Source organism: Idiotropiscis lumnitzeri, chromosome 15, assembly GCF_059441095.1.
Source record: "Idiotropiscis lumnitzeri isolate Australia: NSW breed Sydney's pygmy pipehorse chromosome 15, RoL_Ilum_1.0, whole genome shotgun sequence".
NCBI classification, from domain to species: Eukaryota; Metazoa; Chordata; class Actinopteri; order Syngnathiformes; family Syngnathidae; genus Idiotropiscis; species Idiotropiscis lumnitzeri.
Genome location: NC_142405.1, coordinates 14,793,690 through 14,865,778, shown reverse-complemented (window position 1 = coordinate 14,865,778; position 72,089 = coordinate 14,793,690). Strand labels below are relative to the sequence as shown.

The 72,089-nt window shown below is 44.4% G+C and overlaps 1 protein-coding gene across 3 annotated transcripts; it reads right to left on the bottom strand.

The window, feature by feature from the left end:
* Positions 1-26,599: 26,599 nt before the first annotated feature.
* hmgcra (3-hydroxy-3-methylglutaryl-CoA reductase a) lies at positions 26,600-57,853 on the bottom strand. 3 transcript variants are annotated; one of them, XM_088317629.1, is made up of 20 exons: positions 57,661-57,853; positions 54,271-54,447; positions 54,021-54,132; positions 53,850-53,937; positions 53,652-53,736; positions 53,428-53,533; positions 53,037-53,143; positions 52,838-52,957; positions 52,562-52,722; positions 50,598-50,851; positions 49,804-49,970; positions 44,825-45,019; positions 44,582-44,740; positions 39,187-39,344; positions 39,003-39,108; positions 38,693-38,863; positions 32,916-33,056; positions 32,669-32,827; positions 27,343-27,497; positions 26,600-26,909 (listed from the first exon to the last, which is right to left on the bottom strand). In XM_088317629.1, exons 1-20 carry the CDS (start codon positions 57,661-57,663, stop codon positions 26,855-26,857), a joined length of 2,679 nt encoding a protein of 892 aa, XP_088173755.1. In that variant the 5' UTR covers positions 57,664-57,853; the 3' UTR covers positions 26,600-26,854. The 3 variants fall into 3 exon arrangements, with proteins under 3 accessions (XP_088173755.1, XP_088173757.1, XP_088173758.1); XM_088317631.1 differs by lacking the exon at positions 57,661-57,853 and adding an exon at positions 57,175-57,331; XM_088317632.1 differs by lacking the exon at positions 57,661-57,853 and adding an exon at positions 57,175-57,326 and having other exon boundaries at positions 54,271-54,481.
* Positions 57,854-72,089: the final 14,236 nt, after the last annotated feature.

Sequence of the window (72,089 nt, the reverse complement as noted above, 5' to 3'; positions counted from 1 at the left end):
CATCATCGCTGCTTTTCCAGTCGCGGCTGGAAAAGCAGCCCCTTTACACGCACAGGTATGTACTCCCAAAAAGGCACATGGTCCGCTTGAACATTTGGGAAAGCTCAGGGAAGCTGGGGGTCAATTCTCTCAAAAATTGCCCAAGCCTGTCTGCTTTTCCACTCACCTCCCTGAACTTGGCTTTGAGTTCAGAGTTGCACTGCAGGTCAATGAGCTCCATTTGAAGCACAGGTGGGGCATCTTGCACATCAAAGGAGAAGTGGTCCGCAAAAATTTGAAATGTGGCTCTGTGCGTCTTGAAGTCTGCAAATCTGTGATCAAATTCCTCCTGCAGCTTCAAAAGGGCATCAACATATTTCTGACCACTGAATGGTGTGCCTACATCCACGAGTGCCTTGCATGTTGGGAAATGGCACAGGTTTTCTGAGAGAGCTGGGCTTTCCATAACATAAGCGTTGTCGAGAATGCTCTAATGTTGTCATATGCAGCACTGACAAGTTGCCCCTGGCCTTGCAACGTCTTGTTCAGCACATTAAGCTCATGTGTGATATCAACAAGAAAAGCCAAGTCCATGAGCCATTTGGGGTCACTTAGATCAGGAACAGCCACCCCATCCTTCTCCATGAAGGCTTTCACTTCTTCCCTCAGCTCAAAAAATCTCCTCAATACGTTTCCCCTGCTGAGCCAACGTACCTCGGTGAAGTAGAGCACATCCCCATATTCTGACTCCATTTCCTCTAAAAAAGCACGGAACCTTCTGTGCTTTAAGCCCCTGGATCTGATTTGGTTGATGCATTTCACAACCACAGACATCACATTGTCAAACTTGAGGCATTTGCTGCAAAGGGTCTGCTGATGGATAATGCAGTGCAGAGCAATGGCCTCCTCCACACCCTCCTCTTCCAGTTTTTTTTTGAACAAGTGCCACCAGTCCATTTTTCCTCCCTGTCATTGATGGTGCTCCATCTGTAGTTATTCCAACAAACTTCTTCCATGGCAAACCGGCATTCTCAATGGCATCACACAGCTGGTGAAATATCTCCTGAGCAGTGGTCTGGCCATGCATTGGAAGTACTGTGAGCAACTCCTCCATCACTTCACACTTGTCATCCACACCACGGACATAGATTGCGAGCTGGGCAGTGTCTGTGATGTCTGTGGTCTCATCAAGAGCGACTGAGTATGCACTGAAACATTTGGCTTTCTCACACAGTTGATCATAAATGTCACTTGACAGGTCAGAAATGCGATCTGCCACGGTGTTGGCAGAAAGGCTGATGTTGCTAAACTGACCTTTCTTTTCCGGACAGATTATACTTGCAGCCTGTAACATGCACTTTTTGACAAATTCACCTTCTGTGAATGGCTTTCCTGCCTTAGCAATCATCTCACTAACCACATAGCTTGCTTCGACTGCTGCATTATTCTCTTTGGTTGTTTTCTTGAAGAAATCTTGTTGCCTCAGTAGACATGTTTTAAGATTGGCAACCCGGTTGGCTCTCTCATCTCCCTGGTATTTTGCATACTCCTCAGCATGTCTAGTAGTGTAATGACGTTTCAAATAGTATTCCTTGTGCACCGCAACTTTCTCTGTGCAAATAAGACAAGTCGGTGTGCCCCTGTGCTCAACAAAGAAGTATTGCATTTCCCACTTTTCCTGAAATTGTCTGTGCTCATCACCAACCTTTCTCTTCACTGCAAGCTTTGAAAAAGACATGTTTGGGGCTGTAGTATATATGATGTCATTTGGTGTCACTGTTGCACTGAAGTTTAAATCAAGTTTACCCGACGCACAAAGAACGTAATTTCCGCTTATTTTGGCGGCATCTAGCGGTGGCACTTCCGGTAATTTACATATGAAATGCATCCTTTGTACAACGAAAGTAGGCATGGTGTAGTAAAAATCTCAACACGGTTAGTTTAAGGACACTTTCAGCAACATCCACAAAAATATTGAAGTTTCTAGGTGCTACGGTTTTTTCATAGTTACTGAAAATGTCTCAAACAACAGCAGCTTAAAAGTGACGTCAAGGCAGCAACAAACGTGATTTAAGCATTATTTGGAGAATTTTTAATATTTTATTTTCGTTTCTTTCACCACCAAAAAATCACATACTGTCATAGAAACAAAAGTAAATAATAAAAACTCAGTTTATATTTCGATAAAGTTTTCAACAAGCCTGCTCACTAAATAAAAAAAACCCAGAAGTAATTTTCAGGCGCCGCAAAATCCGAACATTCATCAATCAAACCCCTACTAAAACATCGAAAAAAAATTACAATCCTACCCTCGTTTTAAAGCTGAAGATGTGCCCAACAATAATCCGCGGTTCAATTTTATCCACTGTGACCAGGTAATCCTACGTTTTATAATTAGTCCCGTCTGTGCTAGTGCTGATGCAAAGCTCCGTCAGACTGCACATCCTGTTCGCGCATGGGTCTCCTGTCAATCAAATCAAAATCTTGTCAAATAGCAGAGATCCTAAGCATAAACCATAGTTCTGGGATGAGTAGACCTACTTCTGTAGTTATAAAGCTTTAATACTGTAAGGGTTCAGAGAACCTTGAGGGAGGAAGACTGGACCCAAGAGCAAGCGTGGATGGTTGAGGAGGATTTATTGAAAGGATCGGGGGAAGAGGAGCGGGTTCGGAGGCCTGGAGAGGAGGGCAGGTGGAAGAGCGGCGAGCCAGTGCCGGAGCGCTCGCAGCGGTGGAGAGGTGCACGCCAGCGCAGGTGCAGCGGAGGCGACGGGCTGGGCGGGGACCGGCGCTGAGGCGGGAGGAGCGCGGGCGAGGAGAGCGGCGTGGAGGTGAGGGCGGCGGTGAGCCGACGGAAGTGGAGAAGGGCAGGCCGGCGGCGTACGGGCGAACGAGGTGCGATCGGCGCTCCAGCGCTCCGGGGCTCGGCGGCTGGCGGCGGAGGATCGGGCTCGGGCAGGCGCTGGGCGGCTGGAGGGAGAGCGAGGACAGACAAAAGTTAACTCGGGTTGCATAGCACAAAGAGCAGACGTGCACGAGGCGAACGTCGACGTGGACCGGGTACCGAGGTAGGTCACGGTATAATCCGGCGTCTGGCTCCTGGCAGCGCTGAGCTTTAAACCCCCGCGGTGATTGCTGATGATGAGCTGCAGGTGCGCAGGAGCCGACGCCCTCTCCGGTCGGAGGCGTGCCTGGCGGGAGACTGCCGGAACCTAGAGAAAAAGGGAGAACTTGCCAGGCCCCCCAAACCCGAACCCCCACAGTACCCCCCCCTCAACGGACGCCTCCTGGCGTCCTTCCTGGTTTGTCTGGGTGTAAGGCGTAAAACTCCCTGATCGGGGAGTCGTCTATGAAAAGCTTACGGGGGATCCATGAACGTTCCTCCGGACCGTAACCCTCCCAGTCAACGAGGAACTGAAAACCCCTCCCCCGACGTCTAACGTCCAACACCTTGGAGACAGTGAAGGCTGGGTGGTCGTCGATCATCAGGGGGGGAGGAGGGGAGATGGTCGGAGGGCTTAGGACGCTGGAAGACACAGGCTTGAGGAGAGAAACGTGAAAGGTGGGGTGGATCTTGAGGGAGTTGGGGAGCTTGAGCCTGACGGAACAGGGGTTAATGATCTTGGTGATGGGGAAGGGACCAATGTATCGCGGGGACAGCTTACGTGACTCGGTCTGGAGGGGGAGGTCGCGGGTCGAGAGCCAGACTTGTTGACCGGGCTGGTAGTCTGGAGCCGGGGTTCGACGACGGTCCGCCAGCCGCTTGTTGCGTTGCGCCGAGCGGGTGAGGGAAGCCTTCACCTCCGCCCAGACTCCCTTGGCCCGATGGATGTGTTCCTCCACCGAGGGAACCGCCACTGCGCGCTCCTGCTCAGCAAAAAGGGGGGGCTGGTAGCCAAGACATGCCATGAACGGGGACATACCTGTCGAGGCGCAGGAGAGGGAATTGTGGGCGTACTCGATCCACGAGAGAGCCTCGCTCCACGTCTCGGGGTTCCGGGCTACCACGCACCGCAGCGCTGCCTCCAGATCCTGATTGGCCCGCTCGGTCTGCCCGTTGGTCTGAGGGTGGTAACCTGACGAGAGGCTGGCTGTGGCGCCCACCGCCTTACAGAATTCCTTCCATACCTGGGTTGAAAACTGGGGACCCCGGTCGAAGACGATGTCTTGCGGGAGGCCGTGGAGCCGGAAGACGTGTTGGGTCAGGAGCGTGGCCGTCTCCAAGGCGGTGGGTAGCTTGGGAAGGGGAACGAAGTGAACGCTCTTGGAGAAGCGGTCGATGATAGTGAGGATGACTGTGTGTCCGTTGGATGGAGGAAGGCCCGTGACGAAGTCCACAGCGATGTGGGACCAGGGGCGGCTCGGGATAGGCAGGGGGTGTAGAAGACCTGCCGGGGCCGAGTGTGAGGCCTTACCGCGGGCGCAGACCGAGCAGGCCAGCACGAATCCTCGTGTGTCTTTTGCCATACTGGGCCACCAGAAGTGCGCTTGGAGAAAGCGAAGGGTACGCGTGACGCCTGGGTGGCAGGTGAGCGAGGAAGAGTGCCCCCACTGGAGTACCTGGGAGCGTACGGCATCGGGGACGAAAAGGAGATCCGAGGGGTCAGGTCGGCGATCGGGTTGGGTCTTCTGCGCCTCGCGAACCGTGCGCTCGATCTCCCAGGAGGCCGCCCCCAGGAGACAGGAGGAAGGGAGAATGGTCTGTGTGATCTCCGGACTGGCAGGTGGAGCGAACATCCGGGATAGGGCGTCCGCCTTGCCGTTGTTCGACCCAGGACGGAAGGAAAGGGTTAAATTGAATCGGCTTAAGAAGAGGTGCCAACGGGCTTGACGGGGGTTCATCCGCTTGGCCGACTGCAGGTAGGCCAGATTTTTATGGTCGGTCCAGACGAGGAAGGGGACGGCGGTACCCTCCAGCCAGTGTCGCCACTCCTGGAGGGCCCAGACGACTGCCAGCAGTTCCCGATTTCCGACGTCATAATTCTTCTCCGCGGGGGACAGGCGTCGGGAGAAGAAGGCGCACGGATGAGTTTTGTGGGTGTCGGGATCCCGCTGGGAGAGAACAGCTCCCGCCCCCGTGTCGGAGGCATCCACCTCCACAATGAACTGGAGTGCGGGATCGGGGTGTCTGAGGACCGGGGCGCTGGTGAAGGCTTCCTTGAGGTGCCCAAACGCTTGTGCCGCTGCTGGAGTCCACTGAAAGGGGGTAAGGGTGGAGGTGAGTGCCGTGAGGGGGCTGGCAACCTTGCTGTAATTACGGATGAAGCGTCGGTAGAAATTGGCGAACCCCAGGAAGCGTTGGAGTTCCTTGCGAGTGGTGGGAGTGGGCCACTCCACCACCGCCTGGATCTTGGCGGGGTCCGGCTGGAGTTGACCCCGGGCGATGACGTAGCCCAAAAAGTGGATCGATGGTACGTGGAACTCACACTTTTCAGGCTTGACGAATAGGCGGTTCTCCAGGAGGCGCTGGAGTACTGAACGGACGTGGCGGCGATGGTCCTCGAGGGATCGGGAGAAGATGAGGATGTCATCCAGGTAAATGAAGACGAAACGGTTGAGCAGGTCCCGGAGAATGTCAGTCATGAGGGCTTGGAAGACGGCGGGAGCATTGGTGAGGCCGAAGGGCATAACAAGATATTCAAAATGTCCGAGGGGGGTGTTGAAGGCCGTCTTCCATTCGTCCCCCTCCCGGATGCGAACCAGATGGTAAGCGTTTCGTAGATCTAGTTTGGAGAAGACCTGGGCGTCGCAGAGAGGCTCGAACGAGGGGTCTATGAGGGGCAGCGAGGTCTTGTTCTTGACAGTGATGCCGTTTAGGGCCTTGAAGTCAATACAGGGGCGAAGGGAGGAGTCTTTTTTTTTAACGAAAAAGAAACCCGCTCCCAGGGGCGAGGAGGAGGGCCGAATAAGACCGGCCGCCAGGGAGTCGCGGATGTAGGTCTCGAGGGCCTCCTTCTCCGGACGGGAAATGTTGTACAGCCGGGAGCTGGGAAGCGGGGCCCCGGGAAGGAGGTCTATGGCGCAGTCATAGGGCCGATGGGGAGGAAGGGTGCGGGCGAGGTCCTTACAGAAAACCTGGGCCAGGTCATGGTAGTCAGAGGGCACGGATGTCAGGTCGGGTGGAACCGGGGAGCGAGGGGCCGATCGGGGAGCCGGGTCGGCGGATAGCAGGCACTGTGAGTGGCAAAGCTCGCTCCACCCGGTGATGGAGCATCTCCTCCAATCTATCGTGGGGTTGTGTAACTGCAGCCACGGGAAACCCAGGACCAGGGGGACTTGTGGCGAGTGAATGAGGAGGAGCTGGATAGTCTCCCGGTGGCTACCGGAGACAATAAGGGTGAGGGGTCCCGTCTGCTGGAAGACCTGGGAGATGAGGCGCCCATCAAGGGCCACCACACGCCGAGGGGAAGGAAGAGGCTCCAGGGGAACCCCCAGCCGGCGAGCCAGAGCCAGGTCTAGGAAGTTTCCGTCCGCTCCGGAGTCCACCAGGACGGTGACCGAAAGGGACTGGGTTTGCCATAGGAGGCGGGCTGGGATGGACATGCGTGAAGAGGAGCCCGTAGCTGACACGTTATGGCTCGCCGCGGGACTCCTGATCAGCGGCGAGCCCCCTCTTTTGGCTTCACGTGGCAATCGGCGATGTAGTGACCGGGGTTGCCACAATAGAGGCATAGCTGGCTCGAGAGGCGCCTCTGGCGTTCCTGGGGATCCAGGCGGGTCCTCCCCAGCTGCATGGGCTCCTCCTGACCGACGGGAGGCGAGACCGGAAGCCGAGGACGGGAGTCGGCGGGAGGCGTGGCGGGGAGTGCCGTTGGTCGGGGCGACCTTCGCGTCCGATCAGACTGCCGCTCCCGCAGCCGGTTGTCCACTTTATGGCCAGGGCAATGAGGTCTTCGAGGGAGGTGGTCTCGTCACGGACGGCCAGCTCGTCCTTGAGCTGGTCCGTCAGACCATTGAGGAACACTCCCCGGAGCGCGGGCTCATTCCACCCGCACTCGTGGGCGAGGATGCGGAATTCCACCGAGAAGTCGGCGGCGGACCGGGAACTCTGCCGGAGTGCGAGCAGTCGGCGGGTGGCCTCGCGTCCCTTGACGGGATGGTCGAACACCCGCCGCAGTTCTTGACAGAAATCGGGGTAGGAGGCCATCGCCGGCGCCGATGCCTCCCACAAGGTGGTAGCCCATTTCGCGGCGCGGCCGCGGAGCAGGTTCACCATGTAGGCGATTCGAGCTCGATCGGTCGGGTAACTTTGGGGTTGGAGATCGAACACCAACGAGGTACTCAAAATGAAGTGGCTACAAGAGCCCAGATCACCGGAAAATGGCTCCGGCGTGGGAACATGGGGTTCCCTGCCGCTCGGAGGGAACACGGCGGGCGGAGGGGGGGGAGAAGGGACCGGGGAGGTGCCCTCCGGTAGGCCGGGAGCAGAGGAGAGAGAGCTCACCTGTTGCGAGAGGAGCGCGAGTTGGTGGTGGAGGGCCTGGACGGAGTCCATCAACTCCTGCATCATCCTCTCGTGCCGTCCCAGCTGTCGGCCCTGGTGGGAGAGGGCCTCTTGGAGGGGATCCGGGCTCGCTGGGTCCATTCGTAGGGCCGGATTATTCTGTAAGGGTTCAGAGAACCTTGAGGGAGGAAGACTGGACCCAAGAGCAAGCGTGGATGGTTGAGGAGGATTTATTGAAAGGATCGGGGGAAGAGGAGCGGGTTCGGAGGCCAGGAGAGGAGGGCAGGTGGAAGAGCGGCGAGCCAGTGCCGTAGCGCTCGCAGCGGTGGAGAGGTGCACGCCAGCGGAGGTGCAGCGGAGGCGACGGGCTGGGCGGGGACCGGCGCTGAGGCGGGAGGAGCGCGGGCGAGGAGAGCGGCGTGGAGGTGAGGGCGGCGGTGAGCCGACGGAAGCGGAGAAGGGCAGGCCGGCGGCGTACGGGCGAACGAGGTGCGATCGGCGCTCCGGGGCTCGGCGGCTGGCGGCGGAGGATCGGGCTCGGGCAGGCGCTGGGCGGCTGGAGGGAGAGCGAGGACAGACAAAAGTTAACTCGGGTTGCATAGCACAAGGAGCAGACGTGCACGAGGCGAACGTCGACGTGGACCAGGTACCGAGGTAGGTCACGGTATAATCCGGCGTCTGGCTCCTGGCAGCGCTGAGCTTTAAACCCCCGCGGTGATTGCTGATGATGAGCTGCAGGTGCGCAGGAGCCGACGCCCTCTCCGGTCGGAGGCGTGCCTGGCGGGAGACTGCCGGAACCTAGAGAAAAAGGGAGAACTTGCCAGGCCCCCCAAACCCGAACCCCCACAAATACTGTAATTAGAGCTTTATAACTACATCAAATTCGCGGGCCGAACGAACATTAAACTTTCATAATAAGGCGCGGGCCGCAAACTATCATTGCGGCCCGCGGGCCGCGTGTTTGAGACGCCATTTTAGACAATTTGGACCAGTTTGTCAACACCTAGGGCCTAGGTGTTGACAAACTGGTCCAAATTGTCTAAAATGGGGATATTAGGTAGTAAAATGAAACCCAGAAATATGCTGCAGTGTAAGGATTGGATGCATGTGAAGAAAAAAAAAAAAAAAAACAGGATCTTAATAAAATAAATTAAAGATTTAGGTTAAATGGAAAATTAAATAAATTTTATATAAATTTGGAGGTTAGTTAAACACTCACAAAAGTACTATACAGTATCACCAAAATTTATAACCATAGACAAGACAAAGAAAAACTCTAAAGAGATAGAGAAATTTGCGCATATATAAATTTAGGAGATATTCAATTGAATAAATAGTGGATATGGGATCCATTGGCATAAATAAAGGTCAATAGAGACATAGTAGTTGAATTAAAGGATTTATTATTGGCCAAAGATAAGAATAGATTGTGTTGTTATTACTAACATGTTCTTATTGTTTGTAGCTGTTCAGTGTTGAGAACTGTGTGTGTCGTTTTGTGGGCCCGTGTATACGTTTGTCTGTCTGTCTGTGTGTCTAAATGTCAGAAAGAGTGATAAAAGGGGTTAGAATTGTGCTAAAAGGATTGATGAAGTAGAGATAAAATGAAATCAATAATTAGTAACCAATGAAAGGCTACTTATGAGTGATGAGATCTTATTGAGGAAAATCATTCAAAAATGTACATGAAGAAATCAATAAAGGGGAAAAGACATATATTCCAATTTGAAAATAAAATAAAATAACTTTTACGATGGGATAGGCTCAAAGAAAAGAGATAGAAAAATAGCCTGATGTGCGTTTTATGAAAAGATTGAACCCAGACGCCTAGGCTGGTTTAGAAAGATGAGTGAAGATAGGGAAAGACAAAGAAAGACCCCAAAAAAGATAAAAGAAAAATGGGAAGAGCGAAACGAAAGGATGATGACACCTTTTGAGCAATACAAAGTCAGAATGGCAGTTGTGTTCAAAATTCACAGCGGGCTACAGGAAAATGGTAATGTAAATGGGCCATTTCATCAGCAGTTGAAGAATGCTTTACATGCAGACTCAAGAGAGAGAACAGACGACAGAGAAGAGGAGCCAACAGGCGAAATACATCAGGCTGTTGGCGTCGTGGTAAAGAAGGCCATATAGCAAGAGATTGCCATGAGAGTTTCTAGATGTAGAGGTCCTCCTAAAGTTACAAGAGATATTAGTCTTTGATTAAATAACTGAGCTGAAATAACCATATTGGTAAATGGGTCACCAATTACCTTTTTTTATGTAACACTGGTGCATGTAGGATTGCTTATAATAAATCAATTCCAAATGATAGGGCAAGAGAGAAAGGTGCCATAGTCAGATTTGCAAGTGGAAAACTGTATAGAGTAACAGAATTAGAACCTGTGTGGTTGAAGTACTCAGAAGGACACTGAGTTGGTTGCATGAATTGAACTTAGTTTTATTTTTACAGAACAATGAGAGCCCAAGTTGTGGGGATGTGATTAATTTACAGAAAAAGATTAGTGATGACACAATTTATACTTACATGATCCAACAGACAAGGTATATCATTTTGATGATGGTTTTTACTTAATTGTATACTTGTGTCTCCTTCAGAAAGGGACAAGTAGGTGTTATGAAAACTTAACAATTGAATGAAGCTTTTGAAAGTGAGCATGAGAAACCTTTGCAAGAGCATAGGTGTTTCCTGATTCTGTAATTTTTGATTCGACATATTGATAGTTTTGAATGGTTTTGGCAAGGCTACAGTGAATTTGGAAATTAGGAAAAGAGAAAAGTTAGAGGAAAGGTTTGACAGGAGGCAAAGAGGAGGTGTGGTCGTAAATCATGAGTGTGTTGAAGAAACAGCTCTGTAAAGAGGTCCCAAGTGAGGAGAAGGAAGTCAGAGAGAGAGTTTAGTGATTAAAGAATGTGTCAAATGAATGAGGATAGGAATTAAATTCTGCTTTTTGGTGAATTGAAGAAATATTTTATATTTCATATTTCAGTTGATGATGTTTGTATTAAGATAGACTAGAAATGGAATGAAATGCAGAGATAGAAATGACACAGGAAAAAGATGGTAATTTGATTAGAAGGGCTATAATTTTCATGAAAGCAGAGAAGAAATTAGAGACTACAAATAACATTAATGTGTACTTGTTCACTTTGAGGTAGAACTGGTTGAAGTAAAATGAGTCACAGAGTTAGAAAAATAGGAAATGAAATAGAATTAACATGTTTACTTTTATGATAAGAAATTTGTGATGAGGTGAAGAGGAAAAAAAAAATAATTACAGGCTTTTCAAATAAAACAACCTAATTTAAATTGGCCAACTTGTAAAATGGAAAAGAAAATTCTAAATTATGCACAAAAAGCATGAACGTGTTGAGCAGAAGGAAGGAAAAAGGAGGAAGCAGGAAGTCTTGTTATAAACATTAACTTTTCAGGACGAGTTGTGATAGCAACGCAGGATCATGTGACGTAAAAAACAAACATAAAAATAAGTGTAGAAGCAGTTCTACATCAACGTGCGTTTTTACTTATTAGGCCGTGATGCACTGACACAATTGGACCTTAATATCAGAGTCAATAAGCAAGGGCGAATTTAAACAAACGTCAAAACTTTAAAAGGGCGCATTATCAGTGATAAGCAAATAGAAAAAACATTGCCAGAGCCTTAAAACCAATAACAGAGAAGTAAATGATGTTTTTATAGAAGTAATTTTCTTTGTCGCATGAATTGCAAATTACTCAGAAATCACACGACCATTGCTGGACATCATTCATGACCAGGCAATGACATTTGCGGAAGAGAAACATTGTTTGAACACTTGAGGCTGACAAAGCTTTTTGAACTTGTCAAGCATGAACTCATTGATTAAGATGTGTTAGCACTACCAACTTGATATTTAACTGCTAAATTGAGTCATGGAAATTCCTATGTCTCAACAGGGGGGATTGATATACATAGTACGGCTAGGACAACAAACCTTTTTAAAATTTTTGTAGGTCATGTCTAGTGTGTATTAAACATAATTTTCAAGGGAACATGAGACCAAAAAGGAGATTGTATCGACAAAGCATCTTAACGCACTACCAAATTACTATGAGCATTGAGCAAACAGTGACTGCAAAAAATGGCTTCATGGACTTGTGTTGCTGCAGAAACACAGGAAAGTGAATCCATTTGCATATTAGTCACAATAATTGGATCCCGTGGTGAGAGCCACGTCAGAGTGTGTTCAAGCAGTTTTCACTGCTGCTTAAGGAATTAAAAAATGACATTCTTGTCCACTACATTCACATTGCACGGCGACCTAATTGTCACAGGGACACATTACACTGATAAGGTGCGGTGCGTTTCAGCCCAGCGTCACTTTTTCCCGCACCAGTAGAAGGCGCAACACGACTGTGGAAGCCGCTCCAAATTATCACCAAACCGCGACTTGACCTTATGAACACTTTTTTTTTTTAGGACATTTTTCTCCCGACTGGAGGAACATTTTTGTTTTTTTGTTTTTTTTTGTTTTGGGGATTGCAAATAGAAATTTTGTTTCAAGGGATACTAAATTCTGTATGTTCAGGACAAGCAGCAAGATTCAGGCGTGTAAGACACAAAAACCAGGTGCACATTCCAGACTGATAAGAAAGAAATGAGGTGCACATTCCGGACTGATGAGGAGTAGAAGCGTTTGAGAACCAAGGTCACAAAACAGATAATTTGTAAGAGAGAAATTGTGAGAAAAAGCAGGAAGAGCGTAGGCGGGTGTGAGCTAGTCAAAATTTGGGGTTTCCCATCTTGTATGGGTTGTATTTACAATGTGAACTGACAGTCAAGATAAATGTTCATGTGTTCTGTCGACATTGGGCAAACAAGGGTTTTAAAACCACAACAAGAAAAGAAAAGTTGTGCATAAAACATGTTTAAATAGTTATTTGAAAAAGCAAAACTAACTTAATAAAAATTACCCAATTATAATTGGAAACTGCCTCGCTGACAATGCAGCGAAGGCTGCAGCCCAAGGCATGACCTCAAAGTCGGCACTGCATTACTATAAGAGAAAATGACCACACACACATACACACACACACACCCCCACACGCAGCAAATCAACTTGACAATTTGATATCACGCAAGGAAAAATACACCACTAATTGAATGCACACATTGGGATAACAAAGGTGCAAACATTGCTGAGGACAGGATCAGCAAATTGGCAGATGGCAAATCCTGCCTGCCTAATTCATTGATTGGAAAAGTAACAAGAGTGACACACCAGCATAGCCGTGTGTCAAGAGAGGGGAAGTGTGATATGAAATTGTTCCCACATACAGGCTTTTCAACAAAAAAATGTTTTTTAGACAAAATGTTATTTGTTTGAGATGCAATATTGTTTGGTTGTAATTAATATGTTTTCAAAATGGGTTAAGTTGTTTTCCAACAACATGATGATGCTAAAACAGTCGGAAAAAGTATTGTGTAATCGAATTATCCTGACATTTGGAATTTCAAGAGTGATTGAAAGTGAAAATGATGCATTTTGTGAATGATGTTGTAACAAGTGGGACAGTTGTTGCAGAATTGACTCAAAGCGTCATTGTGCATACAGTCTGCAGGACTTGTGGAACGCACTAATGGAACTGTTAAGGCCAGACAATATTAAGACAATGAGAGAAAAAAAAAAGACAATGGCCAGACTGTGTTTCAATCACAGCAATGAGGATAGTGCCAGCCGAAGGAAGGACACTATCCCCTTTCGAAATCCTATATGGCTGCACACATAGACTCTCAGGTTCATCAGAACCACCAGCGACTGGCACATCGGTCATGGAAAACATGTTTGACCGAAAAAAGATGCAAAGACACAATTACTGGTCAGTGTGTTCTGATCCACAGAGAAATCACGTCCGTGTGGGAGACCAACTCTTCTTCAAGGTGTTGAAACAACTTTGTTGGGACAAGTGAATGCTGAGATGGCCCTCGCCAGATGATGGCAGTGACCCCGACGGCAGCAAAGGTCGCGGGGCGTAGCGACTGGATCCACCAGTCGCAGTGCAAGCTGAGAAGCCTAGCGACGCGAGTCCCTCGAAAAGAAGCCCACCTGAGTCACAATCTCGGACCACACGCACATCAGAACCACACAACCAGCCACAGATACGAATGTTGAAGCCACAGAACAAAAAGATTAGATATTGTTTGGAAATTAATGACGTACATGACAAAGAAATTTCAGCCTTGATTGGAGAACATTGCTGCACATACATTCCAAATGAAAATTAAACAATTATTGATGTTATGACCACTATGAAAAATTTGAAAGACACAATTTATCGGGATAATTATAGTTTTAATTTTATGTGTAGTCTGTTCATGTTGCATTGTTCCTATGCCCAAATGTACCATTACAACCTGATTGATGTTGAGAATGATGAACTCGAACTGGACAATGACGAACTCGAACTGGACCCTGAAACCTAAAAACACATGGACCCTTTTTGCCCCTGACCAAACATGTGCACACATACACCACACACGAAGATTCGGGAGGTAAGGACGGCTGTCCTCTCCTACAACGAGGCAAGGGCCTCCACCAAGGACAAGCTCTGCGTGGAGACAGTTTTGTTATTTTTCACGCGGCACATTGAAATGTATTTATATATATATATGTTTTATTCCCTGATGGTCATCAAATTATGAGGATCTCGTTCCACGCCGGAAGGGAGGAGGGGAATTTTGTCCCTACTGAGGGTTTTCGCCCCTCCACTGATGATCACACTGTTGTATGATTTCATTATGATGATCTGTCTTAAAGCCGTAAAAACATGATTTTTAAATCGACAACAAGGGGGAAATGTAAGATGGGCCGAGGATAGGTAATCAGTTTGTGTATTCATAATCATGTTTTTTACACTTATTAATGCTTAAACACACACACATAGACACTTACTTCTTATTTTAACACACACACACCGTATCCTGAAGATGTGTTTAGTTAAAGTAACCTTTACACCGTGAGTTGTGATTTTCTGCCTGCTGGAGTCCCTGGTGATTAGTTATTGATGTTTTACTGTCTTCTGGTGATTAGTTTAGGCTAAACAGACCTTCATTGTATTTTAATTTCTTGTCTCCTTGTGATTCTTGAGTCAAGCTAATAAAAGCAGAGCCGGTGAAAGGAGGAGGAGGGAGGAGTCGCACGGAGCGGCTGCTCGCGGGCGAGCGGTTGCTCGCGGGCGAGCGGTTGCTCGCGGGCGAGCTGCTGCTCGCGGCCTCTCTGTCCCACTCTTTTCCCCCACCGGCGGTGAAAATGAACAACAGTGTCTGGTTCCTCCTGGCCTTTCAGCTAGCGTTTTATTTCGGCCGTTAGATTTAAGGATGTTTCTATCAAAACAAGCCTGAACAAATGAATCAACCAGCCAAGATTGTCTTTCATCACGCGCGGAGCAGCCCCCTGCAGTCAGAGGAGAAGCTGGAGCTTCCTGCTCCCCACATGGCTTTTATTTGCATCATAGCATAGGCAATTTGAATATGCAATTCATACAGAATGGAAAACTTGACATTTGACTCCATCACACTCGCCCACATTCTTCCTGCCTATTCTAACGGTTTCCGCTTACACGACACCTTTTGGTTTACACTTCTGCTAACCGCAAAAGGGAGCATATTCACTTGAACTTCATTTGACACTTGAGCTTCATTTGACCTGTGAGCATAGTTTGAAACTTGATAACATGACAAAACTTAAACTTCTTTAACAGTAAGTTATTTCAGTAAGCTCTCCCAAAAGGCGTCAGGGCATTTAAACCTGACAGTTATAGTCTTAATTGTCTAGACTTAGGATTCGGTTCAACGTGACATGTTTTCAGCCAAGGAATGAGATTTGATGCAAGTTAGAAATTGTGAAATGCACAAAGGTTTAAAAGAACAATTCAATAGACTCAAATTTTAGTAAAATATTTGGGCCTCACTTGAAATCCGAAGCTGAGAGGGGTCGGATAGTTCGCACACCGACCTGTCCCCAGCAGATAAAAGGCCTCGCCTTAGTCTCTCTCTCTCTCTCTCTCTCCCTCTCTTTCTCTCTCTCTCTCTGCAACCTAGGATTCTCTGCAACCTTAGACTCGCTCTCTTCAACCCGACTCTCTCTTCACCCATGACGCTCTCTATCTCCAACTCTTCAAAGATTGCCCCAGAGAACAAACTCTTGAAGGGCGTTTTGGCTCAGAAATTTAATTTTTCTGAACCTATGGTGGTTTGGGATATTCCCCATACCTCCTACTACGGAGTGGCAACTAGCTTGCGTACTGGGACCTCACTCACAACCACGCATGTGGCAGGTGAACCCGTGAAAATCCGGCTTGCGGGAGCGCACGTTGAGGTCACGAGCCCGCTTTGCTCCATCCTTGATCGCACAAAGTCACGTGAGACCCCACCAAGCTTTGCCTATCCAACTGCCACGATTGTTCCTCTTTGGTTGGTACTTTTCTCTTTTTATTTTCATTTTTCTCTTGACACCTGCTCAACACGCGAGACCTTGCTGAACAGACGTATGTGACGACATATGCGGCTCCCTTGGCTTTTAGTTGGTGCATACACATTTGTAAGTGAACGCTAGCAAACTTTGTGCATTCCATAAAGTCACACACTGTCACTATAGTCATCACTACAGTTTCTTGTGCTCATCTATTAGATGTCCCATTTTGTCCTTCACCTCTTATTCATTTCCGATTTTTGTTTTTGCATCTTCATTCATTTAGGTTTACCGCGGAATAGGATTTGGTCGTGTCTTGTATGTTCAATAGCTGTACTAGTTAATAAACATTGTCCATATACAGACGTCAAGCGTGAATTGTATGTGTTTGGAACAAAGTATATACCTCTATATTGGAAAAAGAACTAACCACTTATTTTATTGTTACTCCCTTTAGATTTAAAGACTGATTTAATGAGGTTTTTCGTCAATTATCCACTAAACCATGTAAAATTTGACATGGTGCTTGTCATGATTCGTTTCTGTCACGCCACGTGTCTTTTGTTTGTTGTCGTAGCTGGCGCGTGGCGTGCCTCCCGGTGCCTCTCGTTCATGTCATGTTTTCACGGCCGGAGAGACACGCCCACCGGCCACACAGCTGAATCATGTTATCCCATGATTACCTTGTATATTTAAACCACCGACGCTGGCTCCTCAGCGTCGGATTATTCCTTCCTCCTTGCTCACGCTACGTACCACGCCTGTGTTATCTTGATTCCTCGTTTTCTCGATTCTCGTGTATTATGACCCTTGCTTCGCCAATTGACTACGTCTCGTGCCTTGTACTTCTCGGATTCCTTTGCTCGTCCCAATTGATTCCCCTTGCCCTTCCGCGGCAAGCGATTTTGGTTCTGGTTCTTTTCCCTTGCATTTGCAAGCGCTTTTCGTTATCGTTGTTGCTTTCTTCCTGGAGCGGGTTTTCCCTCCAGCGATTTATGTTGGACTTTGTCGGCTCCGCGCCTTTTTGTACTGTAAGTATTTTTGTGTTAATAAATATTCTGTTCAGCACTTCATCTCCTGTGTCCGCGGTTAAAGAGTTCCATCTTCACTGCTTTTCCAGTCACGGCTGGAAAAGCAGATCCTTACAGTGCTGAAGGATTGTATTACGATTATTGGCATTATTTTAAACATTTACGGGACAGAAGGTTGATTATTAAATTTAGCAGGTTCATATTTACTGGATATGTTAAACATTGATTAAACAAGAAGCATTTATCAAATGATACTAGAAGTACTATGGATAGGTATGGCTGGGATTGTAGTCAAGGGGTTTACTGATTTATTATATCATTTTCATATGCTAAATTTTTATTACTTAGTTTGAATGCGTGAACATAGTATTTTCACGGCTTCCACTCAGATTCACAGCAAACAAATTCAATCTGCACATTACAAACTGATTACAAACCAGACAGCACTTCATGGACACATACGATAAAGCACATTTTCCACATAGGCCGTAGAAGAGGCAAACATACCAAATTGGGCAGTGGAGGGGTTACTGGGACGCTATTGCAAAAAACACATTCTGAAAGACATAATTTGATCTGGGAACATATACACATGCACACCGACGAGATTACAGGGGAATGCCAGCAGGAGAGACGGAAAGACTGCCCGCCGGAGAAGGCTAGCCTTGGCATGCCAGTCTTGGGGACCAGATGGGAATCAACCATCCAGACGATGACTAACCTGGAGAGGACCTTCCCTTGGACGTGGACCTGTGCTGTGGGAGGGAGCGAGGATGACCAATTCAAACTACATGACCCTTGACATAAAAAAACTCCTATATAATGTGAGGCTGGGCTGAGATAACGTGCGCCGCTTTTCGATTGTGCTCGTCGCCCAGATATCTGTCTTTCTACTATTTCTTGAACTCCAGAAATCGAAGAAACTAAATATCGGAACTCTAATCAGTTATTGAGTCTTTATTTAACCATTTCTTCTTGACTACAAAAAAACGAACACGCATTGGAGTAAATTTGGCTTTAAAGGTTCATTTACTAACCTACTTCTCATTTCCTCGGTGACTCAACTCCAATAGAGCCCCTAAAGGTGAGCAGGAGTAATGCAGGCATTTCTCCGGCTAGCGATCAGATTTACACTCTCACTCACACCCAATAGTTGGTACACTGCTTTGAGAGATGCCGATGAGACCATGAGTGACGGACTGACCATTTCTATGATGTTGAACGGCTTACCAGATTCTTTCAAACCGCGAGCCGTGCGCGTAACCCGAAACGAAGATACTATTACGTTCACAGACTTCAAGAGAAGGCTATGGATCTATGAAGAAGCAGAGAAGATGAAGCCAGCAGAGCATGTCGATAATGTAATGAAGACGTCTGTCAAATCAGGTCGAGGCTTCAAGAAAAAGCACTCCAGCAACAGAAAAGATAAGCCTGTTGCTGACCTAACCTGTTACAGATGTGGAACACAAGGACAAAAATCAAGAGGATGTTCCAAAAAGGTGTGGTGCAATTGCTGTAAGAGCAACACACACCACAAGTGCATAAGCAAGAAAAAAGGGCACCCAGGATGAAGCAAGGCGAGTCGCAGTGGAAGAGGAAAACGATCAAGACCAGCTCTTCAAGGCAAAGCACATGAAGATGGAAAGATTGAGTGATTATGTGAAACTGAAAGGCATCATGGTAAATGAAGGAGCGACATCCCACATCCTAAATGACATCGGAAAGTTCAAAAGCTTTGATGTTTCATTCGGGCCAGAGTCTCATTCAGCGGAATTGGCTGATGGGGCCAAATGCAGCGGGATAGCACAACACAGAGGAACAGTGGTGATCTATCTGCAAGACAGTGCATGGCGACAGAACACAGCGTACATAAGAGAGGCACTGTATATACCTTTATACCCCCACAACATCTTTTCAGTGGCAAGAGCGACGAATGTAGGAGCGATGATCGTCGTTAAGAAAGGTAACAGTCAAATGGTAACCAAGGATGGTAACAGGTTCGACATTCATGAGAGTGGTGACTCGTTTTATTTGCCAATTATTGAAAAGAATGTTGATCAGTGGAAACAATATGTTTGTCATGATGTACAAACTTGGCATTAAAATTTTAGGTCATTGCAACTACCAATATGTACAGAAATTACAGGGTATTGTGAAAGGAATGAAAATAATAAATACTACAACAAAGTCAGCGTCTTGCGAAGTGTGTGCACGTGGAAGTTTCACACAAACAAGAAATAGGGATACAGACAGTAAGGCTAAGAAAACCCTAGAATTAGTGCACACTGACTTAGCAGGTCCCAAGCGGATACCTAGCATAGAAGGGCATCAATATGCACAATCTTTCCCAGATTATTATTCGGGTACCATAATGGTGTATTTTCTCAAGTCCAAGAGTAACACCATAGGGCAGTGGTCCTCAATCCTGTTCCTCGAGGGCCGGTGTCCTACAAGTTTTCCATCTCTCCCTGCTGCAACACAGCTGATTCAAATGATCAGATAATCAGCAAGGTCTGCAGAAGCTAGATAACGATTGCTCAGGTGTGTTGCACCAGGGAGAGGTGGAAAACGGGCAGGACACTGGCCCTCGAGGAACAGGATTGAAGACCCCTGCCACAGGTAAATTACCTGTCAAAATTGACAGGTAAGTTACGCCCTCATGGAACATCAGCTGATAAAGACGAGTCACAAGACACCATCATGTGTCACTCTGAAGAAGGCGAAAGACTCGCCGAAACATGTCAGGTAATAAAACAACCTAAAACGATATTGTCTGCCATAAATGAATGAATGAATAAAATGAATGAAAAATAATAAGAAGACAAAATGAACCTAATACAAATCCTGGCTATTTGGTGTATTTGTTTTCATTTGCCTTTAAGGGAAATGTGATGTTATTTTGTTTTACAGTAACTCTTTGAGCGAAGTGCGAGTGGAGGTGTTAAGCATCAATCTATGGGTGCGCCCTAGCTCCATATGTTACGGTACTGTAGTACTGTCGTGTTGACGCACTCTTGTGTGAGGATGTCGCAGCGCTCATGGAAGCAGAGCGGATCGCAAGTTTGTGTGTCGAGTTGAGTTCAGAATCAGAAATCCCTTTATTGTCATTGTAGTTGAAGAAAATGCAAAAATAAATACGCTAATTTGGAAGCTATTGTTGGAATTTATCTTTAAATCAATGTTAGAATTAAATTTTAAACCAATGTAAACTCAAATTAATAATCTGACTCCAATTTGTGACTTTACCCAACTCTCACTCATCCAACAATATGCGCGCTCGTTCTGCAATAGAAAGGTATCAGGAAGCCGGCATTTTCACACACGAGTGGATTTATTCCTAACACATAAATCTACAACTTCAGTTTGGGTCCCTCTCAATACAGCTCTCTTTTTCTTCGCTGTTCAGCATTAATTTATAGACACAATATGCAAATGACACAGAGACAAAGGCATCCTGGCATGATTCTATTGGCTATGTGTATGCTGCAGTTAACTTTAGCTTGCTTTCTTGGTCTTTCTTCAAGTGGTGGCTCCTCCTGCTTGTGGCTGAAGGTTCCAGTTTCTGTCTCCGCCAGGCACCGACCTAAAACCTCCCAAACCTTCACATTCTTTCACTTTCTTTGTTCAGCTTCACCAGCCACACACTCAGCATTCCACAGAATAACAGTGACACAAGATGCAGGACATCGAATAAAACTAGCCAGGTTTAAACTCTTCCACTCCTTTATTCCCTCTCATGACCTCAGACAACTGAGGTCATCACTCAAACCCCTTATTTTATTGTTAAACACGAGCTAAACATGAAACAATGAAAAATTAGTAACAACTTACAAATCAATAGAATGTGAGATAAAGCTCAATAGAAAGTTAGTAAAAGACTAAAAATCAATAAAAAATTAGTAAAAATTAAAAATCAATAGAAAACTAGTAAGAATTAAAAATCAAGAGAAAATTAGTAAAAAATTAAAAATTAGGAGAAAATCTTTCCAAATCAATTGGGTGATCGAATAATTTCACGTATACACCAACCTCGGGGTCTTGGTCACAAATATTACAAAACAATATCACCTGTGTGTCTGTCAACCTATCCGAGCTGTCCTCCCGTTCCTCGTACATGACCGTCTGGTTGCAGTGGTACTGTAACATCACAATTTTTTGTCTCCACTCCGTCTGTCTGAAAAACAGTCTCATACTGTTAAAGAAATGTAAGTTTTGTCTTTCTCATCTGTATGATTTGTCTGTCTAGTTTTGTCATTTTCCCAAGCTTCAAACCATAACTATGCTTACAGGTGCGGTAAATTTTGTTAATATCCAATTCTCCCATTTTGCACATGCATTCCTATCCTGCTGGCCCCCGGCTGAACCCCCCGACAGCCTCCCCTGGGTGCCAGGCACCCCCAGCGCAGATGCGACTCCCCAACGCCAGATCCCTTTTCTGTAAACACCTTCCTTGGGGCGTTGATGACCCCTGACCCTTGTAGATAATGTCGAGGCCCGATGCCTCTCAAGGCTGTAACTTATGTATTAGGGAGGTTCAACACAAGGCTTGGTATTCCTAAAGCAACAATATCGTCATGGCCACAAAATAAGCCGCGCATGCCAAACCCTGTGAAAACACACTCCACAGGTCAAATGAAGCTCAAAGTGAACATCCTTAACACATACATTAGGAGCAAACATACTAAAAGCGTAGAAAGCAAGCCTATCATTCAGAAATAATAAGAAACAGGACAGCCGTGTCCATTTTTATGTTTGATTTGTTTGTGTTTCAATTGGTCAGTATCTCCCCCTCTCTTGACCTGCCCGTCCGGGCAGTCAACCATCAGGCTCACCATCGTGGGGAAAGAACTCTGGCGCAGGTCGAAGTTGCGAGTAATGGTACCACTTCCGACCTCTCGTGTCTAATTGCACCGTACTTTCATCTGATAAATGCGTTTGTGTAATTAATGTTTAACATATTTTGTAAATATAAACCTGCTCAATTAAATAATTGACCTTCTATCCTGTAAGTATTTTAAAAAAAAATGCCAGCAATCGTTACACAATCCTTCCAAAAACGCATGCCAAATAATCGCAACAATACCATAATTAATTGTTTTCAATCACCTCCCCCAACTTGATTGTGAAGCTTGTATCAGTCACTTGAATAATATAATGTGCTTAACGTACACCCACCAAATATTATATCTATTTCAATCCCCAGACCGTTGCAAAAGCATTCTTCGAATATAATCTAGACGGTGGCATCCACACAGGCATTGCATTCAGAAACTATTCTCCAACGTATAAATTTAGTTTTACCGATAATCACCACAAGCAGTGTTGGTTCGCAATAATGTCCTAATGATATCCAGCTAATATGGCACAAAACTAGAATCTGGCTTCACAACATGGACAAATCATTCCCAAATTAAATAAAATTTAGTTCACTGAGTTCCAATATCTAACTGGGTTTAGGAATTACAAATTAAGCCTGAGCTACCACTCCAATTTTGACTGTTAATTGACAAATTTTAAAGCAACCCAAATGAAATAGTAACCATTTATGCTTAAAATAAAAAATCCCACAACTATAATAACGCAGATACCGAATTAAACCTCTATTATTTTTTCTTTTTTACGGGAAGAAAAGGTGCTCTACAAGACATAGACGGCTCCAAGACCGCTGCAGTCTTCACCTCCTATTGTCTCATGATTGGCTCAATCCACCTACAGGCTGTGCCCACACTGATTCTGTCAACTGGGGGAAGGGGTAGAGACAGTAAAAACAATCGCGGAGCTGTGGAGCCGAGCCCCAAATCAGTTGGGCCCTGGGTCCACAACACCTCTCGCAGAGACACACACAGAACTACCATTTCCGAGCGACCCTTCCCTGGAAATTTTGAAATTTAGTAATGTTCCCAAAACCAAAGAATTTGTAGTCAGTGCTGAAATATGATCTCCCGTTTGTGACGCGGAGTATTCAACAACTATGGGGTCTAGATCTCTAGTATGATGACGCGCATCAATATTCAATGCGATTTGTGGCTCGGTGAAAGTAAACAATTCATACCATTTCCGCTGCTCAGGGACAAGGCACGCGTGCGAGGCAACGCCGGTAGACATAACAAAAATATAATTCTAACGCATGATGCACTCATGACTAAATTTGGATGAGTGCATTTTTGATAAACCAAATCATGTTTGTGATCACATGTACAATGTGATATGTCAATTGGTGAATTGAAAGGGTGGCGGTTGCTAAACCACTCAGACCAGAGCAGGAACAGGGCATACCCACCGCGGGAGGATGGGAACCAGGTTTCAGAGCTGCTCTCAAATGTTTCAGTTCAGTTTAGCCACTGGGAAGGAAGAGAGCACGACATATGCTCCCTCCGACGGATGTGCACAGTCAAGTTCAGTCCCATCCGGGAATGCCACTCGAATTCCAGTGTTCGTTCAGTCAATGGCAGTGACTCAGGCAATCTTGAGAGTCCACATGGCTCAGTGGGGGTTGCGGAAGGAGCTCATAGCTCGCCCCAATATCCAGCACCATCGAAAACTTGTCCATCCACCGTCCCCGGAATGCTAGGACCTGCTACTCCTCGAACGCTGAAGCTCCGCGGCCCCCTGTCATGGAATGGGGTACGAGCGGGTTTGTGTCAAGTGCGTTGAGAGTGGGTAACGGTGGCGTCCCCTGCGCTGGTGGAGCTCCTTGTGACAGATATGGCACCGGAGGATGGCACATTCCAGAAAGTGGCTCGGCATGGACAGCTCATCACCCAGTGACCCCACACCCCGCAGCCAGAGCACACCCCACTCACAATCCCTGTCCATAACCACCCGTACCTCTGTTACCGCGGTCCCGACCTCGTTGACTGGCCTGCTATGGACAGCAGCCAGTCTGCTGTGGCGCTGCGTCACCCGAACCTTGCCCAGAAGCAGCAGAAGTGGAAGGAGCAGCTGCCTCCTTTTTTCTTATCTCTCTTGGCCTTCGAAACCTGCAAGTACAACAATTTTAGTCACGCTCCTTAATCCAATCCCATATTTTCCTTTTCTGATGTCGTGCAAAATTATGTACAAAATGTGTTCTACTTAGCCCGAGTAGCATTTTTCATTGATGGACTATTTCGCCTGATTTCTGCCACTGGAAGGGGCACGCCCTTGTGGACGGCCAACTGGAACAGCTGTGTAATGTCGACATTATTGGATGGGTCACTGCCGGAAGTCTCACTCTATTCACGTCTCGCCCTGGCCACATAGACCAGGCCTGTCTCCCCCTTTTCCCCACCTGAAACATACAGCAACATCGACCCCAACGGGCCAGAAACATCTGATGCACGGCACGGCCAATCTCACCTGAGGTGTCCCCACTTAGCTGGTGACCATCATGCTGGTCAGCAGGTCTGGCCTCGGCCTCAAGTGAGGACAGTTCCTCTTAAATAAATTTTGTCCCGCTTGTAACTCTGTATAAACCTCTTAGTCTGGTGTCTCCTTTGTAGGAGATTTCAACCAACGTGACCTCTTTACAACGTGTCGAATAAACCAATGTTGACCTTTCTGCTATCATTACAGCTGTGAGAGCTGTTACTAACGCCTCCTTCCCCCTTGGGTAATTACGAATGTCTTATCTTCAAACTTCTTACAAGCACCCAGTATCCTGGCTTTACTAGATTACTGCCCTGCTGGGAGACGGAAAGAGCTTTGTCACTCTAAATTTGCGCCTGTCTTTTGTTTTCCTAACATTTTTCACATATGGTCAACTAAAGTTGCTTCAACATCTATTTCCCATTTGTTCTTAAATTTGAGGTATTCTATAAGTTCTTCCAAACAGTGTTTTACAATGTCTTAGTCCTAAATACAATGAAATACGTTACAATGGAAAATATCAGAATAAAATTTCATACATCCAACATAAGACACGTGCTTGTGACCACTTCAGGGTCATTTTTGTCTGAAATATCTCCTCTACAACAACTTACCCTTGCGTTAAGTGAGTAATTTTCCATAAAAACAGTGCCACTAATTCGACATTAACTTCAAGTATCACTGCTGTGGTGCTGTATTATATGGAAAAGTCTGAACAATCCAAGAAAATTTTGCCCTATTGTGGACTGGGTGTGTGTTATCTAGTCGCGCATCCAATGTGAATACACATATATATATATTTTTTTAAGCATTTTTGAAGGTGTGCCGCTACTTCGCACCTATATATATTTATATATATATATATATATATATATATATATAGGTGCGAAGTATATATATACACAGTGTTTTTTTTTGTCTTTTTTTTTTTTGAAGGTGCGACGCTACTTCGCGGATTTTCAGTTTTCGCGGGTGGTCTCGGTCCCCATTAACCGCGATAACCGGGGGTTCACTGTATATATATATACGGGTAGAGAGAAAGAGAGTGAAATTCATGTTATAACAAAAAAAAAAATAAAATTATTATTAAAACTTATTATTTTTTTATTCCCCAGCCATTATAAAGATAAAGATAAAGATGTCCTTTATTAGTCCCACAATGGGGAAATTTGAAGTGTTACAGCAGCAAAGATATAGATCACACAGATCGGCGGCGTAATGTAGCCGTTAATGTATAACATTAGCAGCAGACATTCATAAAAAGCATGCAAATATACACAGTATAAACGTATCTAGTGTAAGGAAACACTTTTTATTCACTTACTTCTTTTTGTATTTATTTAATTACTTTGACTTTTACCTGCTGGTACGCCGTCCGGTGTGCCCTGTGAAATGAAAGGTGGCATTCTTCATTTATTTATTTATTCATTCATAACTGACAGCCTCGCGCTCCGCTCGTGCCCGGGCGGAAGAGGTGCTCCTCTTCGGCTTAATTGTCACGCACGCCCGCCCTCCTCCCCCGGAGCTTCCATTCGGTTAAACTTAGGGGCCGCTTGGCACCGCCCGTGCCCGGGGAAGGTGCTCCTCTTCGGCGTAACTGTCACGCACGCCGGCCGGCCTCCTCCGGAGCTTTCATTCGGTTAAACTTAGGGGCCGCTTGGCACCGCCCGTGCCCGGGGAAGGTGCTCCTCTTCGGCTTAACTGCCACGCACGCCGGCCGGAGCTCTGGTACGGTCCGAACCGCGCGAAACGTCGCCCCAAATCGTGCCCGGGGGAACGTGCTCTTCTTCGTCCACTCTCCTCTTCGCCCACGCTCTTCTTCGGCGCACGCCGGCCGTCTAACCGCTCCAGCGCCCCGTCGTGCCGCTCGGCGAAACTACAATTCCCCTGCGGAGCGGAGCGAATGGAGAGCCCCGATCGTGCCCGGGCAAAAAAGTTTTTAATTTTTGAATATTTTTTTTAGACCCGCGAAGCACTGAACCCGCGAAAGGTGAACCGCGAAGTAGCGGGGTTTCACTGTATATCGATATCGACCGACATGACATACATGCCTATTGATATAGTAGTTTTCAGCCATATCGCCCAGCCCTAGCTTCAACATAAATAAAGAACAAACCAGTGCTGTGGTATAGTGTGATTATATATTGTAGTGCAATATTAAAATGTCTACCCATCCGAGATGGTAACACAACAGTCACCTTTCTATTACATCATCCTTGTGGACACAAGTAATCCATGTATGCCTAATCCAACAGCTAAATTAATGTATTAATTGGATTAAGCATCGGAAATGCAATTTTGTCCATATCGCACAGCACTCTAACAAATTGTATTTATTCCTTAATCGTGTTTATAAAGGCGATGATGCGCATTTATTGTTGTATGATTTTTATACAACCTCTCTTCACATGGAAATAAAATAATTTCATGTATAAAGAGGAATAGACAGCAGCGTTTTAAGACCAAATACTTGTGTTGTTTTGAAAGCCCTTTAAGTCTGTAGTCATTTCAGTCACTTATGCACCCATATGGTCCTCCTGGGTTAGCTGATTCAGGCAGTGACAGACGCATCTCGGGGAGCCATGCTGCTTTAATGCGCTCACGAGGCTTGTTTGGTGCACGTTCCCACAGGCTCTTGGAGGTTCACCTTGGATCTAAAAACAGAATTTAATTTTCTAAGCAACTTCTTAAAATAAGATTAGGATTTAGCTGGTTGATGCCTTTTGATGTCATTTCTTTAAACCATAGGTGTCAAACTCCAGTCCTGGAGGGCTGCTTTTCCTGCATGATTTCAATCACTGATCTGCTCTCATCAGCAAGCTCTGAAGAAGCCTGATGAGTCATTTGAATCGGGTACGTTGCAGCTGGGAGAGATGGAAAACATGCAGGAATGTGGACCTCCAGGACCGGAGTTTGACACCTGTGGTTTAAACAATCACTCTCACTTCAAGTACTTTTCTTTTGACATCCTTTGACTATTTCTATGAAATACGAATGTATTGAAATAAAACTAAAACTATAGAAATGTCAATCACAAACCACTCGTATCAAACAAGAATAATAATAAAAAAGTAAAGAAATGTTTACCTGTTATGTGTCATGTGACTCTTGACCAGGTGGCCAGCTGCCAAAGCTGACATGAGTGACAGTTCTCCAGCCAGCACAGTGGCACACACCACTTTGGCAAGCTGCCTGGCATTCTCGCCTGGACAAGCCTCACTGGCACCCTGTACACCCAGCATCTGGACACACACATAAAAAAAATTCCAGACGCAAAAGAATTATGTGTCGGTAAAAAACATCCCCTTCATCTCAAAGGATGAAATAGCAAAATCTGTCCCAAGTTGTATGCCATTATTTTGACAATCACAAATTCTGACATTTTTAGCATTGGACCAAAGGTTGCTTGTAAAAACGTAGATAAGACCTAATCTAATTAATCACCAATTGACTTCTGTGTGACAAATACCAGCATGTTAAACAATCATGCTGTGCTCGCAGTTTTAGTGCTACGATGTATGCAATGGGGATGTCTATATGGTGTTATTTTTAAGGCTGTCACGTAGGGCAATTTTAAGAAAATAAACTAATACATTTTTTTCTGGCTGACATTGCGAATTAGATTTTTTTTTTTTTTAAATATATTTATTTAATTAGTTAATTATTTGTTTAAATTCAAGCTTTGGGGCAAAATTCACAATATCTTCACAATGTACTTCACAATAAAAGCTTATTAATGTAAGAATGGAAGGACACATACAAATTTTTATTTTTTGAGGGGGCGAGTTTTTTCTCAAGTTTTGTGTGCTGCGTTCTGAGAGCGTCTGCTAAATTGCAAATGTAGCCGTCGTCTTATTTTATGTCTAGATACGTATTGATTGAAATACAATATTTCTGTTCATAATGCGGTACTAACTAGACTTCTGTTAAAAGTCGACTGTACACCTAAGCATTTAATTTGGGTCCTTCCGACGCTGTAACGCACGCTAGCGATTAGCACGCTTAGCGGTTCCTTGTTTGCCTCCTCGTTCAAAACATTAAATTATTGATCTAAAATTTAGATAATGGGTCTCAATCTCGCGGCCCGCGGGATGATAGTTTGCGGCCCCCGCCTTATTATGAAAGTTTAATGTTCGTGCGGCCCGCAAATTTGATATGACTGGCACTTTACACTGTAAAGTGCCAATCTGTAGTTATAAAGCTTTAATTACAGTGTAATTAAAGCTTTATAACTACAGAAGTAGGCCTACTCATGCCAGAACTATGGTTTATGCTTAGGATCTCTGCTATTTGACAAGATTTTGATTTGATTGACAGGAGACCCATGCGCGAATAAGATGTGCAGTCTGACGGAGCTTTGCATCAGCACTAGCACAGACGGGACTAATTATAAAACGTAGGATTACCTGGTCACAGTGGATAAAATTGAACCGCGGATTATTGTTGGGCACATCTTCAGCTTTAAAACGAGGGTAGGATTGTAATTTTTTTTCGATGTTTTAGTAGGGGTTTGATTGATGAATGTTCGGATTTTGCGGCGCCTGAAAATTACTTCCGGGTTTTTTTTATTTGTTGAAAACTTTATCGAAATATTTTTTTTTATTATTTACTTTTGTTTCTATGACAGTATGTGATTTTTTGGTGGTGAAAGAAACGAAAATAAAATTTTAAAAATTCTCCAAATAATGCTTAAATCACGTTTGTTGCTGCCTTGACGTCCCTTTTAAGCTGCTGTTGTTTGAGACATTTTCAGTAACTATGAAAAAACCGTAGCTCCTAGAAACTTCAAAATTTTTGTGGATGTTGCTGAAAGTGTCCTTAAACTAACCGTGTTGAGATTTTTACTACACCATGCCTACTTTTGTTGTACAAAGGATGCATTTCATATGTAAATTACCGGAAGTGCCACCGCTAGATGCCGCCAAAATAAGCGGAAATGACGTTCTTTGTGCGTCGGGTAAACTTGATTTAAACTTCAGTGCAACAGTGACACCAAATGACATCATATATACTACAGCCCCAAACATGTCTTTTTCAAAGCTTGCAGTGAAGAGAAAGGTTGGTGATGAGCACAGACAATTTCAGGAAAAGTGGGAAATGCAATACTTCTTTGTTGAGCACAGGGGCACACCGACTTGTCTTATTTGCACAGAGAAAGTTGCGGTGCACAAGGAATACTATTTGAAACGTCATTACACTACTAGACATGCTGAGGAGTATGCAAAATACCAGGGAGATGAGAGAGCCAACCGGGTTGCCAATCTTAAAACATGTCTACTGAGGCAACAAGATTTCTTCAAGAAAACAACCAAAGAGAATAATGCAGCAGTCGAAGCAAGCTATGTGGTTAGTGAGATGATTGCTAAGGCAGGAAAGCCATTCACAGAAGGTGAATTTGTCAAAAAGTGCATGTTACAGGCTGCAAGTATAATTTGTCCGGAAAAGAAAGGTCAGTTTAGCAACATCAGCCTTTCTGCCAACACCGTGGCAGATCGCATTTCTGACCTGTCAAGTGACATTTATGATCAACTGTGTGAGAAAGCCAAATGTTTCAGTGCATACTCAGTCGCTCTTGATGAGACCACAGACATCACAGACACTGCCCAGCTCGCAATCTATGTCCGTGGTGTGGATGACAAGTGTGAAGTGATGGAGGAGTTGCTCACAGTACTTCCAATGCATGGCCAGACCACTGCTCAGGAGATATTTCACCAGCTGTGTGATGCCATTGAGAATGCCGGTTTGCCATGGAAGAAGTTTGTTGGAATAACTACAGATGGAGCACCATCAATGACAGGGAGGAAAAATGGACTGGTGGCACTTGTTCAAAAAAAAACTGGAAGAGGAGGGTGTGGAGGAGGCCATTGCTCTGCACTGCATTATCCATCAGCAGACCCTTTGCAGCAAATGCCTCAAGTTTGACAATGTGATGTCTGTGGTTGTGAAATGCATCAACCAAATCAGATCCAGGGGCTCAAAGCACAGAAGGTTCCGTGCTTTTTTAGAGGAAATGGAGTCAGAATATGGGGATGTGCTCTACTTCACCGAGGTACGTTGGCTCAGCAGGGGAAACGTATTGAGGAGATTTTTTGAGCTGAGGGAAGAAGTGAAAGCCTTCATGGAGAAGGATGGGGTGGCTGTTCCTGATCTAAGTGACCCCAAATGGCTCATGGACTTGGCTTTTCTTGTTGATATCACACATGAGCTTTGATGTGCAAGATGCCCCACCTGTGCTTCAAATGGAGCTCATTGACCTGCAGTGCAACTCTGAACTCAAAGCCAAGTTCAGGGAGGTGAGTGGAAAAGCAGACAAGCTTGGGCAATTTTTGAGAGAATTGACCCCCAGCTTCCCTGAGCTTTCCCGAATGTTCAAGCGGACTATGTGCCTTTTTGGGAGTACATACTTGTGCGAAAAGCTCTTTTCCACCTTGAACTTCAATAAGTCCAAGTACAGGTCCAGACTTACTGATGATCATCTTCAAGCCATACTAAGGGTCTCAACTGCTTCCTCCCTCAAGCCAAATGTGGCTCAGCTATGCGAGAGGAAGCGCTGCCAGGTCTCTAGCAGCAAGATGCAGGCATGAGAAGCCATGTTCAGAAGATCAGTTCATGTTCAATGTTCCACTCATGTTCAGGACAATTCATGTTCAGAAGAAGATTAAAGAACTGTTAATACAGACATTTGACTCATTATTATTATTATTATTTATTACTGATTAATTTTCTTATTAATTACTTATTTATTTTCTTATTAATTCCTTATTTATTTTTAAATCTTATTTTTTGTTAAAAAATAAAAATAAAGACATTTGAGAAGATTAGATTTTTTTTATTTTCTTGTTGTGGAAAACCTGATGCGGCCCAGCCTCACCCAGAGTCTGCCTCTAGTGGCCTCCAGGTAAATTTAGTTTGAGACCCCTGATCTAAATTATTGATAGTGGGGTCGTTTTGTCATCACGCAGCTCGTTGAAGCTGCTGTGCACGTACTTGCATGTACAGTAAGTATTCTCTTGTACGGAATCATATTTGCATTGTCCAATCTTTCCGTATAACAGAATTTCCTTATGTGGCAAACGACTATGGTACATATGTGAAGTGTGCTGCCACTGCAGTCTTCCTCACGCATGCACACACACACCCACACCCACACGTCACACACAAGCTTTTCACCTGTATGAACGTGCAAGTATGTTAACAAAATAGAGCTTTTTTTTTTTATTATTATTATTTTCTTTTAGCTTTTGCTTCCACTCACTTACTCTCTAACTTTACCTACCATCCCTCACCACACAAGACGGCATTGCTCAGCTTATGTCGTGCAACGAATTTTAGAAGCCAGCCGCGGGATGCTTTGTAGCTGTCCAGTTCGTGGGAAGTTTTTAGCACAATAGTTAAAGCATTCCAGGACACGTTCATTTACGCCGCTGTACTTCGTCCGTCAAGCAGCAAGCAATTTCTTCTGACCAGGTAAAATGCCGGAATTGTACGGAGCCACAATCGATTCCTTGTTTTTTTACTTTCTGTCCCGCTTCACTTAATCGGATGCATTTCAATCTCTCTTCCCCGGTCATTACCATTCAATGATCTACAGACGTAAATGTAAATGAATGAATTCTAAATCTTTTGCAATTTCAGTAAAACTCACGCCAAAAAAGTAATTTGCATGTCGCCATTTTGGATCCTATCATGTCGGAGCGGTCAAAGTTTTTCCGTTGCATAGAGCAGGGAACTGCTTGAGTTTGCGCTACAGCGGGCTTCGCTATGGGTTCTGGGTTCCGGATATCGGAATTTTTGTTTTTGAGGAATCGATTGTTAATGGAATATAGTAGTCGGAAATTTTAATGCATACATTTTTTTTTCCAGGTGAGGGAATTTTCGTGTGACAGAGATCCGTAGGTGGGAATACTTACTCTAAGTACAAATAAAGACTATACTGCTGTGGAGCATGATATCTTGGCGCCGAGCACACAAGCAGTGGCGAAAGAATAAACCTCCGGCACAACGAGCAACAGGGCGTCACTTTTTCTTTTTTTTTCTTCTTTTATTTTTTAAATCAGTACTGCGTGACCTGCAATGTGAACATGGTGCACAAACCGCAGCTTTGACGATCTCAAAATCATTTGGTCTGAGATTGCGATTTGGGCCCCAAAACGATACATCGTTCAGCCTTACTGTCACGTGTCTGAATTCACTCTTAATTAGGGTTACCATCTAACTACTAACAACCAATCTAGTTACTGTTTAACCCAGTGGCCACTGATTCTTGGTCCTGTGAGCTCCCCGTTAATATTCTGGCAATAAAACATATTCGAACAACACTGATACATCTTTGGGCACAGCAACATCAGTGTGAATGCATTCATACTATTCCAGATACAGTATTATCAATAACGGTCATAGCATGTGAACATACCCGGAGGCAAGCTTGTTGGGGAGGCAGATTTGTTCCACCCCCTACAGTGCCAAGCTCGATGGAGGGCATGGTGCAGCTGATGTAAAGGTCTTCACCAGTAGGGCCTGAAACCTCCATCAGGGTGATGCAGTTACTGCTGCTCACTGACTGGGCAGGATCCTGAGGGGGGGGAGACGCATACAGGTACAGTATTAAGCAAGGAATGCAATTAAAAAGAGCAGATAGAATATAGATAGAATGTTATTACCTGTCCACAAGCAATATATATGGCTGCTACCAAGTTAGCTGCATGCGCGTTAAATCCACCAATGCTGCCAGCCATGGCCGAGCCCACAAGGTTTTTATTGATGTTCACCTCCACCAGAGCTTCTGTCGAGGTCTTCAAAACCTACAATACAAGAAAATGCCAACAAATCTGTTAGAAAAGCGTGAGTTTTCTTTACGTCAGGTGAGTGTATCGCTAACACTGTCAGTGACTCAGAAACAGTATTTTATTATTGCAACACTATAGTCTACGCAAAACACTTCCGTGAAAAAAAATATTAATAAATTACGTGTAAATGTGTGATGTGTGTCCGATCACCAATCACTTAAATCTTTAATTCCTTGACTCTATTACACCTTGTGATATTGATGTACAGAAAATATTGGTCAGATATTTTCGTGTGTGTATGTTCGCGTCTTATACATGGGTGTTAAAATTAATCACTATTATTTTGATAATTGATTAATTGATTATAGCCACGTTTAACTTAAATTATTCAGATCCTCTGATTTCAGCCTTTCAAGGAGTTAATATTGTGAGATTTATTCTGCTCGTCATTTGTTCACATTTTCTGACATGTAACAGACCATAGCAGTGACTGAATCATAATGAATATAGGGGGAAATAATAGACAGTTTAATCTATTATGAATATACCGTATTTTCTGGCCTTTTCTGGACCATTGGGCGCACTTTAAAGTCCCAAATCTTCCCCATAACATACGTGTCGCATTCGACACGCCTGTTATATGGACTTAGCATCGCTCTCCACCATCGACCCTTTATCGGGGTGTTTGGAGTGCATGTTAGCACATTCTGCTGGTCAAAGTCTGAGTCATCTATGCTTCGAATTGACTGTGATTAACACATTATGTGACTATGGTGTTTGGTTGATGGTCTAGGAGAAAGCTGGACAAAAGGGCAGCTGTCCACAATGTCGTAGTCTGTCTTATCATTCATGTTATTGCAAGCAAGAAACGTCCCAGGTTTAGGCAACAGACTGCAAAAATATAAAAGCCCAAAGCACAAAACGAACATCTCTCTAAACAGCCATGTGATTGGCTGAGGATGCGTGGCTCCCAAGAAGCCATTGCTGTAATTGGCTGAGGCTGAGTGGCTCCCAAGAAGCCATTGTTCTAATTTTTTTGTGTTATTTTTATTTCTTTTGACGATATAAATGGCATTAGAGATACTTCTTATCTTAATCTTATTTCTTTGTTTCATTGTTTGCTTGTATGCGGAGATTTTTGGTTTTGATTTGAAACCGTGACTCTGAGGAGTGCGGTGACCAGTGAAGTCGCTCCCCTGACGTGTTCTAGTAGACGTATTGCCATGAAATTGCTCATTGGGTAGAGCGAGTAGTATTGGCAGTGATCCTCTACGTTTCCATGACATCTCTCATTGGTTAGAGGAGATACCTGGCTTGGACACTGGTAAGCTAGCATGCATGAGATGACTTGATGAGCTAGCTTGTGCCTCATAAAGCGGTGCCTATACATATACAGAAATAGCGCCCACAACTGGTGTTGCAGCCCTTTGTTTTATGGCCAGGTAATTATTTGAAGTCGTAGTATAAATAATCTGTAACTGACATTTGAACCTGATGCAGCCTCAACTAGTAGCTTTTCTCATTAATCAGCACTCAAAAGGTAACTTTCATTTTCAAAACGTTGGTGTGTACAACTTTTGTGATATTGCTTAATTGTTGCTTATTTGGTCTTGTTTAATCATTAAACTATTGTAACTTCAATAAGGATGGCCGAGTGGTCTAAGGCGCCGCGTTCAGGACCCAGTCTCCCCGGGAGGCCTGGGTTCGAATCTCGAATTTCCCTATTGTGGGACTAATAAAGGGAATATTATTATTAAATAAACAACAATTGGTTTATAAACAATAACTGCAGAAAAAATGCAACAAAATCAAAAGCAAACAAAATTAATCTGATTATTTTATTAATTGATGGAATAATAGACAAAATAATATTCAATAGTGACAACCCTAGTCCTATATAGATATTGAGTGAAATTGAACAGTCTTGCTGTGGGCAGGATTGACCTGCAGTAGTGTTCCTTCCTGTACTTACACTCTCAGCAGAAAGGGCACTACTGTATGGATCCATTTTTGTTCTCCAGGGTACATTTTTCTTTGTGGTGTATCCTGTAGGATTAACAACTGAAACCCATAGGTAAAAATACGTACCGTTTATGGTTACAAAATGTACAAAAATGGTCCAAACTGGTTAAGGGACCAATACATTTTTGTTTGCATGTTAGGGTACGTATGGGTTGTGAAGAGGAAAAAAATAAATAAATAATCCGTGTACTTTTCGGCTACTCTTTATTTTGCAAGATACATTGCGCCATGCAAGACTTAACTTTTTCCCTGTCATAGTCATTAATCTTTATCGTCGAAGTGTTTATGTTATGTTCGTTGAATGTGTGTCTCAATTAACTGTCGCTTAAAAGACCAAGAGTGACATAAACTTGACCAACCTATTTTAAGAATACTGACAGTTTTTTTAACACAAACATACTAAATTCGTAGTCAGACCCATAGCAACGCCCAAACAACAAAAATGCTTTTGTTTGGCAATGCCGGTATTCTTTGGAAATGACGCCATTCAGAGATGTTCAGGAGACCGAAAATATTGTGAGGCTGTCAAATCTGCCTCCGGTAGGAAGAGTCGCATCGGCGGGACATTTTGGCAGAACACCGGACAGTAGAGACTAAACTCATCGAGACTGGAAGAATGGTAAAATATATAGGCAGGGATTATTAGCTTTGCGTTAATGTTTTAAATTTGATGCTCTGCCGTGCTGTAAATAGCGCATGATGAGATTAGGTCCATTTATTCTGCTAGTACTTTGGTGAGACCTCAACTCAGGACGTTGTGAGTCGGTGGGGAGAATACTTCGAAGACCTCCTCAATCCCACCGACACGCCTTCCATTGCGGAAACGACTATGAAGTTCTTGAAGGCTCTGGATATTGTGGGGCTGTCATGGTTGACACGCCACTACAACATTGAATGGACATAGGGGACAGTGCCTCTGGATTGCCAGACCAGGGTGGTGGTCCCCCTTCTTAAAAAGGGGACCGGAGAGTGTGTTCCAATTTTTGAGGAATCACACGCCTTAGCCTCCCTAGCAAGGTCTACTCAGGGGTACTGGAGAGGAGGGTCTGTCGGGAGGTTGAATCTCAGATCCAGGAGGAGCAGTGTGGTTTTCGTCCTGGCCGTGGAACAGTGAACCAGCTTAGGACCAGTGGACAGGGTCCCTGAGGGTGCATGGGAGTTCGCCCAATCAGTCTACATTTGTTTTGTGGACTTGGAGAAGGTGTTTGGCCGTGTCCCTCGGGGAGTTCTGTGGAGTGTGCTACGGGAGTACGGGGTACCGAGCCCCCTGATACGGGCAGTTTGGTCCCTGTACCACCACTGTCAGAGTTTGGTCCGCATTGCCAGCAGTAAGTCGGATTTGTTTCCAGTGAGGGTTGCACTCCGCCAAGACTGCCCTTTGTCACCGATTCTGTTCATAACTTTTATGGATAGAATTTCTAGGGGCAGCCAAAGCAATGAGGGGATCCGGTTTGGTAGCCTCAGTATTGCATCTCTGCTTTTTGCACATGATGTGGTACTGTTGGCTTCTTCAAGCCGTGATCTCCAACTCTCACTGTAGCGTTTCAAGGCCGAGTGTGAAGCGGCTGGGATGAAGAGCAGCGCCTCCAAATCTGAGATCATGGTGCTTCGTCGGAAAAGATTGGAGTGCCCTCTCCAGATCGGGGAAGAGATCCTGCCCCAAGTGGAGGAGTTTAAGTATCTTGGGGTCTTGTTCGCAAGTGAGGGGAGGATGGAGCCTGAGATTGACAGGCGGATCGGTGCAGCAACTGCTGTGATGCGGACGCTGTATCGGTCCGTCGTGGTGAAGAGGTAACGGGGCCAAAAAGCGAAGCTCTCAATTTACCGGTTTACCTACCGTCACCTATGGTCACAAGCTGTGGGTCGTGAGCGAAAGAACAAGATCTCAGATACAAGCGGCCAAAATGAGTTTCCTCCACAGGGTCTCCAGGCTCTCCTTTAGAGATAGGGTGAGAAGCTCGGCCATCCGGAAGGGACTCAGTATCAAGCTGCTGCTTCTCCGCGTTGAGAGGAGCCAGATGAGGTGGCTCGGGCATCTGATTAGGATGCCTCCTGGACGCCTCCCTGGTGAGGTGTCCCGGGCATGTGCCATTGGCAGGAGGCCTCGAGGACGACCCAGGACACGGCGGAGGGACTATGTCTCCCGGCTGGCCTGGAAACACCGGGGGATCCCTTCGGAAGAGCTAGAAGACGTGGCTGGGGAGAGGGAAGTCTGGACTTCCCTGCTGAAGCTGCTGCCTCCGCGACCCAACCCCGGATAAGCGGCGGAAAATGGATCGATAGATACTGAGACCACACCAGGGCTGCACGATATAGGAAAAAACTGACATTGCGATTTTTGGGGAGGTTGCGATAAATATTGCCATGTTGACACTAGAACATTTTTCTCCAGATGACTCAAATAGCTCTGTTTGAGAAGAATTTGGTTAACTCACCATTGAATTCATATAATATTGTTTAATCCAGAGAAAGGGGTTCAGCTGCGAATGGTAATTGTGTATATAAAGGGACCCCGGAGGTCAGGTCTCAGTCACAAAATAGATATTTCACGTTGTATTTACCACTTCAACGTAATCAGAAGCAAAATATTAAACATATTTTATACAAAAAACAAATAAAAGAGCAGTTGCACTGGTCCCTTGACTTCTTTACAAAAATATAAGAAAATAAAAAACCTTGAAAGCAGCAACAGTTATAAATAATAATAATCTCTAAACCAAAATATAAAATATTAAACAATTAAAATGCTGGTGTATAACTGTAGCAAAGTTGTAAATAAATTAGAACAAAAATATAAAAAAATAAATGGGGAGGTGCATTAGTCCCCTGATTTGTTCACAAAAATATAACAATAAATAAAACTCTCTGTAAAACAGCAGCAGCCTCTAATGTCCAGTGTTGTAATGTGGTGCTTGCAAGTTGCAACAGCTCATCTTCAACGTGTACCTTTCTTCTCCTTTATTATACAGCTCTGGGATGGCCACTTGAGAGAAATACGTGTGCAACAGCGTATATTATATTATAATGGCAAAGGCATCTGTAATTGTTTTTTGGGAAGATGAGGTTTCACCTCAGGTCCCACTAATGAGTTTGAACTGGTTATAGTGGGGCTCGTAAGAGCGATTCAAATGGTCGGACAGGTTTGTTGTATTACCTCGGGGTTGGAGCAACAACGGCGAGACACTGTCGGCAGAGGGATTTTTTGTGTGCTGTATATTCCTATTTATAACTGAAATAATTCCATATTTCGAATGTTGACTTTCTTTTGGGGAAAAAATCTGCTTCCCAGAATGCAAACCATGCATCGCCTCACAGCGCTGAGGCATTTCGCCGAATAACGCTACAACAGTGGCAGTTGAGCAGCTCACCAGACAATCAGCAATGCATTACAATCGGGGCTGGCAACACATCGTTTTGCGAATTATGTCATTCCCGAAGAATAGAGGAGATTGCCGAACAAAAAACGTTTTCGTTGTTAGGGCGTTGCTAATGAATTTAGGACGTTTGCGTTAAAAAAAACTAACGTGAGTATTCTTAAACTAGATTTATTTCTCAAAATACAGGTCAAGTTTGCTTCACACTGAGTGTTTAATGTACTACTTTAAGAGAAAAATGTCTTGCAAACTTACCTCTCTGACCACATTAGCAGGGATGGTGGCCTCACAGACTGCTGATTTTCCTCTGCCTTCTATCCAGTTGACTGCAGCTGGTTTCTTATCAGTACAGTAGTTCCCACTGACAGCCAAAACATATAGCTCTGGAAAGTGCTGCTGAAGTTTGTTCAAAGCTTGCTCTGTACCCTGCAGCATTACATTACACACTATCAGTTTGTGTGGTACATTTCATTAATTTTTCATGCCAAGACTTCTTTAGACAATGTCAGAACAAAACTTGAGAGACACTGACATAATGAATCTTGCACAGTTCTTTGTTAATTACCTTTGAGATCATATTCATTCCCATTGCATCCCCTGTCTTAGAATGAAACCGAATGTACAGATTTCTTCCAGCGAGACCAACAAGAAGCTTCTGGAGCCGGGCAAACCTGCCAAAATATCAGATCTGCCTCATCATCGGGAACACATCATGCGCACCATGTCATCAACGAGCATGCTCAACTTACCTGCTGGTGCTGTCAAAGGCTTCTTTGATTGCCTGGAAACCATCTTGGCTCTCAAGCCAGGCTTTAACCTCGGCAGCCTGGCAGGCTGAAGGCAGCCTCACCACAGGTCCTCGGGTCATGTTGTCAGCCAGGATGCGACTCCTAGCTCCACCTCCAAGCTACAGAGTACCGAAGACAAAGCCAGTCAGATAACACAAAAAAAACACAAAATGCCAAAGTAATCTCTCTCTGCCCCCCCCCCCCCCTCTCTCTCTCTCTCTATATATATATATATATATATATATATATATATTAGGCCTGGGCGATATGACCTAAAATCAATATCGCGATAAATTGAGCAATTTTACCTCGATAGCGATAAATGCACGATAAATTCCCCCCGTGGACCAAAATCAAAATAAATGCAGGAAATGCATATTAACTGCTTTTTTTATTGACCAACTGGTACACATTACTTTCAATGAAAAATAAAAGTACAAAAATCATTTGGATAAACATTCCAAATATCTTGCTTTGCATGACTCGAACAATGTCACAAAGAGTACCTCTCACAAAATCTTTTTCTGCAAATAGATTGCGCCACGATGCTGTAATGCCATTTGCAAAGGCCTAGATTTGTGTAAGAAATTAGAATTAGAAATCCCTTTATTGTCATTGTACTCAAGTGTGCAACGAGATTTGAGGTATCTTGTAAACAATATAAATAATGCCATGTGCAAATGAGCTAGTCACCTGTAAACAAAATGCTAAATAAAATGAAAAAAATGTCAATGAAATGCCAATGCCAAATGAACAAGTGTGCTTCATCAGGAAAATGTGCCGTCTCGAGTACTCTGGTGCGCAGTCGCCACTTGTCGTCTATGTCATGCACATTCAGGCTCAAACAGGGATCCATGTTGCGTCGCAACTCAACCACAAGTCGGATGTGGATGCAAAATGCTTGACATGTCTCCGCTCCTGTCCCGATGTTGTCCATATCGGGAAGTACGGTTTGCGACAAATATTTTCGTACTTCTTACCGGCTACTTTAAATCATGTGCGCTCCACTGTAGCTAGAGGAGCTATATCTTTAGCTATGTGCTTGGCTATCGCGTCCACCTCTGAGACGTTCTCTCGTATGGTGTCGCCTCCGTTATGGGCTGTTGACACTTGTCCAACCTTGCTTCTCACTTTGAACTTTTAGCACAAGCTCCAAGTCAACAGCATGGTTGTGTTGTGGGTGGTGAAAAAGAAAAGATTACGCGCTGTTTCGGGTGCTTACGATGCACTTTGTAGTTCATGTTCGTTTGCTCAAACATCGTCTTTATGGAACCCAAAACATTTCCAAATGACGGATGTCGAATTTCTTTTTGGGACAAGGGACAGGAACAATTTCAACGAACATTACTTTGTCAGCCGCTTCTGGATTTGAGTCGCCAGCTACGAACGCATCTTCTGTTTACTTTCTTGTTCATACATCACTTTGTTCCCAAGGAATTGTGTATTTGTATGTTTTCATTGATATTAACAGTAAGTGATCCACAAGAGACTGGAAAAATATTCCATATAATTATACAGACAGTAAAGGCATTCTAACATTGGTCAAGAGGAACAATTATAAACTCGACAGACGTCACTTTCGGCGCGACATCTGTTCCTTTGCTTTCATCCACCGGGCGAGTAAACGCAACCATGGTTTCGTGCACCACCACATGGAACACTTGCACCATTCTCATGGAAAGACTCTCCCTGCTAGAGGGACGTGTCCGCCAGCTAGAGCAGAGTAATGTGGTAAGCGTAAACGTGGCGGACACGACTGTTAGCACGGGTTGTAGCCAACCTGCTAGTCTGGTTAGCATTGGCCGTAAACGGCTTGCTAATCGCGGTGAGCCTGTTAAGACACATAGCAGTTCCATTCCACCTCGGTCTCATGGCTCCCGCACCTTAGTGATAGGTGACTCCATTACCCGCAACATTAAGCTTGAAAATCCAGCCACAGTCATGTGTATTCCTGGGGCCAGAGCACCCGACATAGAAGCTAATCTTATGGAGCTAGCACGCAAGACACCTAAACACCAGCGGAGTGCAAACAATGCTAACTATTCAGATATAGTGATACACGTTGGGTCCAATGACACTCGGATGAAGCAATCAGAGATTACAAAGAAAAACATTGCAAGGGCTTGTGATCTCGCCAGAAAGATGAGTCGGCATCGAGTAATTGTCTCTGGCCCCTTGCCTGCGAGAGGCAATGATGAGAGGTTTAGTAGATTATTCTCGCTAAATCGGTGGCTGGCTAGTTTTTGTAGTGAGCAGGGACTGCAGTTTATAGATAACTGGCCTTCTTTCTGGGACCGACCCAACCTGCTGAGGATGGACGGCCTTCACCCGAACTGCGAAGGCGCCATCACTCTTTCTAGAAACATAGATTATTGTTTGAGCCTTCCATGACTATTGGTTGGGTTGCAGGCGAATAGTGAGCCTGTAAGGAAGGGTATGGAGTCTGTAAGGCTAGAGCTAACTAGCACTATGCTAGACTTAGACAACACACGTAGCTTTTCTTCTAGATTTGAGCGCTACACACCATACGCTGTTACATCTCATACTGATATAATTTCTACTGAGGTGGCAATACATGATGGGTTTAAGCATTCCTCCTCGGTCGGTTTTATCGATGACGAGCCGTTCTCTCACAATAAAAGCACTCGTCAGATTCCGACCGTCGGAAATTCTCGCCGCGTTTATAGTTGCTCGAGGTACAATCCGGGACCTAGGCAAGGCAATCTCCTTAATATTATGACCAGGAGTCCTGTTGCACGGAATAACTGAGATAGACCTATTTTACTGAAACTCGTTTTTTTAAATATTAGATTGCTTTCATCGAAAGCCTTGTTAGTTAATAACCTTATTAGAGACCATAATCTTAACATGATTGGTCTTTGCGAGACCTGGTTAAAACCGAATCAGTTTTTACCGCTAAATGAGGCTTCGCCTCCAAACTTCGTGAGCTCGCATGTCCGTCGCACCTTTAAAAACTAAAACTCGTCCAAAGAGGCTTACTCCGTGGTTTACAGAGGAAACGCGCATACTGAAACGGTCTTGTAGGAAGCTTGAGCGCAAATGGCGTGCGACCAAACTTGAGGTCTTCCCTCAGGCATGGTGCGATAGTTTACTAATATACAAAGAAGCGCTTGATCTAGCCAAAACTAATTATTATTCTAGATGAATTGTTTTACATAAAAACAACCGTAAATATTTATTTGATACCGTAGCGATGCTAACGCAACAGCAACCAACCTCGGATAGCTCTCCCTATTCAGCTCCCGATTTTATGCAATTCTTTACTCAGAAGATTGATGGTGTTAATAGGGACATTAGGGCTGATAACTGTCCGATAACCTTTTGTCAATTTAAAAAAATATCTCTTGAAAGCCTAACAAAATTGGTTAGTGCGGCAAAACCGACAACTTGTGTGCTCGATCCGCTTCCTGGCAAACTAATTAAAGAACTTTTTACGACCCTAGGAACGTCTGTTTTAAATATAATTAATCTATCGCTTACCACGGGTATAGTACCAGCAGCTTTTAGGACCGCCGTTATCCGACCGTTACTTAAGCAACCAAACCTTGACCCAGAGAGTCTCAACAACTATAGGCCGGTTTCAAATCTTCCGTTTATTGCAAAAATTCTTGAAAAAGTCGGAGCGCAACAACTTAATGAATATATGACTGCTAATAATCAATTTGAACCTTTCCAATCGGGTTTTAGAGCCGACCACTCTACTGAGACGGCCCTTGCTAAAGTTACTAATGATCTTCTCATAGCTATGGACGCCGACACCTCATCAATATTACTCTTACTCGATCTTAGTGCCGCTTTTGATACCGTTGATCATAACATATTATTAAAACGCCTTGAAACGTGTGTTGGCATTTCAGGTTCAGCGCTTTCTTGGTTTAAATCGTATCTGTCGGAGAGGACGCACCGTGTAATTCATGGCAATGCGACTTCGGATCTTTGTCAGATCACATGTGGAGTTCCGCAGGGATCGGTACTTGAACCTCTATTGTTTAGCTTCTACATGCTACCGCTTGGTGATATTATACGGAAATATAACATTAGTTTTCACTGTTATGCTGATGATACGCACTTATACATGCCGTTGGATATAACAAATCCGCGCGACTGCTATAAATTAGAGGCATGCCTTGCAGAAATTAAACAATGGATGTCTTTCAATTTTTTGCGTCTTAACTCAGATAAAACCGAGATGCTCATCATTGGACCAGCGCGTCATCGGTACCTTTTCAAAGACACCACTCTGAATATCGATAAATGTAATATTACCCAAAAGGATTCAACAAACAATCTCGGTGTTATATTTGACGCAACTTTGTCATTTCAAATGCACATTAAAAATATTACTCGAACTGCATTTTTTCATCTGCGTAACATTGCTAAAATTCGCCCAATTCTATCAACGTGTGACGCGGAAATCTTAATCCATGCGTTTGTTACGTCTCGCCTCGACTATTGTAACGTTTTGCTCTCGGGTCTCCCGATGTCTAGTATTAAAAGTCTGCAGTTAGTTCAAAATGCAGCAGCAAGACTCTTAACTAAGACGAGAAAGTTTGATCATATTACCCCGATATTAGCCAATTTGCATTGGCTTCCGGTCCACTTGAGATGTGATTTTAAAGTTCTGCTACTTACTTTTAAAATATTGCACGGCTTAGCACCTTCCTATCTCGTTGACCTCGTGGTACCATATGTTCCGTCCCGAAACCTGCGCTCACAAAATGCTGGTCTTTTAGTGATCCCGCGAGCCAAAAAGAAGTCCGCAGGTTCTAGAGCGTTCTCTATTCGGGCACCAATGCTTTGGAATGCACTACCCTCAGATATTAGAGGTTCCACGTCAGTAGAAATGTTCAAAACACTATTAAAGACGCATTTATACTCTTGTGCATTTAGCTGAAATATTTGTTGGCCTGTTTACTGACGCTTTTTTTTCTCTTTTCTTTTCTTTTCTGCCCCCTTTTCCCCCGGCTGGGGGATTAGGTGACGGTGACCCACTAGGAAGTTTAAGGCATTGACCAACTGGGCATGCACCTGTTCCAGTGATGTCGTCTTCCTGCAGCGCTACATTTGATACATTTATTTATATACTTTAGCATCTAATTTAATTATTTGTTGGCCTGTTTACTGCCGCTTCTTCTCTTTTCTGCCCCCTCTTCCCCTGCTTGGGAATTAGGTGATGGGGACATGCTTTGATATATATATATATATATATATATATATATATATATATATATATATATATATATATAAACATATATTTATATATATATATATATATATATATATATATATATAATGTTCATCACTGTTTACCTTTAAAAAAAAACACAAAATTTACCGCAATTGCGCGACATCCCCTATTTGTGCTAGCCACAAGGCATCCCTCCGTCGTTGCCATGGGAACTTGGAACTGCTTCCCATCCAGATGTAGCGGTCCAGCCACGCCCACCGGTACAGGCATATATCCAATCACATTCTCACAGCAGGTTCCCATAACCTAGAGGACACATTCATAGCTTTGTATAACAAGCCGTAAAGAGTATTTGTGTTGACTTTGTTGACTTCTTATAAGTGATCTCACCTTGGAGTAGTCATAATCAGTGAATGGCAACGACGACAGTGCTGAGGGAGAGGAAAGCTTTGCTGTTAGCATCTGTCTCCGTATGGCCACACCTCTCTCAGGCCTTTCCATGATGGCCTCCAGTTTGTAAGCAGGGATGTGTTTGGAATTGACCAGCATCATAACCTCAGCATCACTCAGGAAACGAGGCCCTTGCTGCAAAACAAACGTCATGTTGTGTCATGGGTCTCTTTGAGAGCAGATGTCAAATGCGCATTTGAAACACAATGGAAAACATTTTTTTGAATCCAGTTAAATACATTTGTCATGTTCTGTTCAGTTTTAACTTTTAAGTACAGTCCTGTTACATTTAATGTTTTAGTCTTAGAACAGTGTTTTAAAATATTAATTTCGGTCCAAATATTATTTAACTTATGTGCTGTACATTTTAATACAATTTTTTTTAATTGATCGTACTACTCTTAATGATGCCTGAACTGTATTCTGATCTGTACTATTTAAAAACAACCCATCACTAAAAAAACATTAGAACTCAAACTGCATTCTTTGGGGGAATAAATGTTCCATACTTTTCTTGCAACAACATTACTTTAAAATAAGTCAGTAAAAACAATTTACAGAAAAAGAAATTATTTGAACAAATCACTGTTATACTGTTGAACATTATATAAACAATTGTTTAGGGTAGTGCAAAAAGGGAGGAACAGCACTCATGAAAGGTGAGATACAATTTTCAATTTGTTAAGCTTGCTTGTGTTTCCTCCTGCCATTTTCATGAACGATTGCACCATTTTTACAATGTGCATTGAGCAGCGATACAGCACGGTGGACGACTGGTTAGCACAATGGCCTCACAATGCAGAGGTCGTGGAATCGATTTGGCTCTGCCTTCCCTGTGTGGAGTTTGCATGTTCTCCCCGTTCCTACGTGGGTTTCCTCCGGGTACTCCAGTTTCCTCCCACATTCCAAAAACATGCATGGCAGGTTGATTGGACACTCTAAATTGCCCCTTGGTATGAGTGTGAGCACGGATGGTTGTTTGTCTATGTGTGCCCTGCGATTGGCTGGCAACCATTTCAAATTGTAACTCGCCTACTGCCCGAAGATAGCTGGGATAGGCTCCAGCACCCCCCGCGACCCTTCTGAGGAGCTGATGTTATCCATCCATCCCTCTCCAGTTTCCAGGCATAACCTCTCAACCAAGAATAACCAAACTTTTACGTAGCATTGAGTGGAAATCGATTAGTCATGCCTCGAGCGAAACGTTTGCAGCAAGAGAGCTAACTCAACATAAATGATGCCAGCTTGCACTGCGTCAGCCTGTGAGTGTACTGTTAACATTTGTGCTCTCAAATAGAGTTTGGCTACTGTATTGCATGTACCTTGATTCATTGTTGCATTGTATTAAAGTTCTTACCTCTGCCACACTGATTGGTTGAATGTACACAGGTTTACTGCAGTTATTCTCTCATCATTACAGCAATATAGTATCGGTTCATTGATCATGGAAATAGTTGGACACGATACTACTACCGCTGAGTAGTATCACTCAGCCAAGAGGTTATAAGCCTAGAATCGGACTGAAGCCAGGACTCGACAGGAATATTGTGACTTGAGCACCAGAAAGAAGGCGCAACGCAACACAAGTCTGGTGACCAACTGAGACGGGTGGCTGCTGGAGTAGACTACTTTTTGACTGGGATGATAAAAACTACGAGCTGTGGTACAGTAGCTGAGCTACAAGGGCTCAAAGACATTATCTTGACTGATCCTGCTGAAAATGGAGCAGATGAGGGGGATGATGAAACACCCGACATTTAAGTGAAAAATGCTGATACATATGCAGAGATGATACAATTTTTGGATGACAAAAGTCTACCTCTGGTGATGCGAGAGGCAGCAGATGATTGACAAAAGGCAGTACAAATATTGAGGAACTGTTATGCGGGTGCAGACATGTCGCGCTTAATCAGCCCTTATACGGTGCTGACATTGCATGAGAAGTATTAACAGTGATAGTGTTATAGAGTATATGATACGGGCAGAGAGCCCGCCATCACTGCACTCTGACACGCCAGTGAGACATTGGGCAACTGATTGCTCGTGTCAATGGTATTAAAAGATCTGCTAACATGTTTTCAATCATTTGAGGTCCATCTATCTCAAAGTCATGTAGCAATTACTTAAAAATGACTAAAATAAACAGCTCCCCTGCGACCCTAGTGAGGAGAAGCGGTATAGATAATGGAGGGATGAAAGGAAAAAAAGAAAACTACTGAGCTATGAATACACAGAAAAGATGAGAGGGACAGCGTCTTAGGACAATGTCATGAAGTCACAAGTCCAACCAAGTCAGAACAAGTGTCGACATTGAGTGTTTTAAATGTGGACGAAAAGGACATAAAGATAAAGAATGTTAAGGTGCAGTTTCTGTAAAGACTTCTTTTTACTTATGGGTCCAATGTCTATGCGTATGTCACTGCGTCAATGTCACGCGTCAATTGCCTTCACACTTTTGCGTACTCACACGCATTGTTTTGAAAATGTGCTGCAGTTTTACTCCGACTCTCGATGCCGGATATGGGGATTCACGAGATGAAATAATATAATGCAGGAATCTTACGCCTGCCGGCGTCTACACTTTTCATGCCAATTCTTTCTTTTTCGAATTTGTCCCGCAACCTTCCACCTTCCTGGCACTCCGAACAATTCCAAGCCTACGGCTGCGGAAATGTCACGCCATGAGTTGGCTGCCATTTGACCATCTTTATAAAAGCTTGACCGGGTATCAAATAGATAAATATATTTGCGCACCTCCTCACACAGTCGCTCGTCTACTTGATCCATGTTTTCTTTTTTTGAAATGGCATAACTTGCCGGTAAACCTGATGTCGTCATTGTATAACGGACCAATCAGCAGAGCGAATACGCGGGTCCACATTCATGCAGCAACATTTTCAGACGTGTGCGTGGCATGTCTTGCAGACATTTTGCAGACGGGCTGCGCAGTACAACATGTTGGTCACGTGATGCAATGTGTTAGTTGTCGACTGTGCTGACGCGGGAGTATAGAGAGGCCCTAAGAGTGCCACACACCACAACTCAAACTGCAAGTGTAAAAGAACGGTCATATAACACACGGAAAGTTTCAGATGGCATGGATTACGCATTCCACTTGAATGGCGATGACACATGTAACCAACCTCGGCGAGGAGCTCGGAGAGGTAGGCTTGGGCAAGGCCTTTCAAAGATTTGAAGATGAATAGAAGTATCTTAAAGAGAACTCTAGAGTACACTGGGAGCCAGTGCGGACAGGCCAAGATTGGGGGTTATATGATCCGTCACCCGAGCTACCAGTTGGAGGCGCTTGAGGGAGGACTGGTTGACTCCAAAGTAAATTGCATTACAATAATCTAGCGTAGATGTAACAAAGGCATGGATTATTTTTTCTAATTGCTGCTGAGAAAGAATGAGCTGCACTTTAGCCAGCTGCCTAAAATGAAAGAAGCTGGATCAAACAACAGCACTCATTTGGCGATCTAATTTAAAACCACTGTCTAATTTAAAACCCAAGGTCAAGACTGTTGGCGTTAAATAAGATCTCAGCAAAAGATGCATTGGAGTAGCAGGACGCAGGGGAGTCGTGGAAGTGTGCCTGATGGACAACAACGGAAAGTGGCACATAGTAACGCTGAGATGAGCGTTACACATTTCCTTCTTTCTGTAGGGAATTTTCTCTGTGCAAGTAGCTGCATCCAGTGGTCCTGATGTGCACACTCTGGGAAAATTCAGTCAAATTAGAAGTAGAGAACCTGAACTGAGAGCAAAAGATGCATTCGACATGGCGCACACATAGACATAGCTGGACCAATTGATCACAAGTCAATTGGCGGACATCGCTTTGCATTGTCATTTACCGACAATTATTCCTGTGCAGCGTTTGTGTATTTCGTGAAGAGTAACACAGTGCACGCAACTAAAAAATTCCTGGCAGATAGAGCACCATATGGGAAGATCAAATCTAGCAGATGCAACAACGGAACAGAGTTTTTAGATTTAAAAAAATATCAAAAGTTTGGGAACTTAAAATAGCAACAAGCAAGAGACATCAGCACCATATTCTCCACATCAAAATGTCAGTGATGAGCGCAATTGGCACACGCTATTCAACAACGACGTTTTGGACTTATGGAAGACTGACGGAATGGTCCATGAGTCTGTCACCAACGCACCGCCATTTTATTAACACCCGATGATAGAGGGCAAATTGACGGACTAAGTGCTGCCGCAAGTGAATATTCATCCGTCAGTGTAATCAGCACAAATTGGGTCAAGTTTTGATATTTGCTTTCAGTCGACAACAGAGTATTTTTTTTTTATTTGACCTTGAGTAATTAAACCAGTGCTTCTCAATTATTTTCTCTTATGTATTTTCTGTTCTGTTGCCCCCCTTAGCAAGAAAACAATTCGCGCCCCACCCCTCCACCCACTCTCTGCTGCAAACCTGCAACTATAAATAATAGCATTTTTGTTACAAAACAAAGCTACACCATAGAGTTAATACTCGCTGCGCACAATGGACAATGAGAGTGCCACTGCTAACTACTGGAGTGGATGTGCAATTACACTTTATTGTAGTACGGTGGAAAAAAATCATGTTCCCCAGGGTCACACGAGCCCCTCTCAGGATCGCACCGCACCCACCCCAAGGGAGCCCGCCCCACTATTTGAGAAGCACTGGATTACAGAGAGAGGAATGTGAGAAAATCTTAATGCCAATCTGAGAAAAAAAAATAAGCGTGTGGTAAGGGACACCATTCTCACACGACGGGCAGGGCAGTTGATTAGACATTTCTATAAGCCGCTTCGTTTCCAATCCTCGGCTGATTCTCACCCAAATTTTTGTGGAGATCGATCAATACTATGAAAAAAATTGCCAACACGTCCATTGTATTTGAAACTAAGTAGAAATGTCTTACCTCTGGAATGTTTAGAATGGCCGCACATTCACAAAGGCTCCTTGGCTTCAAGGGGAGGTGCGGCTCTGTGATTTCAGAATTAATTTCTTTTTCTCCTTCACCTATAACGAAGATGTTACTCGATCCAGGATCATTAACAGGACCAAGCAGGGGCCGGATAACTTTATCTAGAGAAGCAATGAGAAGTAGTAAACTGAGTTACGTTTTACAATTTTTATTATTTTTGTGACAGTACTGGCAAAATGTTATGTTTATATTAATAACTACAATGCTCGCAACTTTTTCTGGTGTTATTGTACATTTTTGATGGCTCAGCAGGTGCAGTCAAAGAGGGAGTTATTCACCCGCTACTCGTTCAGACTGCGACTGTATATCATAACTGCAAGGTTGCTACAGTCTTTTCTTTCACTTGCAAAATCATTCTGCAGGTTGGATTAAACCCCCAAGCAGACTGGTTTTGTTCTTTTTTGAATTGTCAGTTCATAATGCCGATTGAAATTATATTCATAAATTAAAGCATTTACCCATTTTTTACACAGTAGCAAAAACAGTAAAGAGCAACAGCAGCAAAACATATTCATTTTAGCAACTTTTCCACCTCTCCAAAAATTAAAAAAATTTAATTGAATAACATTATTGTGCGTACTGTTCAACACCACTTATCCTGTACAAGGACGAGGGATGGAGCTGGTGTCAAATATTTTCAGTTTATTAAATTTGATTAATTATGAATATTTATATAGTCCTACCACGATTACATATTTCTAAATGACTGCAACAGAAGACAGACAGACCTATATCTTCCCTGTTGGATTGTGTGGTAGAAGGAAAACTGGGAGAGGGTGCATGGTGTTGGAGAAGATCAAGATTCTTCCTGCAGCAAGTCTCCATGGCCTGTTGTGGAGTCAGGGGCAGGGTGGACAAAGTGATGGGGTTCCTTATTGACAGGGTAGACTCCATCTCCACTTGCTCAAAGAAGATGTACTTAATGGCCAGAAGCAGAGCCAAGGACAGGCAGATCACCTGCTCAATGTCCATGGTAATCATTCTGTAGGAAAACATCAGTTAAAAAAGGTAAGTTATATATTGCTTCCCTCAAAATCATTTTTTTTATAGTATATCGATTACTGGCAAGTTATATTTTGCAAATGCTAAACAAATCTTTTGCCTTTGATTGCCGGTCTCAGAAATAATGTGTATTATTACAAAAAAAGGGTACAACCACAAATTAGGAAACAACAAAACTAACTTCCATAAATTCAATTTCTGTCAAGCAGGACCATATCCCAGCTGACTTATGCAAATAAATAGAAGTAAAAACGGACCGACTGGCAGACTAATAACTCAGTGCTTCTCAAATAGTGGGGCGGTGCGAGGCTGAGGGAGGCGCGTGTTAACCTGAGGAACATACTTTTTTTCCGCCATAGTACGGCTGAACGATGTAAGGTTTTGGGACCGAGATTGCAATCTCAGACAACGCGATTTTGAGATCGCCAAAGCTGCTGTTTGTGCCTCACGCAGTAGGTCATGCAGGACTGATTTAAAAAAAAAAAAGTGTTGCGCATTGGCTCGTTGTCCCGGAAGTAATTGCTTTTGCCGCTACTTGAATAGTAGCCGCCAAGCTATCTTGTGCCGCAGCAGTATGAGCTTTATTTGTACTCTATCTAAGTCCGTGCAAAGCAGCAGCCACGAGCTGCGCGATGACAAATAAATGACCCCACTAACAAGTAGCGTTTTAAACGAGGAGGTGAACGAGGAGGTGCTAAGCATGCTAATCGCTAAAATGAATTACAAAGTAATAAGTGCTTCGTTGTATGCTCGACTTTAAACAAGAGTCTGACACGAATCGCGTTTAGGCGGTGAGCCAACAGCTATGAACAGAAATGTTGAATTGCAACCATTACGTATCGGAACAAAAAATAAGACTATACGGCTACGTTAGCAATTTAGCAGACGCTCTCAGACCGGGACACGGAAACGGATTACGTCATCACGACGAAGAGGTTCAATGTCAACGTATAGTAAATATTTATCATCACATCTATATTTGAACCACAGACTGAGTTTTGAGAGCCTCTCAATAATAGTTCTCAAAATTATATTTCTTTAGCAAAGGTAAATTGCTAAGGGACATTTTATTGATATAATCTAACATCAATATACAAAGAAAATGTCCATTAGTACGAAATGTAATGCAAATTTCTTTCTACTGACTGATGGACTGACCAACTGACGATTAGTTCGGCCTGAAAAAAAGATGGAATGACCAATGACAGATGGGTACCCAGTCCACTAACGGATGATTAATAAAATGCCCACCTCTGATTCTGATGATTTATTTTACCATGTATTATACACACACACGCGCACGCACGCACGCACACGCACGCACGCACGCACCCCCACACACACACAATATTATCTATACTACCATACTAAGTAAAATCATTAATTTCCTTTCGTAAACCCAAGCCAAAATTTGATATATCACCTCACAGTCAGGCCCATCATGATAAGAAGCTAATGTCTTGTTATTGATGTGAGTGATGTGTAAATTGACTTGTGTGTGTGTATAGACTGTGAGTGAGCCAAATATAAATTAGTCATTACAAACACGGTTAGGATGTCTTTTGCCAATAATTTTAATAGACACAATTGAAACACCATTGCTGACCTTTTGCCATGCTGAGAAACATATTTGGGCATTGATTTTTGTCCTGTAAGTTGTTTGAGAGCTGTAATGCGGGTGTCCACATACCTGGTGAGGTAAAAATGCCACAGAGGTATCTGTGGTTCGATCCTCCTGGGGGAGAGTTGTTCTTCATCAATGGCACCCTGTGGAATTCCCACTGGAGCATTGAACAACAGGGGCTCAGCAAGCCACCTACTGTGAGCATGAACCATAACAAGGCCCAGAGACTGCAGACAAAGAGATGCACAACTCAACAAGCTCATTCTCGGATTGAAGAACATAACACAATATAAGTGACAGACGGAATTAAAAAAAACAACAGGAATGTATAAGAGTTGTTACCATAATCATTTTTACTCTCTGGGTGACAGGATTTGGTTTCTTATCCTGCTCTTCCTCCAGCACCCGAGAGAACTGGCTCAGCTGCCAAATCGGATGGCCTTCCTGACTCTCACGAGACAACTTTAGTAAAACGCAGGCATCATGAATACAATTGCAAACACTTTGAGTACATACAAATCTATTGAAACTGAACACTTACCTCCAGCACCAATGACACACATGCAGGGAAGAATGTCATGAAGACAAAATAGTTGGCTAAAATAGACATGCAGCCAAAGCAGCACATTATTTCTAGCTGCCGAACACCTGAAATATAAAAGGTATTTTACAATTGCATTTCGGGACTTAGATATTCAAATATTTTACATTCATAAAATAAACAACTTTCCATGGTGTGTGTGTTTTTTTACACGAATATAATTACAATTACCCTAATACACATAATAGCCTATTGCCACCCAGCACAGGCTGATAAACCTCACATGATACTTTTAATCAAATTAAAAACAACTGTCAAGATCGAGTTTTCAGTGATGCTTAATTTTGTCCCTGCACACAATCTAACCACAATAAATCCAAAATAATGGTACCTGACATGGTTCCTACACCAATCACTAAGCACTCCACCAGAGCATCTAAGGTGAAAGTAGGTCCCAGTACTGCCATACCTCGAGCAATATTCTCCCTAACTTCATCCTGAAAAAAAAACCCAAAAAAACATTGAAATACTAAAATCAATCCCCCTAACCTCATCCTCAAAATAAAAAAAACGTTCAATCATTATTTTTTATGGGTTCCACTGCACGTTTAGTACCTGAGAACTAGAGCTAAGGGCAAACTTTGCAAGAGCGCATGCTTTGGACAGATCAATCAGGAGCAGAAAGAAAGGCAGAGCCTCGCTGGAAGACAAGACAGAATAATTATAAACCACTGAAGTTTCTCCAATGGAGACAGTGATAGTCTAATAATAATAATAATAATAATAATAATAATAATAATAATAATATCTTACTTGAGGCCAGTCAGCTCTTTATCAAGAAAGTGAACGACGACAGTGCTGAATACAAAGCTGGAAAACATTGTGAAAAGCCCTGCAATGCCTGAAAAAATGCACGGGTCAAAAATCACATACAGAAGTAATTCTAGTTATTGGTATCTTGTGTAATATGAACCATTTTCATACCTAATATATATTTGGATCCCAGTTGTCTTAAGTTTTGGAACTGGAAGTAAATGTAGACGATGGCAATGCAACGGGTAATGGTCAGGATGATTATGTCACTGCTGAGAATTTGCTGTTAAAACGAATGAATAATAAATGAAAAAATAAATCTAAAAAATAAAGTATTACAATGTGATGTGTGTGATGTGGAATCTTTCCTAATTGAAATATGGTGTTACGACAGTAGATTGAATCATGGCATTCAACTCACCTCTTCCGTTTTGGGGCAGTCAAAGTTCCAGCCACAGATTTGGTCATTTCCAGTTAACATATTCATGGACATCATACAGACTGTGAGGGTGATAGTGCCTACAATGACCTCCCATGGATGGGAAGCCACCACGTGGCCGTGAATACGGAACAGGTGGGTCAGCATGGTGGAGTAGCACTGTTGAATACCAGAATAGGAGAACCACAACACTCTGAGAAAACAAAATCCCAGACACTACATGAAAAAGAACTATTGTGAAAGGACATCTAACGATAAGGTCACAGTACAGAAATATTAAGTCTGCTCAGTCAAGCACAGCAGTGTAGTGAGTCAAGTTGGTGATGTCTATTGAAATATGCTTTCACAGTGAGCATGTTGATGGTCCTGCCAAGATCATTTATCATTTTCATGCCCAGTGGAGTAGTATATCCTATGCATGGAATTTAGAGCTTTACTCTTTATCCATCCATTATCTGAACCTTTCGTTTTTCTTAATTAGATGGATCTGTTATTTAAGAAACTTTAAAACCGTAAATAAATAATCTTTTTTTTTTTTTACGGGGGTTATGTTAAACACTGTCACATGACAGGCGGAATCCACTACGTAGTGACCAAATATTGCCTTTATTTATTTATCTGTCTTTTTAAAGCTTCATGCAAATAATACTAAAATATATGCATGTGAGGTGAAAATATTATTTTTGTCCACTTAGGGTCGCCACCATCACATTCCACAGTAGTGTAGTAACTGTGTGAGCTTAAATATCTCAAGGTCCTGTTTCTGAGTGAAGGAAGCATGGAGTGGCGCTGATCGGTACACCGTATACTCTGCAGTTATACGGACTCTGCATTGGTCAGTCATTTTGAAAAAGGAGATGAGCGAAAAGGCAATGCTCTCGACGAGTCGGTCTGCATTCCCACCCTCACCCATGGTCATGAGATGGTCATTAATGAAAGAAGGAAGTTGCAGATAAAAGCGACCACAATGAGTTTCTTCCTAAAGGCACCAGGGCTCTCCCAAAAAGATCTTCAGGAAGAGACTCATAGTTGAGCTGGTGCCTTGGACGAATAGTGCATGCGACTGGCATCGTGAAATCTGTCTGGCAACACGAGCTAGCTGAATTCTGATTGGATAAAAACTCTCACCTAAAATTACAACACCATGATATTTTATGACATCAATCTGAAGAATATGATCATGATTTCTTGATTATGTTAGGCCAGCAGACAAGGCCCGCCTACCACTGACTCCTTAATTGATGCACGCCTCTGCTGTTTGTTATGTTCATTCGTGAAATTGGGAGACTTTACAACATACAAATACAATCTTACGTTTCCTGCATGTTACCAAGTGTGATGTTACTGACTGGACAGCGGGAAGCTATATTTCCTAATATATGTACATTTTATTAATCAATCAAAATGATTCAACATTTAAGAAGTACAGTCTGCATCAACATGTTTCATGAGACTTGAAAAGTTGGATATAAAGGTGTCAAAATTAATCGAAATTGCCTTGCTTTTGTAATGTGTTACAATTATTTTACTGTTGAATTTAGATGACTAATATATTTTCCATTAACATTTGATTTTTAAATTTGTTTCTCACCAACTAAAAGATGTGAATTTGAGAAAATTCTTCTATTTCCTGAACTACATAAAGTCATTAAACTCCTTGATGATTATTATTTAACAATTAAGCTATCAAAACACTTTAACTGAAATACTTGCTGAAATTAATCAACATTTAATGTAGTTTACCATTTCCACTGTTGCCTCTCGATATGTCTGCATTTTAGGGCCATTAAGATTCGCTATGTGTGCAACACTCGTAAGCCTTCACCACTGAGTGAGATGACGCCTTCAGTATTTTATTTTATTTTTTTGCTTGCGGCATAGTTTGCCCCTAACATGAAATTGTGCCGCAAGTAGAAGATTTAGGCATTCAAATTAATCACAAATGCACTTGGGAAGTAAATATTCACATTTACACACATGTTCACTATATTACTGTTACAGTAAATGGGCAGATGTGTGGAGCAAAAGTTTGTCAGCAACAACAAAAAAATATATTCAAGAATTTAAAAAAAAAAGCATAATTGGTCACATATGTGCACTGTGTCAAATTTTAGGGGAAAACTTTGGGAGCAGTTTTATGCTCTGCAATTATTTATAAATCGGGAACAGTCGGTGTTACAGCTGTCATGAGCAATCAATGTTACGTCTGTAACGACCCAGTGTTCAGAAATTTCCGTCACAAAATACAGACAAACCGTAACAGTTGGCAGCACTGCAGTAGTACATTTTTTCTTACTCTCCAAAAGATTTTTGTTTTCCATCCAATTGAGCTGTATATATGTCAAATTGATAATAAAAAATTTTTTTCAATCGTTTCTCTTGGCCTCATTATCATTATTATTATTATTTTTTCCAAACACAAAACCTGATATTTGAACAGGAGTGTGTCAAGGTATGGGTTAGGGTTTGTACCATTAGTTATTGACAGATGCTATCAAGTTATGCATTCCCCAGACATGTATTTCAGCTAAACGTTATGCAATTAATACATAATAAATTTTAATGTGCATGAAAACGTTTTTATCGTTTTCATTATGAAAAGATTCGCAATCTTTTGTGGTGTCATTGAAATTTAAATCACCCCTTAACCATCATGTACGTAAATTATTCAGACAATAACATCATACTTCCAACATTTCACAGAAGTATTTATTTTAAAATGTGTTTACATCTGCGTTGCGCAAGCAAGCTTTTACTTTTACAACAGCTGAATTGGTACCTATGTAATAAAATGAAATGAAATAAATAAATACAAACATGTTTTTAAAGGTGTTCAACTTTGTAATATGGTATAGTGGAGCACACATATATACAAGAGTGACTTACCTGCGAGGGTGAAGAGAGTGGAATGCGCCTGCGACTGAGTTTGAGCAATAAAGGCTGCTCAAATTAAGGGGAGAGCGAGTGGGCTGGACTTGAACCTCCAAGCATCAGTTCAATCCATGTTGAGCGGATTCTACAATAATGCGAGTCCACATGGAACCATGGCACGCTACGACATCATACGAGACCTGAGCCAATCACAGCGCCCACCTGCTTCAGTGACGCCTATTCCACGCCCTGTTTCCTTGGCGACGGCAGTGTGGGCGTCGCCCGTGTGATTTCTCCTCATCGCGCCACTACGCTCACTGATATCACAGTCAGCTCAGCAGAATGTCTAAAATGTGTACTCTGAACACAGATGCAGTTTTGGTACATACAAAAGAATAATACGGTGACGAAAGAACGAAATCCAAGTCCCCGTTTCGTTCGTGAACGTATTCCTATCGCCCATTCAATTTGTTGAATACACTTGTGCTGTATGTCGCTCACCATTATTTCGCAGGTCTCTGGTCATCCGACGATTGCGCTGTGCTCAGTCAATGATCTCCGCCTGGTGTCAGCGCAGCTTCGACTGTGACTGTGGACAGACGTTGATTAACGGTACTCAAAAGTTATGTAACGCAAAGAATTTCACACGGTTCGTTGTATGGTTGGACGGTAACGTTCCTATTTGTCTTCATGACAACAGAGTGAGTCCTGTTCGTTGATTTAGCGCCACTCGATGGCGACATCGTCCTAACAGTGGAAATCATCAACGTCAACACGCTCACTTTGATTTGCAGTCTCGACATTTCCTAGAAGGGGGAGGCCTATGGAGTAAGATCGTTGTCAAAAAGCCAAATGCCTAATTAAACTATCCGTATCAGCAAATGTAAGATTCGTACCCGTAATTATTTCCCTGTGAGTACAATCAGAGGTGTTAGGGTTTGAATTTTTTTTTGTGTGAGTACGAATCAAAATTGTGAGGGTGAAATGTTTTGTGAATACAACTCACATTTCTACGACTACGAATCTTCACGACGCATGAATTTGCCAGTTGAGGATACAAATCTCGTTGTGAGAGGTCAAATCTGCACAACATGCAAATTCGGATGACGTCACGCAGGCCACAGGCAGGTCCCAAGGGAAGCCAGTCGAGTAGAGGCCGAGTAATTTTAAGGGAACTTCACCTCATGATATGGCCATTATTTCTCACACACTCGGTGGTTAAATCAGACAAAAGATTAATTACGGAAAATCCTGGATGAAAATTGCCACTTTGTAATTAGCTAGCAAGCTACCTTGTCTGTTACCTTGAACATTTTACATATTCGACGTGGGAACACTATGGAGTACTGAAAGTGCCAAAATTAAATACATAAATACACCATTAAATGACTAATTAAAATAGTAATTAATTAATTAAATATTTAATTTATTAATTAATTTTGGAATTAAATAAATAAATGTGTCATTGATTAAATTATCAATGATTATATGTAAAAATATATTTTTTTCTGTATTTAATTAATTATTTATTAAATCAATTGATTATGTATTTAATTATTATTTATGGATTTAATTATTTCATGGTCCCCCGTTGGAGTGTTCCATGAATTAATTTTATCTGTCAAACTCACCCATCAAAGTTAGTGGGCGGGGCTTAACACTGACAAACTAAAATCTAGTCCATTGCTTTGGCCTGAAGTGGTTGCAAACGTGTCGGCTACGACAATGGAGGACTTGCATGAACTCCCTTGATTAAGCGGTCGATGCTTGTATTTAGTTGTTTTGCTTGAGTTCTAACCAATGTAGAGGTGAAGAGCGTCACTCAGAGTATCAGAGTATTTTCACAAGACAATCCATTATTCTGGAATTGATTTGCCTTGACTTGATGAGCAGCCCAACCAATCAGGTGTGAGAACCTATATATATATATACATACTGTAATACCTCGCTACTTCGCGGTTCACCTTTCGCAGGTTCAGTGCTTCGCGGGTCTAAAAAATATTAAAAAATTAAAAACTTTTTTGCCCGGGCACGATCGGGGCTCTCCATTCGCTCCACTCCGCGGGGGCATTGTAGTTTCGCCGAGCGGCACGACGGGGCGCTGGAGCGGTTAGACGGCCGGCGTGCGCCGAAGAAGAGCGTGGGCGAAGAGGAGAGTGGACGAAGAAGAGCACGTTCCCCCGGGCACGATCGGGGGCGACGTTTCACGCGGTTCGGAGCGTACCAGAGCTCCGGCCGGCGTGCGTGGCAGTTTAGCCGAAGAGGAGCACCTTCCGCCCGGGCACGAGCAGGGCGACATTTCGCTCCGTTCGGGACCGTACGAGAGCTCCGCAGGAGGCCGGCCGGCGTGCGTGGCAATTACGCCGAAGAGGAGCACCTTCCGCCCGGGCACGAGCGGGGCGACATTTCGCTCCGTTCGGGACCGTACGAGAGCTCCGGAGGAGGCCGGCCGGCGTGCGTGGCAATTATGCGGAAGAGGAGCACCTTCCGCCCGGGGCACGAGCGGGGCGACATTTCGCTCCGTTCGGGACCGTACGAGAGCTCCGGAGGAGACGGCCGGCGTGCGTGGCAATTACGCCGAAGAGGAGCACCTTCCGCCCGGGGCACGAGCGGGGCGACATTTCGCTCCGTTCGGGACCGTACGAGAGCTCCGGAGGAGGCCGGCCGGCGTGCGTGGCAATTACGCCGAAGAGGAGCACCTTCCGCCCGGGCAAGAGCGGAGCGCGAGGCTGTCAGTTATGAATGAATAAATGAATAAATAAATAAATGAAGAATGCCACCTTTCATTTCCCAGGGCACACCGGACGGCGTACCAGCAGATAAAAGTCGAAGTAATTAAATAAATACAAAAAGAAGTAATTGAATAAATACAAAAATAATGGCTGGGGAATGAAAAAATAATAAGTTTTAATAATAATTTGGTTTTTTTTGTTATAACATGAATTTCACTCTCTCTCTCTCTCTACCCATATTCTATATGGTGTACTGTATACAGGGGGGTATACTGTATACCTGTATAGGTTTTTTTAAGCATTTTTGAAGGTGCGCCGCTACTTCGCGGATTTTCAGTTTTCGCGGGTGGTCTCGGTCCCCATTAACCGCGATAACCGAGCTATTACAGTATATATAATATATATATATATATATAATATATATATAATATACATATATACATGTATATATATATATTTATATATATATACACACATATATATATATATATATATATATATATTTATATATATATATATATATATATATATATATATATCCATCCATCTTCTGTACCGCTTCTCCTCACTAGGGTCGCAGGGGGTGCTGGAGCCTATCCCAGCTATCTTCGGGCAGTAGGCGGGGACATGCATATATATATATATATATATATATATATATAAATATATATATATATATATATATATATATATATATACACGTGTAGGCCGCAGTTTGATGATTGACTTTGTAGTCGTGTCATCGGATTTGCGGCCGCATGTTTTGGACACTCGGCTGAAGAGAGGGGCGGAGCTGTCAACTCCGATGGTGGGGGAAGATGCCGGTCCGACCCGGCAGACCCAAACGTATTGTGAGGGTCCGCTGGGAACGCTTGACAGAATCCCCTGTCAGAAAGAGTTTCAACTCCCACGTCCGGCAGAACTTTGCCCATGTACCGGGGGCGGCGGGGGACATTGAGTCTGAGTGGACCATGTTTCGTGCCTCCATTGTTGAGGCAGCCGATCGAAGCTGTGGACGTAAGGTGGTCGGTGCCTGTCGTGGCGACAACCCCCGAACCCGCTGGTGGACACCGGCAGTAAGGGATGCTGTCAGGCTGAAGAAGGAGTCCTATCGGGCCTTTCTGGCAGCTGACAGCTACCGACTGGCCAAGCGGAATACTGCTTCGGTGGTTGCCGAAGCAAAAACTCGGGCGTGGGAGGAGTTTGGTGAGGACATGGAAAACGACTTCCAGACGGCTTCGAAGAAATTCTGGTCCACCATCCGTTGTCTCAGGAGAGGGAAGCAGTGCACCACCAACACTATTTATAGTGGAGATGGGGTGCTGCTGACCTCGACTCGGGACGTTGTGAGTCGGTGGGGAGAATACTTCGAAGACCTCCTCAATTCTACACGCCTTCCTTTGAGGAAGCAGAGCCTGAACACTCCGTGGTGGACTCACCTATCTCGGGGGCTGAAGTAACCGAGGTGGTTAACAAGCTCCTCTGTGGCAAGGCCCCGGGGGTGGATGAGATCCGCCCGGAGTTCCTTAGGGCTGTGGATGTTGTGGGGCTGTCATGGATGACACGCCTCTACAACATTGCGTGGACATCGGGGACAGTGCCTCTGGATTGGCAGACTGGGGCGGTGGTCCCCCTTTTTAAGAAGGGGACCGGAGGGTGTGTTCCAATTATAGAGGAATCACACTCCTCAGTCTCCCTGGTAAGGTCTACTCAGGGGTACTGGAGAGGAGGGTCCGTCGGGAGGTTGAATCTCTCCGTCCTGGCCGTGGAACAGTGGACCAGCTCTACTCGCTTTACAGGGTACTTGAGGGTGCATGGGAGTTCGCCCAACCAGTCTACATGTGTTTTGTGGACTTGGAGAAGGCGTTCGACCGTGTCCCACGGGGAGTTCTGTGGAGCGTGCTTCGGGAGTACGGGGTACCGAGCCCCTTGATACGGGCAGTTGGGTCTCTGTACCACCGATGTCAGAGTTTGGTCCGCATTGCCGGCAGTTAGTCGGATTCGTTTCCAGTGAGGGTTGGACTCCGCCAAGGCTGCCCTTTGTCACCGATTCTGTTCATAACTTTTATGGACAGAATTTCTAGGCGCAGTCGGGGCGATGAGGGGATCCGGTTTGGTGACCTCAGTATTTCAGCTCTGCTTTTTGCAGATTATGTGGTACTGTTGGCTTCGTCAAGCCGTGATCTCCAACTCTCGGTTCGCAGTCGAGTGTGAAGCGGTTGGGATGAAGATCAGCGCCTCCAAATCTGAGACCATGGTTCTCAGTCGGAAAAGGGTGGAGTGCCCTCTCCAGGTCGGGGAGGAGATCCTGCCTCAAGTGGAGGAGTTTAAGTATCTTGGGGTCTTGTTTAGGAGTGAGAGGAGGATGGAGCGAGAGATCGACAGGCGGATCGATGCAGCCTCCGCTGTGATGCAGACGCTGTATCGGTCTGTCGTGGTGACGAGGGAGCTGAGCCAGAAGGCGAAGCTCTCGATTTACCGGTCGATCTTCGTTCCTACCCTCACCTATGGTCACGAGCTGTGGGTTTGCGACCGAAAGAACAAGATCTCGGATACAAGCGGCCGAAATGAGTTTCCTCCGCAGGATGTCTGGCCTCTCCCTTAGAGATAGGGTGAGAAGCTCGGCCATCCGGGAGGGACTCAGTGTCGAGCCGCTGCTCCTCCACGTTGAGAGGAGCCAGATGAGGTGGCCCGGGCATCTGTTTAGGATGCCTCCTGTATGTCTCCCTGGTGAGGTGTTCCGGGCATGTCCCACCGCTGCAGAGGCTATGTCTCCCGGCTGGCCTGGGAACGCCTGGGCATCCCTCCGGCAGAGCTGGAAGATGTGGCTGGCGAGCGGGAAGTCTGGGCTTCCCTGCTGAAGCTGCTGCCCCCGTAACCCGACCCCGGATAAGCGGCGGATAATGAATGTATGTATATGTATATATATATATATATATATATATACACACACACACACACACACACACACAGTATTTTCGGGACAAACGCGGCACTGTGACCCGCCAATTATATGGACAGAGCATCTCTCTTCACCATTGACCTGGATCCCTTTGTGGGACTGCAGAGTGCATGTTAGCACATCCAACTGGCCAAAGTCAAATTGAGTGTGAAAAATACATTATGTGAATATGATCTTCAGAGATGGTGCAAGGGAAAGCTGGACGAAAGGGCAGCTGTCCACAATGTCGTAGTCTGTTTTTTCATTCATGTTATTGCAAGCAAGAAAAACATTTCTCTAACCTGATAAGGCTGATAAGATCACAGAATGCCTCAGTCTGATAATCTCCCAGAATGCCTCAGTGTGATAATCTCCCAGAATTTCTCAGTACTGTTTTTATGTTATTTTTATTTCTTTTGGTGATAGGAATGGCATGAGAGATGCATGTTTTGTGTTAATTTTATTTCTTTGTTTCATTATTTGCTTGTATGTTGTTCAGAGATATTAATGGTTTTGATTTGAAACCATGACTCTAAGGAGTGTGGTGACCAGTGACATCCCTCCCCTGACATAGTCAATTAGATGTCTTGCCATGACCTTGCTGACTGGTCTAAACTGAAGTGCTCTTTCTAATAGCCATTAGCGTGCGTGAGCTAGGATGTTAACATGCGCCGAGGCGAGCCCAGTATAAGTGTTAAATCCAGAAATAGCACCCTCAACTGCATGTATATATATTAGTGCTGTCAAGTGATTAATTGTATTTAACTAATAGGATTAATTATTAATCACGTTTTTCAATTACTATTGTTTGCAAAGCTCGTAACAGATATTTACTTGAATAATATCTTGGCATTGATGCAAAATCACCAAATATGAAGTATATTTAATTCAAAGACTGTTCTAATAGCTTTATTTGATTCTTGAATACAATCTAATTCATCTTTACAGGCATTTTTCTTCTTCGAAACATTTTTCAAATCTCCCCACAAGCGCCACACTCCAGCAGTGTTGGTTTGCAAGGCCCAGTGATTACTTGAACACTGTGTTTTGTTGTGAGACTTGCTAAAGATGTACAGCTAATATGGCGCAATATTTGCAAAGTATGCAAATTATTTTTTAAGTAAATCAAACTGAGTTAATTGAGTTAAAATATTTAACTGAGTTAAAACATTTTGGATTAATCACCTGAGTTAATGCTTTAATTTTGACAGCCCTAACATATATATATATATATATATATATATATATATATATATATATATATATATATATATATATTTATATATATATATATATATTTATATTTATATATATATATATATATATGAAAAGATTTGTAATCGTTAAATGTAAATTGTGTAAATTGTGGACCCCATCAGTTTGCTAATAATAACCTGATCACAAACATATTTGTATCAATGTTATGAAATGTGCCAATACATTTTATTGTCAAAGAATAATGCAGAAAAAAAGATGGATTTCAGACAGTAATAGTTTTATTTAAAGATTATACAATTCAATGCAATACAACTATATATATTGCGTATTTCACAACAGCTAGAGCTGTAACAAAGCTCTTTCCATATGGTGTAATATAAATTAGCACGTAATTAGAACACAAATTTAAACACATAAACACATATACAATAGATACCACAAGAACAACAGAACAGTGACAGTCTGATGTGGAGTCAAAAGCTAAAGAATAAAAATGTGTTTTCAAACGGGTTTTAAAAGTGGACAGTCAGGGGGCTTGCCTAACATTTAATGGGAGGTCATTCCATAGGGAAGGACCAGTAACAGAAAAGACACAATCCCCCCTGAGGCTGCACTTAGTCCTCGGTACCTCCAGCAGCATTTGGTCCGCAGACCTGAGGCAGTGGGTAGGTGCGTAGGGGGGAGGAGCTCGGAGAGCAGCAGCATTTTGGACCAGTTGGAGGCGCTTGAGTGAGGATTGGCTGACTCCAAAGTAAAGTGCATTACAGTAATCTAGCCTAAATGTAACGAAGCATGCATTACTGTTTCTAAGTGCTGCTGGGTAAGAAAGGGCTTCACTTTAGCGCGCGGTCAAGGGTGAAGCTGGATCGAACAAAAGCACTGATTTGCTGTTCTAGTTTAACATCACTGTACAGTTTAAAATCCAAGTTTGAGACTGTTGGCTTTAGATAAGATGTCAAAGAATCAAGGTCAACACAGTTGAGAGTAGAAGGGCCACCTGGACCGAACACCACAACTTCTGTTTTCTTTTCAATGAAATTCAGGAAATTAAGTGTCATCCAGATTTTGATTCCCTTTAGGCAGGACAAAAGTGGTCTAAAGGAGAAAGCGTCTTTTTTGCTCAGCGAGACAAAGATCTGTCATCTGCATCGCAATGGGAGGAAATTCCATGTTTTCGTAGGATGGAACCTAGGGCCAACAAGTATAACAAAAACGGCAAGGGCCCCAAAACAGAACCAGATTGTAAAATAGTCGCATGTCAACTATTTATAAATGCCAAAACCTTATGAATAGTTTTGATCTCAAAATGGAAGTATCAGTCAGTGTATCAAATAGTGTGGGTGCTGGCTCCTGCTAAATCTGAAAGCTATTTTATTTGTATTTAAAATATAATGCTTTTTTTCATTTGTAATTTTCTACTTCTCTGTTTCAGATCAGTGCTAAAGTGAAAAAAAACCAATGTAAAATGCAGCTTTTCTGGTGGTCATATTTGATGATGAGTCTGTTGTGTCTGAGAATTTGAATAAGGTGACTTGTTCTTCGAATCCTTTATTTCCAACTGACCCAACTACGCATTCACTCAACTCTCACTTTGCGACACTGTTGTAGATTATGTAGCAGTTTGGTTTACGACCATATGCTACACCCCCCCCCTCAATGGTATTAAAAGTCAGTAACATAATTGTCTAAATAACGAGGTCTAAGACAAACACGAGCTGGGAGGGGCTCTGGTTCCTCGGGCACAGCTGGTTCCCCATGTTCTTGTAGACGTCTAACTGATGTTCCAGGACCTGTATCAGGAAGATCACAGTCCTTGCCTAAGAAGTCCAGATCTGTTGAGGTCCCTCCAGTCAAGGGTGCCGGTGATGCCACTCTCCTGCGGTGGCTGGCATGCCAACGTGACCCGTCGGCCAGACGGAAGGTGGGTCTATTGCAGACGCCGCCTGAAGTTCTTGCAGTGAGAAGACAGCTTAGAGGGGTCTGTGCAGCATGAGGACCAGACCCTGTTCCAATGTATCTTGGCTGGTGTCTGGTGCAGAACTGGAGGTGGCACGGGAAAGCAAGTCCGCCACCACATTGTCCCTCCCTGGTGTGAACTGAGTTTTGAAATTATAGGCTTGCAGTCGCTCAGTCCACCTATACAGCCGTAGCGGCTTGTGCCCGATCCAGTTGTGGCTAACAAGGCCGTAAGAGCATTGTGGTCGGTGCGGAGTGTAAAGTGCCGTCCATACAGGTACATGTGCCACCTCTCACATGCCCAAACACAAGCTAGGGCCTCCCTCTCTCCAACCGAGTACCGTTGTTTAGCGGAGGTGAGCGACCTCCGTGCGAAGGCTACTGGGCGCTCCGTCCCATTATGGAGCTGGGATAGCACTGCCCCAACTGCGGTGTTAGACGCGTCACAGGTCACAAATGTGGGGCTTAGCAAATCAAAATGAGCGAGTACAGATGGGGAGGTGAGCTGTGTTTTGAGCCGGCAGATGGCAGATGAGCATGCTGGTGACCATGACCAAGGAGTATCTTGCTTCAGGAGGGCACGCAGTGGTGCAGTAGTATCAGAGTAGTTGGGGAGAAAGCGCAACTAGAAAGCTGTCATGCCCAGGAAAGAGGCCAGTTGCGCAGGGCATGAGGGCTCTGGTAGGCGTAATATGGCCTCAACATTCGAATGTAGGGGAGTCAGGCCATCAGCGGTCAGACGAAATCCCACAAACTCAATAGTAGGTGCCGCAAAGACGCACTTCTCCCCGTTGAGTGTGATCTTGTGGCTGGCCAGCACATCAAGCCCCTTGGAGAGTCTGTCGTCGTGTCATACAGGTACACAACTACCCGGGATGCCTGCAAAGATGGTAGCCATGATCTTCTGAAAACAGCTGGGCGCAGAGCTGAGGCCGAAGGGCATGCGGGTGTAGCGGAAAACCCCCATATGGTCACAAAGGCCATAAGGTCACGGCTCTCAGGGTGTAGGGGAACCTGTAGGTAACCTTGGCACAGGTCCAGTTTTGTAAATATAGTAGACCCATAGAACTTGGCAGCCAACTCCTCCGCTGTGGGCAGTGGGTATTTGTCTGGAACCACTGCCTTGTTAGCCATCCTGAGGTCAATGCAGGGCCGCAGACCACCCATCTTTTTCTTTGCTGCCACCATGTTCGAAATCCATGGAGATGGGTCGATCCGCTCAATGATGCCAGCATAAAGGAGTTTCTGTAGCTCGGTTGAGATGTCATCACGTAGGGCGAGGGGCAGTCGGCAAAGAGGCTGGATCACGGGGGGCACAGCTGGGTCAATAAGGGGCTGGTTGTTGAAGGCAGTGTGACAACCCAAACCTGTAAAGAACATGGGCCAACGGTGCTGCCAGGATGTAGTCACAGTCAGGATGGTGGGGCCCATGTTATCCATGATGCAGAAACCGAGAGCACAAAACAAATCGAAGCCCAAGAGGTTGGCACCATGACGGGACACTTGGAAGGTGAATGCAGGGAGAGTCCTAGAGCCGTAGCGCACAGCAAACGTGGCGGTGCCCACTATGCCAATCTGAGTGTGACCATACCCGAACCGGTCTTCTGCGTTGGCCTTAATCAAGAGCAGGGGAAAAAGGCGTCTAACTGTGGACACGTTCAGTAGATACTTGGATGCTGCAGTGACCAGCAGGAGTGGCAAGCACACGGCATGCAGTTCCACCGTGCACCACTTGAATGGCTTGTCGCAGGAGTCCACGGAGTGAATGGTCGTTGGACTCGACTGGCCAGGTGAATGGAATGAAGAGTTTGTGGATGTGGGAGCAGAGTAGCGCATCCTAGCGAAGTGGTTCATTTTCCCACAGCGCTGGCATCTTTGTCCGGTGGCCTTGCAAGTGGATGCACGTGTGGGGTGTGAGGTAGAGCCACAGTTGGCGCAAGGACAACGTGTGACAGCCCCTTGACATCCGGCCACATTCGATCTACGTGTGACAGCCCCTTGACGTCCGGCCACATTCACCTCGGCACTGTCAAAGAAGGAGGCGGAGTCCGAGAGTTGCGCTGTTGGAGCGACAGTCTGTACCAGTGCGAGAGAGCTATGCCAAATGAGCTGCAATCTCGAGTTAGAACGCCATCTCCACAGCCTTCGACAGCGCGAGGTCATTAGGCGAAAGTAACAGCTTCTCTCGTAGCTTAGGATCAATCGTGTGCTCTGCTAACTGGTCACATATCATCTCGTCCTCCAAGCGGTGGAATTTGCAGAGGCTCGCCAAGCACCGCAAGTCGGCAACGTAGTTATGTACCGGCTCGCCCGTGTGTTGCCGTTGCTGGCGAAAGGTTTGTGTTGTCCCTCGCTACCTAAGTTATGCACTAGCAGAGCCGTTAGCCGTGCATCGCTCACCTCGTTTAGTCTGATCGCCGCTAAATACGTCGTAAAAGAGTCATACCAGCGGGACCACAGGACTGGCGGCTCACCGGGAAGAGTGAGGAACGAGGGGAGAGGAGCAAATTGAAAGTTCATCCTTGTCGCCAAAATCTTGTCTCTGAGAATTTGAATAAGGCGACTTGTTCTTCGAATCCTTTATTTCCAACTGACGTAACAAATGTACACATTCACTCAACTCTCACTTTGCTGTCACATTGTGTAGCAGTTTGGTTTACGGCCATATGCGACAGAATCTAAATCAAGAAATTTGCTCCTGGATTCTGGTATTCCTGAATCAGTGGATGAAATGTATCATTTTGTAAATACATGCTTTCAAGTGCATGAGGACTTCTGTTTGTAGTACATGGAATCTAACTTCAATGTGTTTATGAATCTAACCTCAGTGTCTGTAATCCAAAATTAGGGCACACTCAAAGTAAAATACATGTTCTTACCATCACCTGTGGAACCCTACATCACTTTGTACCGAGTAGAACTGTAGAATCTGCTGAGGCTTCAGATACCACAAGCCCAAATGCTGAATCCTTTTCTTCGCTGGCCTCATCAAGCAGCAATGATAGACTGTACACAATGACAGCATTTATCCCCAGAATTTCATCACTCAGAATTGTTTCCTGCCCCCAAGTCTCTGTCATCCCAAAAATCACCTAGAGGCTGAATTAGAGCTACAGCAAAAGAATAAAGAGTTTGAGTCCAATGGAACAGACCTCGCCCAAAAATTAAAAGAAGTCCTTGATGGCCTCGCTCAAGTAATGCTGAAATACACCTAATACCCAAAATACTCTCAGCGTAGTAGCAGCTTTGACAAGGTCCTATCCTTGTTTGGGGCAGCTAGGATCCAGGTCAGGATTTTGGGGATCAAAGCACTCAGTAAAATATCCATCCATTATCTGTTCCACTTCTCCTCACAAGGGTCATCGGGGTGCTGGAGCCTATTTCAGCTGTCTCCAGGCAGTAGGCGGGGTACACCCTGAACTGGTTGCCAGCCAGTCCTAGGGCACATATAGACGAACAACCATTCACAATCACACTTAAGGACAATTTGGAGTGTTCAATTAACCTACCAGGCATGTTTTTGGAATGTGGGAGGAAACCGGAGGACCCGGAGAAAACCCATGCAGGCACAGGGAGAACATGTAAAGTCCAAACGGGTAGACCAGAGCATCAAACCCTCCACGTCTGCACTGTGAGGCAGATAATAAAAGATAATGACTAATATGTAGATTCAGGCCCACCACAAAGACTGTGAAAACCTGGCGTGAGACCACCATGAGTGAATTACAAGACTGCTTTCAAGACACCAACTGGGACCTCTTTGATCATCAGGACCTTGATGTTTACACACAATGTGTACTGAACTACAAGTTCTGCATGGAAACTGTGTCCCTGAACAAGACCATACGGACCTACCCAAACGTGAAACCTTGGATGTCCAGCCAGGTTCGCTCACTCTTCAAGGCCCGTGACACTGCCTTCAGGTCAGGTGACAGAGCCCTGTACAGTGTGGCACGTGCTGACCTGAAAAAAGGCATTAATCTAGCCAAGACGGACTACAAGAGGAGGCTGGAGTCCCACCTTGCCAGCAACAGACCACGGGAGGTATGGCAGGGTCTACAGAGAATCACCAACTACCGAGGCAGCAGCATGACATTTGTAGACCCGAGTACGTTGCTGGCAGAGGAGCTAAACTGCTTCTTTGCTCGCTTTGACTAACTCCAACCATCACACCCCCTCACTCCATGCCTAGACTCCCCCTCACTCACCATAGAGGAACACGATGTGAGGCATGCGCTCCTGGCTATTAACCCCAGGTATGCTACTGGACCCAACGGAATACCAGGCAAGGTCCTCAGAGCATGTGCCCACCAACTATCACATGTTTTTTGCAGGATCTTCAACCGCTCCCTGGCTCAAGCAGTCATCCCCTCCTGCTTGAAAACTTCCACCATTATTCCTGTGCCCAAAAAGTCACCCGCAGTCCTCCTGGATGATTACCGTCCTGTTGCTCTCACACCAGTCATCATGAAGTGCTTCGAGAGACTGGTTCTCCAGCACATCAGGGACTGCCTTCCTCCCACACTGGACCCCAACCAGTCTGCATACCGAGCAAACAGATCCACCGAGGACGCCATCGACACTGCTCTGCATGTTGTGCTGGGCCATCTGGAACAACAGCAGAGCTATGCCAGGATGCTCTTTGTGGACTACAGCTCGGCCTGCAACACAATCATCCCAGACATCCTCATCACCAAACTGGACATCTTCGGCCTCCCTGCCCCCACACGCATCTGGATTAAGGACTTTCTGACCAACAGACCCCAGACTGTGTTGCTCGGCCCCTAAACGTCCTCCTCCAAAGGCGTGTGTGTGGACACACATTCAAGTTCTTGGAGTACAGATCTCCAATGACCTCTCCTGGACACACAACACCACAGCAGTGGTAAAGAAGGTCCACCAGCGTCTGCACTTCCTGAGGGTCCTCAGGAAATTCAACCTGGACAGGAAGCTGCTGCTGGCCTTCTACCACTCGTCCATCGAGAGCCTGCTGACCTACTGTCTCCACCTGGTACAGCTGCTGCACTGAGGCAGATAGAGTGAGGCTCCAGAGGACAGTCAAAACGGCGCAGAGGATTATAGGCTGCCCTCTCCCCTCCCTTTCGGACGTCTACACCACCCGGTGCCTCAGCAGAGCTCTTAATATCGTCAAAGAAAACACTCACCCGAACTCACACCTGTTCGACCTGTTGCCCTCTGTCAGGCTGCATCAAATCAAAGACTAATAGACTGAAAAACAGTTTCTTTCCGAGAGCCATGTTGTGACATGTCTTAATGTATCTGTTGCTACACAGTTGCTATGGTCCTTTTATGCTCTGTTCTTTTATGATGTCATATAGGCTTGATGCTTTGAGTATTTAAGATCGAGTTACTCAGTGACACATCGTCAGTACGTCAAGCTTTCTTTGTGTGAGGATGTCAGCCATCTTCCATGTGTTCTGAATTCAGGCCTGTTATTATATATTATTTGTTATTGTTATTACTTGGAATTTTTGTATATAAAGACTTATATGTCGCCACGTCCGTCTCCTGTCTGCTTCTGGGTCCAAACCGCACTCCTCACGTGACAGCACGTACTGACCATCATGGACCCAGCAGACCTAGAGGACCCAATCCACCACGCCATGAGGGCACAGGTGGCACTGCTCGGCAGACACGACCAAATCCTGAGGGAGGTTATGTAGTCTATTCAGAACCTCTCCACCACCGTCAACTCATTGACCATCCAGTTGACGTCCAGCGCTCCACCACGACCTTCATCACCCACTCCAGCCCACACGTCCAATCAAGGAGTGATCGACTCACTCACTACTGCTGTGCCTTTTCACCGCAAACCCAACATTCCGCCACCTGAACATTATTCTGGAGAGGTAAGAGCCTGTGGCCAATTCCTAGTAAACTGTTCCTTGTTTTTTGTGCAACAACCTAGCGCTTTTTTGGATGATCGTGCCAAGTTGGCCCTTGTCATTAACATGCTTCGGGGAAAAGCAGGGAAGTGGGCCAATTCCTTGTGGGAGTCGAAGTCAGAAACATTGAAATCATTTCTGCTTTTTCTGAGGACATGCGCAGAGTCTTTGATCAGC

Coding starts and splice junctions, on each gene's coding strand:
- hmgcra (XM_088317629.1), bottom strand. Junction 54,133..54,270: donor ACTGCCCCAAAACGGAAGAG/GTGAGTTGAATG, acceptor TCGTTTTAACAG/CAAATTCTCAGCAGTGACAT. Junction 39,109..39,186: donor GCCTTTGACAGCACCAGCAG/GTAAGTTGAGCA, acceptor ATATTTTGGCAG/GTTTGCCCGGCTCCAGAAGC.